Source organism: Daucus carota, chromosome 7, assembly GCF_001625215.2.
Source record: "Daucus carota subsp. sativus chromosome 7, DH1 v3.0, whole genome shotgun sequence".
NCBI lineage: Eukaryota > Viridiplantae > Streptophyta > Magnoliopsida > Apiales > Apiaceae > Daucus > Daucus carota.
The window spans coordinates 27,356,328-27,428,416 of NC_030387.2; the positions used below are offsets into that span (position 1 = coordinate 27,356,328).

General features: G+C 32.7%; 5 protein-coding genes across 5 annotated transcripts; 3 read left to right on the top strand and 2 right to left on the bottom strand.

The window, feature by feature from the left end:
- Positions 1–21,544: 21,544 nt before the first annotated feature.
- On the bottom strand, positions 21,545–23,078 carry LOC108195347 (uclacyanin-3). Its single transcript, XM_017362310.2, has 2 exons — positions 22,839–23,078; positions 21,545–22,105 (listed from the first exon to the last, which is right to left on the bottom strand). The coding sequence occupies exons 1-2, from the start codon at positions 22,993–22,995 to the stop codon at positions 21,672–21,674; spliced, it is 591 nt and encodes a 196-aa protein (XP_017217799.1). The 5' UTR covers positions 22,996–23,078; the 3' UTR covers positions 21,545–21,671.
- A 9,006-nt stretch (positions 23,079–32,084) lies between these two features.
- Positions 32,085–37,617, top strand: LOC108196802 (RGG repeats nuclear RNA binding protein A). Its single transcript, XM_017364238.2, has 7 exons — positions 32,085–32,453; positions 33,718–34,018; positions 34,206–34,271; positions 34,360–34,492; positions 35,572–35,730; positions 35,812–35,868; positions 37,255–37,617. The coding sequence occupies exons 1-7, from the start codon at positions 32,276–32,278 to the stop codon at positions 37,438–37,440; spliced, it is 1,080 nt and encodes a 359-aa protein (XP_017219727.1). The 5' UTR covers positions 32,085–32,275; the 3' UTR covers positions 37,441–37,617.
- Positions 37,618–38,498: 881 nt separating this feature from the next.
- On the bottom strand, positions 38,499–44,194 carry LOC108196853 (ras-related protein RABD2a). Its single transcript, XM_017364319.2, has 8 exons — positions 44,028–44,194; positions 42,714–42,786; positions 41,097–41,144; positions 40,974–41,021; positions 40,710–40,781; positions 40,447–40,602; positions 40,210–40,313; positions 38,499–38,915 (listed from the first exon to the last, which is right to left on the bottom strand). The coding sequence occupies exons 1-8, from the start codon at positions 44,039–44,041 to the stop codon at positions 38,822–38,824; spliced, it is 609 nt and encodes a 202-aa protein (XP_017219808.1). The 5' UTR covers positions 44,042–44,194; the 3' UTR covers positions 38,499–38,821.
- Positions 44,195–61,954: 17,760 nt separating this feature from the next.
- Positions 61,955–62,749, top strand: LOC108194826 (uncharacterized). Its single transcript, XM_017361762.2, has one exon. It carries the CDS (start codon positions 61,955–61,957, stop codon positions 62,747–62,749), a length of 795 nt encoding a protein of 264 aa, XP_017217251.2.
- A 6,357-nt stretch (positions 62,750–69,106) lies between these two features.
- Positions 69,107–70,714, top strand: LOC108194827 (phospholipase A(1) DAD1, chloroplastic). Its single transcript, XM_017361763.2, has one exon. It carries the CDS (start codon positions 69,122–69,124, stop codon positions 70,412–70,414), a length of 1,293 nt encoding a protein of 430 aa, XP_017217252.2. The 5' UTR covers positions 69,107–69,121; the 3' UTR covers positions 70,415–70,714.
- Positions 70,715–72,089: the final 1,375 nt, after the last annotated feature.

The window sequence follows — 72,089 nt, forward strand, 5'->3', positions numbered from 1 at the left end:
TGGATAATATTATCTCTGAGTTCATTAAGGTGTGATGTGAGGATTGCTGTAATGAACTTTACTCTCATCTTCATAAGTTGATTGTGCTGATGGGCCTGCAAGTAGAAATAGTCAAAGACAGTTAAATATAGATGCTAAGGAGAGAAGGAATTATAAATTCATTAAATTCTTACCCCTTCCACTGACAGCTCAGTATTCCAATTTTTCGGATCCCCTTTGAATGTTTCCATATGCTGCATAAGGAAAACTGCACAATCACTTGAATTGTACAGAGTTTGCCATGGCATTGTCAGATAAACAGGCTTAAGTCTCCGCATTCTTTTTGAATAAGTAGCATTCACTTTATCAGTCAGATAATTGCAGAAGTGTAAGTGCTACAACAAATTAGGAAATAATCAGTATATCTTAATATGACCTTATATTTATATTAAACAAATATTATAGGGCAATATTATACAAAATTTTACCAATACTTCCGGTACCCTGTTGTAGTATGGCTTGGGGTCTCCATCACGCTTAATGTTGTCGATTATGTAATAAGAAAGATGCTTTAGATGGTAGCATATCAAGTAATAGTGCTGAAACTTGTTAATTGGGAAGAAGACCTGTAAGCATGCAAGTACATATTTTATACACTATTCATGTTATATTAATTTGAATCTAGGGAAGAAAATGTTGTACATTTACCATGTCTGTATTCTCTATTTTGTCTATAGAGAAATTGTCAAGAATTTTGTCCATTCCTTTGCAGAAAGAAGGAAAAGTCTCAGGGAATCTTTTCTTTTCATCAATGCTGAAAATCTGTATGATATTTAAAAAATTATATCAGTTGAATGAAGTTTAAATTTAGTAATATATTTAGTTGAATATAGTAAAATATTATGAAAGAGTATATATTACCAAATCTCCAATAGTGCAGAAAAGTCTCAATGGCGATTTGTCAGATTTGTACTTTTCAGTGTCATCAAGCATTGTAGCCCATGTGTCGATTACAGAGTAATATACAGATTGTGTTGGCTTGAGTGTTTGTAGATGCTCCTTGATGCATTGCACCTCTTTCCATTTGAATACAGGCTCCCTGTAAATAGATATTATTAACATTTATAGAATAGGAAAAATAATGCGGAACAAAAAGGAAATTAATTGTATACTTACAACAAATCATCCCGATTTCGCACCAGAAACATGCATAAACCAAAGTCAAAATTATTCAATTTTGACTTTATATCTATCACTCGGTTAAGATATGGTGATTTTGCAAAAGTTCCAACTTTCTTTAGACGCTTGCTTTTTTCTCGAACTTGTGGCTGTGGATTTACATAATCTTCAGGATCGCGAGTTCCTCCATCCTCAAATCCAAGTGAGAAAGATGGTATATAGCTGTTGTCATCCTCAGTAGTATCAAAAATATTATTCTTTGGGCGGATTGATTGCAGATATTCTACCAGGTCTACATGAGCAAGTGTCTTCTTTGTCATTTCCACATTAAAATAATTTTGATGAACAAAATCATCATCTTTTCTGATGTTGAGATTCTCATTAATCATTTCCTCAATTGATTTAATGTCCTCATTATCAGGGAATTTCTCTTTTGATTTCTTCAACTCATCATCGAATTCAAACTTTGCTGCCAAAAGATCTTGTGCTTTTCTACGCAAGATCTCAACTATATCCTGAGGAATATAGTAATAATTTAGTCATTAAGGACGAATACTTATGGAAATATTTTAGTGATATATACAGTTTATATAAGTAATTACTTTTGCAAAATATAGTGAATTATTACATATTATTTTATTGATTACTATTGAATAATATAGTGAATTATTACATATTATTTAGTGATTACTATTGCATAATATAGTGAATTATTACATATTATTTACTGAATACTATTTCATAATATAGTGAATAATATTGTAGAATAAGTATGTACCTCCTGTGATGGTTCAGCATTCTGTGATGGTTCAGCCTCCTCTGTTGGTGCAGTATTATGTGCAGCATCAGTAGAAGGCTCAGCCTCTCTTGGTGGAGTATGATGTGCAGCATCAATACAAGGATCAGCCTCTCTTTGTGGTGTATGATATGCAGCATCATTTGAAGGTTCACCCTGTCTTGGTGGAGAAGTATACGCTGCATCAGTAGAAGGCTCTGGTGGGATATTTGTTGATGGGGATTTGTTTTTTGTACTGTATTTCTCCACAAGTTCATCAATCTGTCTCCAAGTGTCATCGTTATCCCACTCATCATTGTTCTTATCATTTTTCTATAATTAAGAAAAATTAAGACATTGACGTATAAACTCTCAAGAAATTCAGTCATTTAATAAGACAATTATTTAATATGAATATACACATATGAATATAATATGTAGGTATATATATAATGTGCTATACGAAATTATACCTTGCTTTCTTGAGCTTCAGTTTCACGTAAAAACTCTCTAAGTGGAGGTACAATTGATCCAACTCCAAATGGACTATGAAAAACTTCAATAGCTTGTCTTTCCTTCAACATTTCTTCAGTCCACCCAATATAAGAAGGAAATTGTCGTTCAACTAGCTTTATAGCTTTGGGTCTGACACAGTCAACATAGAAGAGCTACAAATAAAATAGAGAAATCTAATAATCACAAATTAAAGATATCAAGAAAAAGATAGTTTAAGAAAATTATATCTTACAGTTAGGAAAATGAGAGATCCCCTAAAAAAAGTTGTTGTTGTGTTGTTCCAACTTTCAGTAGCTACTACAAGATAACTGATAAGATATTCTGACCAATTGTACTTCTGCAGATTGTCAAGGTTATCATTTATCTTCAGCAGTTGCTTGTCAATATATGAAGCCCCTCTTGTTCCAATAAGAACATTTGCCATTACTAGAATGAAGTTCAATTTGAAATTATCATTAACTTCTTGATTTCTCATCACTTGAACAATCATCTGAGTTGTGATTTGCTCATCATCTTCGTGAGTGTTGAATTGTGCGTGCCAGCTAATTGTTCTTTCCAAATATATTTCATCCGAATCGAATGTAATTCGCAATCCTCCATATGGTAAGCCAAGCACGTCACACACGTCTTGCTCTTGAATTTCAATATCATTATCCTTAAGCTTCAAAGAGACTGTGTTGTGATCAAAGATTTGTAGGACATTGTAGGCAAGTTTTGCTGGCAACATTTCTAGTTGAAAATCCAAGAGTAATCCAAAACCAGTTCTCTTAACCCATTTCTTTTGCTCTGGTGTGAGAAAGTATATCATCTCATAAATATGTCTTGGGGAAATCCTGATTTTAACTTCATCTTTTTCTTTATTAATATGTTTTGCTCCTTCTTGTTTCTGTGAATATTGACATAAAGTTTAGTGAATAATATAGTGAATAATGGAGGAAGTTTAGTGAATTATAACATTGAACTGTTCAAGATGTTTAGGAATAATAGAGCAAGTTTAGTGATGTGATACCTGAACATCCTTTTTCAAATACTTGAAACCTGGATAAAGTGTTCCTGCCTTCCTTTTTCTTTGTCCATTTTCTATTGCAATTTCCTGTTAAGAAAATAATTTAATTGTCTATCATAGTAGATAGTGCAATTGAATCTTTAATGAACTACAAAGAGAATTAGTTATTATACCTTATTTCTTTTGAATTTAGTAAATTCTTCTTTGGTTGAGCATTGAAAACTTGAGCCTGATCTCCATCTTCACATTCATTTTCTTCATTCTGATCTGGATTTGCTTATTCCTCAGATTGTTCTTCCTCAGATTCATCTTCTTCTTGGTCCTGAGACTGATTTTGTTGATTTGTTTATCTTTCAGTTTGATATGCTTCATCCTGAGATTGATCTTGGTCTTCTTCCTCGGATTCAACCTTTAAAATGTTTGAAATAAAATTTTGTTACTTTAGGCTGCAAAAGCATCCTTTAAAACATATAAGAAATAGGAAAAGTAACAAGTAAATAGTGTGAAACACACACTACTAGTTGGTCTTCCAGTAGTTATCTTCACTCTGTTATTAGAGAGTGGATACACTCGTACACGATCGTTCCTTTGTTGTGTTGGATCAGTACTCATTTCGTTTTCGTTGTCAGAGTCTACCAAGTCAAATGGAGTTGTATCTGTTGTTTTTGGAAAACTTGTTGGCGGATTCTTGAACTTCCGCGAACTTGAATTAGGTGACCTGCATTTTTTGCAATACTTCCAAATGCATGTAAAATTTACCATTTAACATTTAGCAGTTATCTTTACTCTGTTCTATGATAAATTTTGTAGATACTGCAGGTAGAATCAAATTTTTAGTGATACATGTTCTAAATTATGTTATATAACTTGTTTAAATTAGTGGTATACCTGGTATGATTTAGTAGTAGCACTAGTTTTGGATTAGTGGAATTACAGCTATATTTTAGTGGTATCTATGACTTACTACAGGGGAGCTATATAGACAATTCTCCAAAAGTTTATGTGATATATAAACTTACTCCAATGAGAACACTAGCTTAAATTACTGCAATTACTCCAATAATAACATATATAGAAATATCCGATAAGCTTAAATAAAATCTATGTGTTGACATGTCAAACACTAGTTGTATCATTCTAACACAACAAGTTGTACACTAGCTAAACTCTAGTCTAAGCAACAATTCATGGCAATACTAGGTAAAATCTAGTCTGAGCATTATGAAAACACTAGCTGATTGCATCGTTCTAAAATCACGAAATCACAAAATCAGCTTAAACATCACTAACATCATATCAACAATTTTATAACTAATTTTACTAAAATCATAATGCTAACATCACTAATTTTACTAACATCAGTTCCATCATAATGCTAAAATCATATCAACAATTAAAAGCAAATCTGAATGAAAACATACAAATCAACATAATATCACTAGCTAAAGTCTAGTCTGAGCAACATAATATCACTACCTACTTGCATCATTTTAAAATCAACTAGTTGTTCTAAGTGCATCATTTCAACACAACAAGTTGTACACTAGCTAAAGTTTAGTTTGAGCAACAATTTATGCTAGCTAACACTAGGTAAAATCTAGTCTGAGCTTTCTGAAAACACTAGCTGATTGCATCGTTCTAAAATCACGAAATCACTAAATCAACTTAAACATCACTAACATCATATTAACAATTTTATAACTAATTTTACTAAAATCATAATGCTAACATCACTAATTTTATCACTAATTTTACTAACATTAGTACCATCATAATGCTAACATCATATCAACAATTAAAAGCAAATCTGAATGAAAACATACAAATCAACATAATATCACGAAATTACCTTAACAACAGGAATCAACAGATCAACATAAAATTAACTTATAAACAAGTATATAATCATCAAATCAACATACAAATATCACAAAAAATTACAGAGAGCTTGAAAAAAACATAAAACCCTAAATTAACATACCTCCTCTAGTTTTAGCCATTTTTAAGTAGCTTGACAGTGAATAAACTTAAATAATAGCTGTTATGAAGAACATTAGTAGTTGAATGTCAGTATTTAGGACAAAATATTATAAAACCCTAGAAAATCGAAAAATCAAACATGCATTCACTAAACGAGATGCATAATACATATTTTAGTAGAGATTTTGCTACGAACTATAAGATCGTACCTGTTTTCGAAGATTTTACTGTTGATTTCGCTCAGCTTGAATGTCCGATTCAAATTTAGTGATGTCGCCTTTGTATTCTTCAAAAAAGCTATTTAAAGATGAATTAGAGTCGGAATGTTGCTTAAACTTTCAGAAATCGGCCATTAAAACAGTACCTGAAGCTCGTTGGTGATGAACAGTGGAGAGAGTGGAGAGAGAGAGTGGTAACGGGTGCGTGTGTATCGTGTGTAATTTTTTTTTTAATTTTGTTTTCATAAAAAGAAACAGACGCGGGTTTGTAATTATTTTGGGCTGGGCTGTAAATCTGTTGGACTGGGCTGCTAGTTTTTAGTTTTTATTCTAATTTGGTTTGTATTAGAGTAGTACTATATATATATATATATATATATATATATATATATATATATATATATATATATATATATATATATATATATATATATATATATATATATATATATATATATATGGGGTCCTATTCCAATACAAACTAAATACAAACCAACGCGATTAAGTAGAATGATAAGGGTTTTGGGACCGGGGATGGACCCCGAGATGGGCCTAGACGGGGTCTAAGGGGCGGGACCTAGCGGGACCATGGTGGGGCCAAGTTTTGGCTTTTAAGGCTGTTTGGAACCTGTCCAAGGACTGTGAGGAGCCTTGACAAGGCCCTAGCGGGACCCTGGTGGATTGAGTGGGGGCGAGGGTGGGCCCTAGGTGGGTGATGACATATAGGGGGTGGGTGATGTCATTTAGGTATAGTTTCTCATGGTTTGTATTTTAGTTTTTATTTTAGTGGTTTGTATTTGAGCAATTGCCTATATGTATGTATGTATGTATATATATATTATAAACAACACACACACATATTTCTTCTTTCAGTTTCTACTCTGAATCTATAGATATCACATAACCGGAATTCCAGCCATAATTTCCAGCTATTTCATAAATTTCTATTTTTTTCTTCATTCAAAACCTCCAGAAATCACATAATCAACTTACAGACCTATAGATCTAGCTTAATTCAACTTGGAAACACCTCATATCCACTTGGATTCATGGACGAGTCTAATATAACTGCATGTTGCAATTGAAAACATCAAACTCTCGGAATTATGAAGATATCAATATTCATGTGCTCTTTCGGAAATTCCTACTAATCTCAATCACTATGATATCTCTGTTCTCTAGGAGCTATTTCAACTGTTTTGGTTGAGTTCATAGCACATCTTTAAATGAATTAGGTTTTCTACTAGTATTGTTGTTGTCCGGTGCTTGTAGGTATAAACTTCCCAACTTGAAGGTTAAAAAAGGTAGATAGATAATCGTAAACTATAGAATAATATATATTAAAAAAAATTTTCAGCAAGGATATGCCAGCTTCCCAAAAAAACGGACTAAGAACATATATCTGATTCAAGTAGGACAAGAAGTTTCATTTTAACATATTACAATAACGAACGGAAAAGAGAGATAATGAATTCCACCAAATCTAATGAAATAGTAAGATACTCAAATAAATTTTAGGAGCCTGTAAGGCTTGTTAACGGATCAGTGACTATCAGAGTCCATTTAATTTTGAGGATCTACCTACTTATCGGATATTTGACAGTTCGAACGAAATTATAGTTAGTTGTATATAAAAGAAAAATCAGATTGATTAATCTTCTAAATCTTGAACTTTTTCGATTGTTGTTTCTGATAATCAAAACAATGATTACATATCGTATTTGATGTGTTTACCAAACCGTTGGATATTTTGAAGGTGTTAATATTAAAGTTAAGTTATTTCTTGTCAAACAAATAGAGTCTGATTGTTTAGAACATTTTCAAGAGCCTTCTCATTTAGGCTCGTAAGTTAAAAAATTTTTGGTTTCATGTACAAAACAGTGCTACAAAAAACTCCTAATGGTTCTTCAAATTACTAGGAGCTTTTTCATCCTCACTACGAAAAGAGAGCCTCTCTCTTCTCCCTATTTCACTCTTATTAATAAATTAACTTTTCCATTCACATTTTTCTATATTTCTCTTTCCATCCACTATTACAATAAACATTAACTTTAACAATAAAAATAAAAATAAGCAAGGAATGAGAATATGTAGTACCCTTGTAGACAACAATGTCTTAAGTAAGTAATAGTCGTTTACTTATATTATTTTTGAAGAAAAGACCAAGATAAAAATAAGCAAGGAATGAGAATATGTAGTAGCCTTGGAGACGACAATGTATTAAGTAAATAAGAGTCGTTTACTTATATTATTTTTGAAAAGAAGACTAAGAGCCTCTTGAAGATGCTCTTATAAAATAATTTTAGGAAGTAGTACTTTTAGGACAATTGTGAAAAATATACTCGGCACTGTCCTCATGTTTGGTAGATACCTGCATGAGATACTGAATTGAGGTGCGATATGATAAAAAAGAGGTGTTCATTGAAGTTCAGACATGTGAATTCTTTTATTGAACTGTTGACATTGTTCCTAAGCTTTTAGAATTAGCGGTGGACCTTTTGTCACAGGCTTATCTGACTAAGTTATATTGATAATTTCTGTTATCTAAACTTCTACATGACACTCACAAATAGCAATATGCTATAAGCTGATGGTCAACAACTCACAAACCTTTTTTCACATTATCATCGAGAACATTTAGTAAACATACGAATACATAATATAATAAAAATATTATAAAATAGTTGTTCAGCCGGCAAAAGGGAACATACCTTGTACTACCGAATGATCTATCCTGATTTTTACCTCATGATCCACCCCTGATTGTGAGTCCACTTTTTAGCATTACTCATTTTCTCAACTCTAGTCTCGGTACCACCTCTTTCTAATTTCATCCTTACTTCCTTCGTTAAGGTTGGCCGATCCAGCTCCGAAAGTACGCGGGTCCTATATAATATTTTTATAATGGTGATTAATCGGTTTATATTAATTCTTTGAATGGTTATGTGAAAATCAACTTTAAAATCATCTTTTATATTAGTAACATTTTCAATTTTTTCATTTAAATTAGTTTAATACGAAAATGATAACATAGAAAACAAAATTTTAATATTCATCTTTATGTAATTTTTTTACCGTTTCATAACATAAATTTAATATTCATATTATTTAAACGTCGTTGGTAACATATAATCTTGCACTCTAACTTGCAACATCGCGAGACGAATGAAACTTCCATCTCCCTTGTTAAAAACGGGACAGTCAGACCAGTCATCATTCAACAACAATGTGGTTCTCTCTGTTAAAAGCATTCGACAATCTAATACAACCATGTTAGTATCTACCATATCAAGATCAAAAATACCTCCTAACGTCCGAATGTTGGACTCCTCCTAAGATCATCAACAAACTTAGATCTCATATATGTTTCATAAGTGCAGCATATGAAGGTCTCGGATGCACAACTTCAGCATTCTGATAGAAAACAATATTATTGAATAGCAAAGAAAGGAATAGACATTTGATCATCGAACACGAATATATTGTCGGCTTCTTCCACGCTACTTTGTTTATCATTAAGAATATCATATTATGAAAAAAAATTGATTTTCTTTCGGCTTTACTATATATCAAGATTCCTGCGCATACTAAATATTCTTGCCGAAATAAAATCACCATTCCTACTCCTAACAATTATTTCAGAATCATCTCAGTCCATCAGTACTGATACCCTCTTGTTGTCATATAATATGGTTTCAAAGATTGACTTGGTCTTCTTTGCTAAAGATTGACACTCTACTAAATATATCATGTCCTGAGCTTTAACATGACTCACAGTTTCTTTGAATTTCATTCGTAATAATCAAAGAAAAATCATTATTGAAACAAAGAAACAAATCAAATTAATTGATGAAATAGATGGAGAAATATTAATAAAGAGAATAAACGTCTGACCCAGAATAGAGGAATGAGTTAAACAACTTATATAGGCTAGGCTGTAATAGAAGATGGTGTTGATATTCATCTCAATGTAATTTTTTACCGTTGCACAACATAAATTTAATATTCATATTATTTAAATGTCGTTGGCAATATATAATCTTGCACTCTAACTTGCAACATCGCGAGACGAATGGAACTTCCATCTCCCTTGTTAAAAACGGGACAGTCATCATTCAACAACAATGTGGTTCTCTCTGTTAAAGGCATTCGACAATCTAATACAACCATGTTAGTATCTACCATATCAAGATCAAAAATACCCCTTAACGTCTGAAATGTTGGACTCCTCCTAAGATCATCAACAAACTTAGATCTCATATATGATTCATAAGCGCAGCATATGAAGGTCTCGGATGCACAACTTCAGCATGCTGATAGAAAACAATATTATTAAATAGCAGAGAAAGGAATAGACATTTGTTTGCCACTACATACTTGATATAAAGTATTCCCTAAGAGCATCCCAATGTTGGCACCTTTAAGGGGCGCTAATTTTGATACATAACTCAAAATATTATTTTTTATATTCACACTCTTCCAAATCATTTTTAGCACCCTTCTTTCAAAATTCACTCCAATGGTTGGCACTCCAAGATGCCAACTTTATTAATAGAGAAAGAATATTTTAGGTATTATTGGGATCACAAAAAAATATTTTATGTATTATTGGGACCACAAATGAAGTTGGCACCCCACTTTATGGGTTGCCAACTTTTGGCACCCCAAAGTGGCACACATGCCAACTCACTTGGCACCCCCAATAGCACCCCAAATCTCCAATGGATAGCTAACGAGAGTGTCGGTCCATGTCATGTCACATGACATTGGCACCCCTCTTGGAATCTCCTATTGGAGATGCTTTAAAGTAGAATGATGACGAGATGGTCTAACAAGGGAGTATTAATATATAATAAAACATACTTTCTTATAGATCCCAATATATATATATATATATATATATATATATATATAGGGGGAGGTAGGTTCAAAAGAGACCAGAGCTAAGAGAGAGACCTGAGAGACCATGCATCTGACCATTGATTATTATCTGATCCTATGGCTTAAATTTTATACATCTATATTAGTATTAATACATATTTAACACTGCAAGGATAGTATTTGTAAATTTTTAATACGATTTCCATATACATAATAAATGTGTATTCAATCAGCATTATTACCATATTAAAATGCTAATCAGTTTTATTACTATGTGTCACAATCTTCCATAATTGCAAAACACACGCTTCAGTTGCTAAAGAAACTTAAAGATCATGATTGCATATTGTTCCCATAATTAGAACAAATCTTTTCATAATTTAACTATCTATCTTTCTTCTTTATTATGAGTTCACGTTTACTCCTATATTATTTTACATAAGATTCTTTAAGGTGTTTATCAGAAACATGATAAGAATTTTACGTAGAAAATTGAAAAGGTTGCTATTAATTATTTAATATTTTAATTATGGAGATTCCATAACTTGTTCATACAGTGATAAGAATAAATACATTTTAATATCAAAATAAAAAAAATTACAATGATATCAATGAGGTTTCACTTGTAATTTCCGCAAAATATATTGTACTTATTACTATATTTTATTGTCTAATTTATACTTTTTATTAAATTATTAACTTAAATTCAAAAGATTCTTTAAGGTGTTCCTTATACACAACATAAAATTAAATCTCTTTGTATTATTTTTGATAGAACAAAAGCTGGTTTAAGGTGAGAAGATATGATAGGGAGATTCGTTAAGGTGTTCGTAAAGGGAGTGTTAAGAATTTTTCATTTTTGTTTACTTTTAGTTGAATTCCTACTTTTAATAATTTTCGAATACATAATAAAATCAATAATGTCCTTTTACCATCAATTAAAAGTAGTTAATATATTTTTAATTCTTTTAGATATTGACGTTATAAAATTTAAAAAAAATATTTCACTAGATATTCAAATTAATCTCTCATAAATTTATTATTATTAAAAAAGTGAGAAAATTTATCTGGACTTTTGGGAAGGTGAATAGAGATTTGAAAAAGTTTGTATTAAAAATCTAACGTTTAATTTATATGGAGATTCCATAACGTGTTCGTGAAAGTGATAAGAATAATTATATTTAAATATTACGATTAAAAAATTAAAATTACAACAATATCAATAGAGTTCAACTTGTAATATCTGCAATATCTCATACTTTCGTTACAGTTATAGTATATTTTACCTACTATCTTAAAATTTTCAAATATTAATTCAATATGTTCTTTTGTAGAGATTCTTTAAGGTGCTACGTTGCAATAGAATAAAAATGCATAGTTGTGTTTTTTTAATATCTACTAATAGAGATTCCTTATTTTGATTAATATGGAGATTCATTAAGGTGTTCTCAAAAAACTACACGGTTGTGTTTATTTTAAAATTTACTGATAGAGATTTATTAATTTGATTATTATGGAGATTGATTGAGGTGTTCTAAAATACAAGGTTCTAATGAGAGATCTAATAATATTTTTTTTTGCAAACATTGTGTTCTATATCAAGTGTTTTGAATTCTGTCATAGGATCATAATAACATCTTGAACGTAAATGTTCTAAAAATATTAAAAGAACAAAAAAAAATAATCGAAGTTTAAATTAGTGTTCTTTAGACGAATCCAAAGAATTATGATATATACTCTAACTAATATAATAAAAGGACAAATCTTACCAAATTTGGCTAGATTAAAGATGATTGTATAATAATAGAGTATTCAGTGTTTAATTTGAATTCATAATGTAATAAATGTCAATGATTTCTTTCCAAAATAGAAAAGATAATGCAATCCCTAAATATTAGCAACATACCATATAAAAATAATTAGACCGTATGCAGGTAGCTAGAATACAATGTGAAAGCCTTCATTATACTATATATTTACTGGAATGCCATTGAAAGGATGTATTTAGTAATGTATTAAAATACTAGTTAATCAACGGTCTAGATGTGGTCTCTTAGGTCTCTTGAGATGAAGGGTCTCTCTGGAACTCAACCCTATATATATATATATATATATATATATATATATATATATATATATATATATATATATATATATATATATATATAGAGGTAATTGCATATCGCACCCCCTAAGTATCGTTCAAAAACGATATTGTACCCATACTTTGAGAAACTCAACTCGCACCCCCTATCTTTACATTTCACGAACAAAACGCACCCCTTCCGTTAAATTCCGTTAAATTCCGTTAACTTCCGTTAAAATACTCCTTCCGTCTCAATTTACATGTCCTTTTTACTTTTCGCGGGGTCAAATTGACTAATTTTGACCGACTATTAGAAAATATTTATTTATTATTTTAGGAAATAGAAAGTTACATATTAAAATAAATTAGATTTACTTTTTTGATGATTTTTTTTAAAAAATTTTTGTTTAATTAAGCTATCCCCAAGTCAAAATGATTTTACATATCAAATTTTTGTTTGATAAAAGTGTATATTTTATAAAAAATATCACATAATATTTATTTTTATATTTAAAATAGTTTATATTTTAAGTACTTAATACACATACCACTAAAAATTTAAAATAATTTGATATGTAAAATCATTTTGACTTGGGGATATCTTAATTAAAAAAAAATTAAAAAAAATATATCACCAAGAAGTGAATTTAGTCTATATTAATATGTAACTTTCTATTTCCTAAAATAATAAATAAATATTTTCAAATAGTTGGTCAAAAATTAGTCAATTTGACTTCTCGAAAAGCAAAAAGGACATGTAAATTGAGACGGATGGAGTATTTTAACGGAAGTTAGCAAAGGGGGTGCATATCGTTCTTGAAATGTAAAAATAGGTTGTGCGATTTGAGTTTCCAAAAGTATGGGCACAATATCGTTTTTGAACGTAAGTTAGGGGGTCCGATTTGCAATTACTTGTACAGTGACTTAACGGAGTTAACGGCAGAGGGGTGCATCTCGGGTTTGAACTGTAAAGATAAGGGGTGCGAGTTGAGTTTCTCAAAGTATGGGTACAATATCGTTTTTGAACGATAGTTAGGGGGTGCGATATGCAATTACCTCATATATATATGTAAATAAGTTTTAAAGGTTTTCTTTTCTCAAATCTCACACACCTTGTAACACTTCTTTAAGCAACTCAAAGATCACTTCTTAGAAGTGACTAAGTGTCCCAAGAAACCCATATATCAGTTTTTAAAGTCCTTACTTCAGCCATTTTTCCGGTGACTTTTCGTGTTCATTTTGGTGTGTTTTTCGATTTCAATCCTAACTTGTATATCTTGTAACTCTCTCTTTTATTTAAGAGGGGTTTGAGCCTGTGAAATGTCAATCGTGATAAGTTAGTTAATATTAATGTTAGTGCTTAAGGTTAATAGCGCAAATATTTTGTTAGTTTAAATTTTTTTTTGTTTAGTGCTTAATTTGTCAAATCTTGTTATTATACATAACTAGATTAAAACCCGTGCAATGCACGGGCGGTTTTAATATTTGTTATTTTATCGCATATATTTTAGATTTAATGAATTTTATTAAAAGTAAAATTGTGATAGAATAATGTTACTAAAAAAAACTTTTATTTAGCAGCTAAATAAATTCTTAATAGTTAATTCCTTCAAATAGTTAATTTATAATTAGGTCAAATATATAATTTTTTAATGATAATGTTAAAATAATTTTTTTTACATGTTACTCCCTCCGTTCTTGAATATCTGCCTTTTGACTTTTTCGCACACATTTTAAGATATTTTGACCACATAGCTAGAAATGTTATTTTCAAATATTTCTTTTTATGAATAAAAGTATTGATATAAAATTTTTATTCAGAAAAAGAAATTTAAAAATAATATTTTTACTATAAATTCAAAACACTTTAACATGCGTGCCAAAAAGTCAAAAGGCAGATATTTAAGAACGGAGGGATTATAATTTGAGGAGACCCGTGAACCCAGATAGAAACAACCCAATCAGCGTTTTAATATTTAGTTATTAATAGTTAATAATATAGTATAAAACATATTATAAGTTAAAGAGAAGCGTAATTCAAATACTGATCCATAATGATAATCTAATTTTTACTGTTTTGATTTAATAGACGATAAAAAATATATTATAATTTGTTATAAATTAAGGATGTCTATGGATAATTTGTTATAATTTGATTTAACAGACGATAATTTGTTTTAGTTAAAAAGATAATTACTATATTCCTCTATGTTCATTTAGAAGATTGAGTTTTTTAGTTAGAAAATATAAAGAAGATAACATAATTTAGTTAAAAAGATATTTGTTTATATAGATAGGGCTGTATTTCCACCCAAAGTTAAAAAAAATAATTAGTTATTTAGATAGATCCGTATTTCAGCTCAAGTACCGAGTGACTAAACTTTCAATGTTTCAGCTTTAATAGTAAAAAAAGATAAAATATTTTAGTTAAAAAGAATACCGCGTGATTGATTACATAGATAGGTCTGTATTTCGGCCTAAAGTTAAAAATAATAATTAGTTATATAGATAGCCCGTATTTCGACTCAAGTACCGACCGACCAAACTTTAAATGTTTCAGTTTTAATAATAAAAAAGATAACATATTTTAGTTTAAAAGAATAATTGATGATATAGATAGGCCTGTATTTCGGCCCAGAAGCCCAAGTACCGACCGACCAAACTTTCAATGTTAAGGCTTTAATAGTAAAAAAAATTAAAATATTTTAGTTAAAAAGAATAATTGATTTTATAGATAGGCCTGTATTTCGGCCAAAAATTAAAAAAAAAATAATTAGTTATATAGATACGCTCATATTTCGGCCCAAGTACCGACCGACCAAATTTTTAATGTTTTGGTTTTAATAGTAAAAAAGATAACATATTTTAGTTAAAAAGAATAATTGATTATATAGATAGGCCTGTATTTCGGCTCAGAAGCCAAGTTCGACCGATCAAACTTTCAATGTTTCGACTTTAATGGTAAAAAAAGTAACATATCTTAGTTAAAAATAATAATTGATTATATAGACAGGCATGTATTTCGGCTCAAAATTTAAAAAAAAAAATTAGTTATATAGATAGGCCCATATATCGGCCCAAATACCGACCGACCAAACTTTTAATGTTTCGGCTTTAATAGTACTAGCTTATAGCCCGTGCAAAGCACGGTGCTTTTTAATTAGTTATGAATTTTTGAATATATTTTAGATGGTGTGAAATAATTTAATTTACAAAGAATAAATTAAAATTTTTCAGTCAAATAAAGATTTATATTTTAGATTTAACCAATTTTTATTGAAAGTAAAATTATGATAGAATAACGTGATTAAATAAAAAAAATTATTTAGCAGCTGAATAAATTCTTCAAATAGTTAATTTTAAATTAGGTCAAATATATATGTTTTAATGAGAATGTTAAAATATATATTTTTTTACATATTATAATTAAAGGAGGCCTATAAATCCATATATAAACAACCCAATAAACATAGTCAGAACTGTTGTAAATTATATAATTTTTATATGATGTTCGTATAGTTTAGAATTTATCTTAAATTTTAGTTGAATTGAATCCAAAATATAAATTTTTCATAATTTTTTTTTTTTAAGTTCACTTATATTTGATCGGTAATATTCCTACTGGAAAGTTAATTTGCCAACTAAAAACTCAAAAACACATTTGCATTAAGAATACACTGACCATAGGTTTTCAAATGAAATTTACACAATACACTATCATCTGGAGTAATTTACTGACTGATGAGTAAGTACCTAATTTCATTAAAAATTGGTGTATTGATTGTTCTACTGCTCTACCTGTATTGTTCTCATGTCAGAGATCAATAATTTTGATGTCACACATATTTAATGCACATATCACACGCTAAACTTTACTTACATGGTTCCTGTTGTTGCTTGTTTTGTTCTTGACGTAGTCTGTACCGTTCTCTACGACCCTTGTTACGTTCAATTCTCCGTTTTTCATTCATATTATTTGATTCGTCATGCAAATCCATGTCGTTATGTACGAAAAATTGAATAAATCAATATAATTTAGACAAACAAAAAAAATTAATAAAACAAATACATAGCAATTTATCAAATAGCAGTAAAAAAAAAAAAGAGAAGCTAATTACCTTTGTGAGTTTGGTGGAGAAGTTTGGGGAAAAAAGAACCGTTGCAAACTTTGTTAAGATTGAGGCCAAAAGAAACATCGGGAGATTATAGATAGCCCGTATTTCGACTCAAGTACCGACCGACCAAACTTTAAATGTTTCAGTTTTAATAATAAAAAAGATAACATATTTTAGTTTAAAAGAATAATTGATGATATAGATAGGCCTGTATTTCGGCCCAGAAGCCCAAGTACCGACCGACCAAACTTTCAATGTTAAGGCTTTAATAGTAAAAAAAATTAAAATATTTTAGTTAAAAAGAATAATTGATTTTATAGATAGGCCTGTATTTCGGCCAAAAATTAAAAAAAAAAATAATTAGTTATATAGATACGCTCATATTTCGGCCCAAGTACCGACCGACCAAATTTTTAATGTTTTGGTTTTAATAGTAAAAAAGATAACATATTTTAGTTAAAAAGAATAATTGATTATATAGATAGGCCTGTATTTCGGCTCAGAAGCCAAGTTCGACCGATCAAACTTTCAATGTTTCGACTTTAATGGTAAAAAAAGTAACATATCTTAGTTAAAAATAATAATTGATTATATAGACAGGCATGTATTTCGGCTCAAAATTTAAAAAAAAAATTAGTTATATAGATAGGCCCATATATCGGCCCAAATACCGACCGACCAAACTTTTAATGTTTCGGCTTTAATAGTACTAGCTTATAGCCCGTGCAAAGCACGGTGCTTTTTAATTAGTTATGAATTTTTGAATATATTTTAGATGGTGTGAAATAATTTAATTTACAAAGAATAAATTAAAATTTTTCAGTCAAATAAAGATTTATATTTTAGATTTAACCAATTTTTATTGAAAGTAAAATTATGATAGAATAACGTGATTAAATAAAAAAAATTATTTAGCAGCTGAATAAATTCTTCAAATAGTTAATTTTAAATTAGGTCAAATATATATGTTTTAATGAGAATGTTAAAATATATATTTTTTTTACATATTATAATTAAAGGAGGCCTATAAATCCATATATAAACAACCCAATAAACATAGTCAGAACTGTTGTAAATTATATAATTTTTATATGATGTTCGTATAGTTTAGAATTTATCTTAAATTTTAGTTGAATTGAATCCAAAATATAAATTTTTCATAATTTTTTTTTTTTTAAGTTCACTTATATTTGATCGGTAATATTCCTACTGGAAAGTTAATTTGCCAACTAAAAACTCAAAAACACATTTGCATTAAGAATACACTGACCATAGGTTTTCAAATGAAATTTACACAATACACTATCATCTGGAGTAATTTACTGACTGATGAGTAAGTACCTAATTTCATTAAAAATTGGTGTATTGATTGTTCTACTGCTCTACCTGTATTGTTCTCATGTCAGAGATCAATAATTTTGATGTCACACATATTTAATGCACATATCACACGCTAAACTTTACTTACATGGTTCCTGTTGTTGCTTGTTTTGTTCTTGACGTAGTCTGTACCGTTCTCTACGACCCTTGTTACGTTCAATTCTCCGTTTTTCATTCATATTATTTGATTCGTCATGCAAATCCATGTCGTTATGTACGAAAAATTGAATAAATCAATATAATTTAGACAAACAAAAAAAATTAATAAAACAAATACATAGCAATTTATCAAATAGCAGTAAAAAAAAAAAAGAGAAGCTAATTACCTTTGTGAGTTTGGTGGAGAAGTTTGGGGAAAAAAGAACCGTTGCAAACTTTGTTAAGATTGAGGCCAAAAGAAACATCGGGAGATTTCCAAGTTAAAATCTTTGAAGAAGAAGACGCAAGAATGGGGTTAAGATGAGGTAGTTTATATAGAAGATCTTGACAAATTTTATGTTTCGAAGATTTTGGTTGTAATTTGTTTTTGACTAAAAAAATAAATCATAAACATGCATGCAAGTAGAAGACATAATTTGTCTTGGATTAAGAAAAGGGGTTAAAAATATGTGTTCTAATATAAATGTATTTTAGAATTATTATAATGCGATTTAATAAAAAAAATCAAAAACACTTGAAAGACAGAATTTGTTTTGGATTCAGAAAAGGAATTAAAATGCAAGTAGATATCAGTTGCCTTATAAAACAGAAATTAATTTTGTTCTAATCTAACGGTGCTTATTTGTTCAATATACGATCCAACGGATGATAAGCTTTTAGACCAAAGGACCATGCGACCAAATTATCTCTCTTACGCTTATTATATATAAGTAGGTAATAGTATAGATTTGTAAACCCATCTAGGAGAGTTCTTGTTTCATCTTACTCTCTCATAAATTAGTTTATTCATATTCCGTAGATTTCTATCTATAAATAAATACAACTCTGATTTACTTAAAATTTCAAGTAGAGGACATTTTGTATTAGTTGATATATATGACATAAACAAATATCCATGTTGAGTTGTAGTAATTAAGTTAGTTCATATTCTGAGTTAAAAGTAATTTGTACAACAAAAAAATACATAACGGGGTGCAAACCCTAGCCTCTTGTCTCTATTCTCTCTAGCCGCCTTCCTCTCTTCTCATTCCACGGGGCTTCAATCGGTTTTCCGATGGAAAGCCCAAATCCTTTTGTTCGTTGGTTTTTTTTGCTTGTTTCATTAATTTTCTTAAAAATCTCCATCTTTGGGTAAAGTTTTCTGAGATCCATATCGCCGAAACTTTTGATTTTCGTTATTATTCGCTTCCAAAGGATTTTTTGTATTTGTGAATGGATCGATTATCTCCTAGGGTAGGTTCGTGGTGCAGATCTGTTCGTTTTAGTTTGCAGTTGGATTTTCTCCCGTGTGTTTTAAAAATAGTTTGATTTCTCTCTCCCTGGTGAGAGTGTTTGATTTTTCTCTCCTTTTGTGAGAGTTGGTTTGGATTTATCAATAAAAGCCTTTCAGGAATTGCATTTGTGGTTGATAACTCAAACGGTTTTTTTGGAAAAAATGGTGAACACAGAGCAAGAATCTATAAATATACCATTGTCAATTTCAACATCGCTTATTTGTCTCATTTTGGGTATGAAGACGGGCATGTTAATTTATTCTATGTTTGTTCGACTCGATTATTCTTGTAGATGCCGTATTATTGTTATTTATTGAATTATCTCATTCTCTTCAAAAAAAAATAATTTGTATAAATCTCATATAGAGGTATAAAGTATAAACAAAAACTTGCTTATTAAATATTTACTAAACGGTTCCTTTTTATTTCAGAGTTGAAGCCGATTTGTATAAGTTGAAAGTTATCACGTGGTTTGCAGGTTATTGCGTGAGCTCGTGAATTTATCCGGTGCGCACTTGTAGTGTAGCGGCAGCGGATTCCTACGTTTAAAAAAACCACATAAATAATAAACTTCTTTATTTGAAATATTAAGCAACTAAAACTAACTCTTATTCCGAGTTGCAAGCTAGCTACTTTATAAATCTCCCTATAATTATAAAGAGATATAAACAAACGTTTTCTTATCAAATATTTGCAAGTTAGTCCGTTTTATTTCCAAGTTAAAGATAACTTTGTATAAGCCGATATATTACGACATAAACAAAGACTTCCTTGTTCGAAATAAATAGAGACATAAACTAACTAAAATTCCGAGATAAATTTTTTTTTTTATACATGTCTCTATAATTATAAAGAGATTAAATATCAAAATGGTGAAGTGGAGGTCATATATTACTTCATTCACCGGTCTTAAGGGGATATCTTTTGAATTATTAAAGTTATATTAAATTAAAAAAAATACCCCGAAAAATGAGTTCAAGCAGTAAAAATATTATTTATATAATTTTAGACATTGTTTTTAAATGTTACCACGACCAAGTAAAATTTCTAGTATTTATGATAATATACTTATATTTTATCAAATTTATTTACTAATTTATTTTTATTATACAATTATTTTATTTGTTTTAATTAAATATAAATAATAAATAAATTTGATAAAATCTAAATATTACGTGTAAATGTTCAAAATATTCATTCCTCTCTTCATCCCATTCTTATCCGCTTAACTTAGAGCTCAAACCTCCCAATTTCAAAAGGAATGCTCCATCTCCCCTATGCTTATCATCTTCCTCCCAAATCTCATTATAAAAAATTTGCTCTCCCTCATATTTTTTGAAATCTTCACTCTTACCTCCATTGCTTCCCATTAATTTTATCCATTCCCTCTCCCCTACTAAATACAATATTAAAGATGATGATAAGTTGTTTGTAAATTTTACTTGAGTTTGATTTGAAGCCATTTTCTCAGAGGAAGAGAGTACAACCATCACAGCTAGTTGGGTTCTGGAAAGTGTTTGAGATGAGTGCTACACCAATCTATGGTGAGGAGACCATAGCATAACAAGATACGTAGATGAAGGAATTAACCTTGTTATGGAAAGGGATTATGGTCTAGATGGAAAGCTCAAGGAAATTTGAACCAAGACCGAAGTAATTAAGAGAAGGTGGCCTGAATGACTTTAGTGCTTGTCCTGCTAAGGTGGACCATGCAGAGGCTATTCCAATTAAAATACATCACATGTCATTATTGTACATATTTTTGTACAAAATTATGTGCACCAAGCATTTTTCATATTAAAATGTTTTCAACGTCATGACATAAACATAATATTACTCGATGAAATAACCATAATCCCAAAGCAATATTGAGAATGATTTCATACAAAAATGAAATGAAATTTGTATTATCTTCCATTTCACATCTACGAGTCGAGTCGAGTCTCGATTATGTCATTCTGAACCAAATGAGCATGAAGAAATATACAGGCCGGCCTTTAATTTTTTGAACAAAAGTAAATTTTATTGATCAAATGAATCAATCTACATATCACAACACAATAAATAAACTCAAACAAATACATGTTACAACAATGTAACTCAACCATAGCACTGCCTCTTTCCTAGCCCATAAGCCCCATCAGACCTGCAAAACCAACACAAACTCCCACCACCAACTTGTTCATGTCACCCAGGCCACCACCTGCACCATTAGGCGTCTCTTTTGGAGCCGGTGGTGTACCGGGACTGGCAGGCGGTGTGTCTTCCTTAGGTGGAGTTGAAGGCGTTGACGGGGTGGTGGGACTTGGTGTCGATGGAGTGGTGGGCGTTGGCGTGGAGGGAGTGGGGGTGGAGGCTGCTGAGACGGTGATGGTTACTTTCATGCCACCAGCGCAGTGGCCGAAGGATGGACACAGAAAATAAATTGGACCGGTCTTTGTTAATGCAACAGTGTTTTTGCCTCCGGTATATGATTTTATTGGATTGCTGGAAGAACACGAGCTGTAGTCTGATGCACTCACTTCATCCACGCTGTGTGAAGATCCGTAGGTGAATACTGTTGATCAATGCAAAACAGAGTCACTAGTCAGTTTATGCAGAACAATTATTTCTAAGCATGCAACATTGCATCTCAATGTGACTCTTGGTGCAAATATTCTACTCCCTCTGTCCCAACCATTTCCATGTCTCATCAAATTCTTTTTATTTCAAAACTTATCAAATTAATATAATAAAATTTATAATATAAAAATCAACTACTCCCGCTACTTCTTTCCACTATTCCTATTTTATAAATTAAATATCGTAACTATCCTTACTTTTCATTCTTATTTTATCTATTTTCTTAACTTGCGTGCCCAATCCAAATAAAAACATCTGAATGAGACGAAAGGAGTACTTGACAAGGTTCTAACCCTCGATATCTATAGTGTAAAAAGAACCAGGGAGAGATCACTGAACCAAGAGTTCGTTGGTACGATAAGTTGTTAGAGTTGAATGTCTATATCATATATATACTCCCTCCGTCCCCCTGAGTAGTATATATTGGGGGACGGGGACGCGGCACGGACTTTAATGCTCCTCTAAAGTGTAGTTGTATAATTTATTTTTAAAATTTTATTTTTCTGAATTAAAGTTTAGATGTTATATTTTTATTCAAAAAAAGAAAATCTCAAAAATAAGTTACGGAACTATGTTTTACAAGAGCATTGAAATACGTGTCGAGCAGTTAAAAAGAAACGTATACAATTAAATGGGACAGAGGGAGTAATTGTTTATGGCCAACTTACCGAGATTGTCACCAACAACGAATTTCTCACCGGCAGCCCAAGTGGTGAAATCCACCCCTTGGTCCCAGCCACCGGAGCCTCCGACGGTATGATCAACACCGTACACTGCAGGAACTGCCAACAGACTAAGAACAAGAAAAACTGATGCAAAACCCATTTTTAAGATTGAAATGAAGAGAAATGTACAAATTGAGCAATGCAGAAGACAATGTATATATAGAGGGAGTCAAGTTCTGTGCTGGAACAGGGCTATTTTATATTAAACACATGTAAGATATTATTAGTATTTGCGAGATTATTATGCTGGGCGGTCATCAAAATTGTTCCAACCACTCTAGTCTTATAATATGCAGAGCCACCGCATCATTTCTTAGCTTATACCTAATGTATTTGGACTTTTTCTTGTGGTATCTCAGCTGACTTTTAAGCTGGCTTATATATATAAGGGATACCAACTACCCATGGTACCTAATATTTTGGTTATTTTCTTCTTTGGAATGTTTGTAGTTCTAGTACTCCCTCCGCCCTGAATTCCATATGTTTATTATTTGACACGCACTTTAGTTTATAATTAATTTAAGTTTTTTTTTTCTAAATAAAAATGTAATAGTTAAATTTTTATTCAAAAAAAAATTTAAAAATAATATATAAAAGTATAAAAATATTAAAGTGGGTGCCGCTCTCCTGCGTATACAATTTTGGGGGACGGAGGGAGGATTTGATAAGGAAATTATTATATTTATAAGGATGAGTTGCAAAATAGCATTTGTTACTCTGTCAAAGCATAGTCATGAAATATGAATGGAATAACTTGATGTATTATATCTTACTACCATTTTCCACCTTAGTTCTGTAATTGGACGATTTCTCTCATTGCGTCCATTGATGACACAGGGTGATTTTTGAAATGTTTTTTATAACTAGTTGAGAATCCGCGCGTTGCGGCGGCCTATAAAAATTATATTAATGATCCAATATTAATATTTATAGAATAAAATAATTTTATGACTGTCTATAAAAAGTATATTAATGTTTCAAGTTAATATTTGTACGATTAAATAAATTTATATTATAAAATTCTCGATGTAATACAAATACTAATATATAAAATTGCAAAATTGGACTATAATTCATGGTGAAAAAATGACAATAAATTTATACACGTAAATAACAATTTAAAGCGTGACGAATCTTAAAATTTTATTTTTTTTTGGAAAAGTAATCATGTTCTTACATTGTCACCTTCCTCTAATTTTTTTAGATTGATTGTGCACAAAAACATTTAACTTAAATATAACTACCCTCTTAAAAGTTGCTTGAACGGAGCAAACATATAATGCATGAATAATTTTTTCATGTATACAAAGTAAATAATATAAAAATTAACAACAACAAACATGTCCGATGAACAAAACAAATATTATAAAAGAATAACCAACAAACATACATCATTAATAGTTAATTAATTGACATCAACCATCGATATCCTATCAAGACTATATTCTTTCCCCGTGTTTGGATTTGTCGACTCCAATATAACGGTCTATAACTACATTTGCTTGCAACAACCTTCACTGTAACAGCCTTCACTTATCGTTGCAGAATAACGACACCTCCGAGTTAAAAATCGAGCAAGAGAAAGGTATTTCCAATTTTTGATATTTTTCATCCAATAATTTCAGAAAATTAAAAAATAAAACGGAGCGATGTGAGAGGCACCACCTACACGCCCCTCGCTTCTCCTTTAAAAATCGAGTAAGAGAACTATCGGGTAGATTTGTGGTATTGAGAGAGGAGGTTGTGTTTTGATGATCCAAAATATTACGATCTATACAGGTATTTATAGGTGGAGAGAGACTTGTTTGCTACTCTTTCCCATAATTAAATAATCTGAACAAAATCAGATTAAAATTTTCAAGCTACTATATTCCATAAATAATCTGTCTTTCCCATAATTGAATAATCTGAAACAAAATCAGATTAAAACTTTCAAGATACTATATTCCATAAATAATCTGAAACAAAATTGAAACAAAATCAGATTCTGAAACTTGCTTCTAATATACCCGAAACTAAAAAAGGTAGTTCTAATTTTTAATATTTTTCATCCTAAAATTCCAGAAAATTAAAAAAATAAAACGGAGCGATGTGAGAGGCGCCAAGATACTATATTCCATAAATAGTCTGTCTTTCCCATAATTGAATAATCTGAAACAAAATCATATTAAAACTTTCAAGATACTATATTCCATAAATAATCTGAAACAAAATTGAAACAAAATCAGATTCTGAAACTTGCTTCTAATATACCCGAAACTAAAAAAGGTAGTTCTAATTTTTAATATTTTTCATCCAAAAATTTCAGAAAATTAGAAAAATAAAACGGAGCGATGTGAGAGGCGCCACCTACACGCCCCTCGTTTCTCCTTTATATAAGTATATTGATTGATTGTGACGGGTTATTCATTATTTAAATTTACACAAATATATATACCTCATTCATTACAAATCATTACTTTCACATTTATCGATTAATATATTGGCAAGAATACCCCAACACGTAGCCCCCAATACAGTGGTGTAAACTATAAAGAAAGAGCATGATGCAACAAACTGCGAATATGATAATAGCACGAACTTGCATGCGGACCCGTTCTCTTTGCTTGGTCGCATGCTTTCTAGGGCTGTCAAACGGATAATTCGGATACGGATATGCCTATATCCGTATCCGTATCCGTAATGGCCGGATTCAGATACGGATAATATCCGCATTATTTCGGATACGGATAATATCCGCTTTTTCTCGAATACGGATGCGAATATTTCGGACGGATGTCGGATATTTTTGATGACTCTACCGTATTAACGATGATTTTCAAACAATTTTTTGATGACTAAGCTCAAATAATATTTTTATATATGTATAAAGTGTTTGAGTATTTGTACAATTATATAAAAATTATGTAAATGTATTATTTAATGCATATACACACACTACAAGCTAAATAAAATAAAATTTTAATTACATATACTTATATATTATATAATTTAAATATCATATATGTATTTAATTTCGGATTCGAATATCACGGATTCGGATACGGATAATATCCGCTTTATTTCGGATACGAATAATATCCGCTTTTTCTCGGATACGGTTGCGGATTTTTCGGACGGATATCGGATCTTTCGAATTTTTTTGACAGCCCTAATTCAAAGCTTTTTTTATATAAAAACTACTCCCTCCGTCCCACCAGGTTCTTTACGTTACTTTTCGGCACGCATTTTAAGGCTCCTATAAAGTATACCTACATTATATATATATTTTTAAAAAAAATCTTGAAAAAAAGTTTGATGTCTAAACTTTTATTCAGAAAAAAAAATAATTTTAAAAAATATTATTGACCTATTCTTTATAAGAGCCTCAAAACACGTGCAAACAGTGAACGTAAACTACCTGACGGGACGGAGGGAGTAAAAGATATGAAAGTGGATATGATTGACACGATTTCACGAGGGTAGATGAGGCATGCATTAGAATATGCAGTTGTAAGATAAAAGTTAGATGATGGATCAAAAGTTAGGTATATTATTATAGGTCCAGACGTCCAGTTTCTTGACATGAATATTTTCAGGATATATAATTAGCGATATAAAACAAGAAATAATTTAATTTTAAATTTTTGATACATATATAAAAAGTTACACTGTCAGAAACTGGAAAAAAAGTTACATATTATCAGCGAAAAACTAACGTATCCATTTAGCAAAAAAAAAAAAGAAAAAAACCACCTACTAACGTATCTAGAGTTTTTATCGTCAATACTGTATCTCTTTAATCTTTTTTGTTTATGGGGCAGTTTGTATTCCTAATCATCAATCATCAATGTTAAAAATAAATAAAAGGAGAATGCAAATGATGAGAGGGTGGTCAACATTTGCTCACCTCCTCGCTATCTCACTCATACAGAAATCAATATTTTACGGATAATTATAATTCATAAGGGATTGTCGGGCTGCTAACAAACGGTTTGATCCAGAGAAATCGGGCAAATAACTCCGTGACCGATGCAGTGAACAATCGTAAAGTACCTGTGAACCGCTGAGAACTAAGGAGGAGGCCGGAAAGAAAAATAAGAACACAAATCAACAGTATTTCAGAGTATAGGGCGCGGGAATCACAATGAAAAAAATCTATAAAAAAAAAAAAACACATGGAATAAAGGCAAAAAAGATGGCAAGGGGTGTTAAAAGAAAATGTAACAAAACAATGAAACTATGAAGCGGAGGAAGAAAGAAACAGTCAGGAAGAAAATCAAAGTGAACCGCACATCACACATGACATGTTAGCCCGAACAAGATTCTGAATGCGGTTCGATTGCCAATTTCAGATAAGTTTTTTATTGGGGAATTATCTTGTATATTGTTTTTTCAATCTTATTTTCAAAAATACTACCTTATCCAATCTTATTTTCAAATCTCTAAAATATTTTCAAAAATACTACCTTTTTGAAAATATTGTCCAAAAATACGGTGGTTGCATATGCAACCATATATGCAACTACAAATCCTGATTTCAAGTTTCAGATTTCAAATGTCATTTTCGACCTCATCGTTGGAATCGATATATATATATATATATATATATATATATATATATATATATATATATATATATATACACACGAAAGTTATTTGGAGTCCACTAATTTTTTGGAGTCTTGGAGTCCTAATCTTGGCCCTCCATTTATAGTTGATCCAAAGGCTTGTATTATATTTGTTTGTTTTAAAAGAAATATTGCTTTTTTGTAATAAACACAAACTGAAGCGTGAAGTTGGGTCAGTTGGTCAAACATGCTTCAATCATGCGGCGGCAGTTACAAGCATTTTTAGGAGTCCACGAAGCAATATATGTCCTGCATACTATATTTTATTTCTTTTCGCCCTTCTTTCTTTGATCCAGATCAACGTTTTAATATAATCTTCCTGAAGTACGAAGGTGCTTCTATTATGTTGCATATGAAATAAGTATACTCGTGCGAGTTTAGTACTGCATATGTGAAATTTGGTTAAAAATGTTAATCTGTAACTACATCTTTTCCGGTGACCAGTGGCTCACAATGGTGTCTCCTGTCCAACTATGTTCTGCAATAATATTGCTCCCTTACATTGTACTAAAATGTAATCGGCAGGATTTTAAATTTATAAAAAATAAAGTTGCCTAGTCATTGTTTATCACTAGTTTTCATCTTAACCCTTATTCCGTTGCGTGTTGTCCCTAAAGAGACAATCATTGTGCCTTTATCTCAGATGTTTCCACAACTTTCCTCCCCGTGCTGCCGAAGTCTTCTCTAGGAGTCATAAACTCATTATCATCATCACCGGACTCTTTGTTGTTCATTCTATTTGCTTCACACCATTCAGAACGGATATCCAAGGTGTTCATTGGCGCTCACACCTCACATGGATATTTATAAATCACTTTTTCAGGCACTTTTTTCCTAAGAGTTGTATTCTCTCCTACAACTTTATCAACATTGCTGGTGTCCACATCATCGCCATGATTTACAAAAGCAGGCTTCTTCTTCGCCCAATTATATACCACGGGCTTTCGATCAGTCTATTGCTTCTTCTTTGTCCTGCGCACAACATATAACAATGTTTAGTTTATCACTACAGTACATACGCAAAATAAAATACATTTCCTTTACACAACACGCACTGACAAACAAAATTTACAATTCCACGGGTTATCTCCGGTTAGGCATAACTACAACCGAGATGGCCTTATTTCAGACGGAGGACACCTCTGATGCAGTTATAACTGGAAGAAAAATAGCATTAACATTTGCAACTTCTTTTGACATGCTTGCGTTTATGGTAAATCTATATTGCAAGTACAGTGAGGGATGCGTACCAATTTCGATCATAGAGTGCACAACCTTTTACGTGTGCTGCAACCAAACAATATAAAATCATTAACTGAATATGCTTAACCTATAAATCTTTTACGTGTCGTCCTGCAAACACACCTACACATAAAAGGGAAGACAAGATAAGGGCAAAACTACACATTTATAGACTCTAATCTTTCAACCACAAACGGTCATTGTTATGTCATGCAGTATAATGTCGAAAATATACTCCACAACCTAGTCTGCATTACGTTGAATAGTCATACGTTGACTATCGAGAAGTTATGCTTTTGCACTTAACTGCTTATCCTAATAAATTAGTCCCGGATCAATAGTTAATTTAAAAAAGAACTACAGATAACTGCATAATGCGGGAAAAAAATGCAGCACGTACTAGTACTCCTGAGGAAGGAAAAAGGGATTCGGATTATCAGGCAGACTTGCTACTACATAAAACATTCACACATAGAATGAAAGTAATCATACGGACAAAACTAAACATTATTAGACCCTTTGACCAATTTTTGTTATCCGGCACGCAAATCTTGCACCCAATAAAAAAGTTCAGCAATTTGTTCTATAGTACAACGTCAAACTCTACACAAAACTAGACTGCACAACTCCCAAATCATATACCATATTTTTCCAATTGCATCTTTACACACACACCCATCATTAAGGTTTGAAGAACTCAATCACAAACCAGAACAGCACATTTGGTCACCGTGGACACACACAATACTAAAACTTTTAAATAATTTATTTGCAATCTCCAAAATCATCAATGTCTCCCCTGTATTCAATTTTTTCTTAATTGTATCCTTGACTAACGATGCCCATACTAGAGGACATAACAAACCATCAACTAAAATAAATTTGTAGGAAATGCATTCAAGCAGAACGCGTTAAAATCAAATTTCCATTAACTTATCACTCACTAGTGTGACATACAAATCAATTGAAGAACCGGAGCAAAAAGGCGATTACTAGTACCTGCACTCATCTTCAAAGTAGCTTGATAGTATTCTGCAATTCTCCTGCTCTTCAAGTCAATTGGTTTCAAAATTCTCGCACAAAGATTTTTTCTCCCGTAAATCTTGCACAAATCGTAACGGTATTTCAGTTTGCTCGAGAGTAGAATGTGGGGTGAGGGATATACGGAACTTCTCTCCAAGCGTGTATGTTCACACAGTTTTTTTTTTTTTTTAAAAGTCAACTATCTTTGTCTTTGTTAAATTTGGGCCGCAGGATCTTTCACCAATCCAACGGTAGAAACTATGGATTCCAATATCCCCAATTTAAAGTGTATCCCACATATCCCAACTCATATATATATATATATATATATATATATATATATATATATATATATATATGGAATCCAAATATGAGGTCGAAAATGACATTTGAAAACTGGAACTCGAAATCAGGAATTCAGTTGCATATATAGTTGCATATGGTTGTATTCAGTTGCATATGGTTGCATTCAGTTGATTCTATTGCAATCTAATGGCCCCGCCAGGGGCACACCATACATCCGTTGCAACTTACGGTTTTCAGTTGCATTTAGTTGCATATGAGGTTGCATTTAGTTGCCTATGAGGTTGCATTCAGTTGATTCTATTGCAATCTAATGGCCCCGCCAGGGGCACCCATACTTCAGTTGGAACTTACAGTTTTCAGTTGCATTTAGTTGCATATGAGGTTGCATTTAGTTGCATATGAGGTTGCATTCAGTTGATTCTATTGCAATCTAATGGCCCCGCTAGGGGCACCCATACATCATTTGGAACTTACAGTTTTCAGTTGCATTTAGTTGCATATGAGGTTGCATGCAACCTCATATGCAACCGAAACTGTAAGTTGCAACTGATGTATGGGTGCCCCTGCGGGGCCATTAGATTACAATAGAATCAACTGAATACAACCTCATATGCAACCATATATGCAACTGAATCCCTGATTTCAAGTTCCAGTTTTCAAATGTCATTTTCGACCTCATCGTCGGAATCGATATATATATATATATATATATATATATATATATATATATATATATATATATATATATATATATATATATATATATATATATATATATATATATAGGCCAACATTCGAGAGAGGGACTCCTTATATGGAGTTACGTAGTGCGCCACTATAAATCGTCAATTTTATTATAAATTCTGTTATAGAATACATATAAAACGTGATTCTAATATTGAATACTATAAAATAAATCTATTTTAAGTAATTTAACACTTAAAATTTGATTTAAAAAAATATATTTTCGAAACTGATTCTACAACAGAATAATTCTGGATGATTATTATTCTGTTATAGAATCATGTTGAGATTTTGCATAATTTTAGATGATCTTTGAAATAAAAAAATTGTATAACTTCGTTTTCGGTTTAATAATCATAATTCGCAATTATATTTCATAAAAAATATAATAGAATATATATTATTAATATATTTATAATGGTGTGCTACGTAACTTCATATAAGAGGGTATGCTATGGAGTGCTACCCTATATATATATATATATATATATATATATATATATATATATATATCGATTCCGACGATGAGGTCGAAAATGACATTTGAAATTTGAAACTTGAAATCAGGATTTGTAGTTGCATATATGGTTGCATATGCAACCACAGTATTTTTGAAAATATTTTAGAGAAGGTAGTATTTTTGAAAATAAGATTGGATAAGGTAGTATTTTTAGAAATAAGATTGAAATCGTGGTTATGAATAAAAAAAGCCCATTTTTATTCTCATCTTTAATTCTTCTGCAACTCTGTATATTATATCATGACATGCCGTCATATTACTTTGTTTTTTAAGATATTTTTACAAAACATAGGTAGTTAAAACTTAATTTTAGTTCTTTTCCGAGTTTATTACACTTAATCGAAAACATATTTGTAACCAAATAATTCACCCATTAATCCATGTCTCAAACTGATTAGATCTCTGATTAATCCCCAATTAATTCAATTAATTTTTGTTCCGTGATTTTACCGATTAACTCTTATTCCCGTCTTTTACGACACTATCAAATATCGTAATAAAATTATATCTACATACATGTATATGTTATCAAAATAATTTATATAACTTTCTAAAAACCGATGACAAGTCTTAAACTTATAAGTTGAATGATAAAAAAACAAAAACAAATATAATTAATGATAAATTAAATTAAATAATAATTTGATAATAATATTTTATATAATTAATAATTCGATGACAAAATAAAAAATAAAATAGTTCTTGCTCTCCCCATATTTATACTATCACACAAGCACTAGTGACAAGTCCACTGTGTAGATCAGTCTTCTTACACTACTTGACAAGCCGCTAGGGTTTCTATCCACTTCTCTCGTCACATTTCTCTTATTATCCTGTCAAATACACTTATACTATCCACTATTCGATATGAATTTCACCTTCAATCGCTTCAATTGAGCTGCTCAAAGCTGTAAATTACTTTTAATAAACCCGAAATGGCCACTGCCAACCCGTTTGATTTGCTCGGCGACGATGATAACGACGACGTTTCGCACTTGATTGCTATTCAGCAGAAGAAGAAAGCAACAGCTGCTTCTCCGGCGCCAGCGGTTGCTAAGCAGCCTGCCAAACCGGCGAAGCTTCCGTCCAAGCCTGCGCCACCTGCTCAGGCCGGTGAGACTCCTGATTTTGTTTTGCGTTACTTGATTAATGCGTATATGTTTGTATTACAGTTGTTATTTGATGAATTTGTTGTGTATGTTGTGTTATCGTGTTTCGAGTATAAGTGATCAGTTTTCTATAGTTTGCGGTGTGTGGATGGATGATAATTTTGTATAGAATTGCGTGATAGAATTTGGTATTTTCGGTTGTATACTTAAGTTTTGGCGTCTTACTCTGTTTCAGCTAATTATGTTATCAGCTCTTTTGGTTATTATAGGTTTGCTCAACCAATGTTGTCTTGTCTTGATGACATACTAGAATCATATAGGAACCGCCATGTGGACAAGGCCAATTGTTGTATATGACAATGTGAATGGCCTTTATATGTGTAGAAAACAAGCATGCGATGCTAGTAATGACAACAAATTTGAAATTGATCCCTAGTATGATGATACATTAAGTTCCATTGTTATACTATACTATATGAAGTAATAGCTTTCTGTTTATAATAAAACTTGGTATGTATTGTCGTTGCTGTCTACAATGATTGTGTATATATAATTAAATGAAAATGGAGGCTATATATTTCCAAAGACAATTGAGGCATTTGACAGAGGAAACTTGGGGCTACTTCTGTTTCAAATTTTTATATATTATAATGGTAAATCCTTTTACAAAATTTTCGAACTCGTCACTTTCTTCAGAAAGTTTCAAGTTTCTGCATCATAGTGTCCGTAGTTCGATTTGACAAAGTTAGTAACATACATATAGGTATTAATTATTATTCTACGAAAATAAGATGTAGTATACTTTTGGAGTATCTTATATTGCCACCTCATCATTGCAGTTTAACAGCCCATGAAATTAGTATAGAAACATCAAACATATCTGATTTAAAAGAATGTCACAGCAGTATTTCTGTCTCGTCTACTAAAGTATGTCTAGTTGGAACCTTGAAGGCTATTTCGTATCGGCAATGCTGCTCAGTGTACTAGATGCATGTCGAACCAGGAATTAAGATAATACCTTGGAATTGATTTTGGTGATTGTCAGTGCTTTTCTGAGGCAACCAGATATAATCTATATTGGTTGGATGCATCGGATATCTATTGTTTCTACCTATTGGCTTTATTGAATAAATTATTGAGTTTTATTGTACTTATCCATTGTGGTAATAAGCGTCAATAGTGAAATGCCTACTGTGAGTTCCTAACTTCCTTTAATATTCTTTTTCTTCTAGCTCATATATTCTGTTTATTATTATTAAATTTTGTAGTGAAAGAAGCAAAGAGTGAAGGTATCCGTGGAGGAGGGCGTGGTGGTGGCCGTGGATATGGGCGCCGTGGGGGAGGTGGATATAACAGAGACTTTGCCAGCAATGATAGCTCCTTCAGAAACAGTGGGCTTGCTGGTAGTCAGGGTGCTATTGATGGAAGTGATTCAGGGAAAACTTTTGAAAGGCGCGGCAGCTATGGTGGACCTCGCAGTGGATTCCGTGGTGATCGCCGTGGTGGAGATGAGGGAGAGGAGAATCAAAATCGTCGAGTATTTGAACGTCACAGCGGAACAGGGCGCGGGTATTAAGTCTTTCTGTTTTTTGTTGTACTGGATCCTCTGTATCGCCATCCTTTTCAAGATGATACTTATTGCTTCATATTAACATAAAAGATTACTTGCTGCTTCATACAGGAAGCATCTTTTGTTTAGTATATTTTGTAGGCTGCAGTTTTCATATGTTCTTTAATCACCTTATCTGATATGCAGAAATGAGTACAAGCGCGAAGGTTCTGGTCGAGGGAACTGGGGAACACCGACTGATGAAATTTCTCAGTGAGTTTCTCTGATCAACTTTCAAATCTTGTAATATGTTCTCTGCTATATTATATATGTCGACACCTGACATATATTCTTCATCCAGGGTGACCGAGGAAATCTCTGTTGAAGGTGAGAGAAGTCTGGATGCCAAGAAGCCCTCTGGAGAGGAAGATGCAGGAGATGGGAACAAGGACAAAGCGGAAAATGATTCTGAAGAAAAAGACCTGGAGAATAAGGTATGTGTCTTGTATTGTAAGTTGTAACGATAGCTTAATCTTGTTTAGGGACTAGGGAGTGTATCTGTCAAGATGTATTATGTGTGTTTTTCCAACAGATTCAATCTCTCCCTCTTCCATTTCTATCACTGAAAATGTTATATATAGGAATCATTATCTACAAGTCGATGAACCATTTATGCATTTATTAACCTGAACTTGCAATTTATAACTTTTATTGTAGTGCAAAGTTCAATTTGTAGAATTCATAGTGTTGGGTAGGGATTATCAGCTTTGGCTAAATTGCTGGGCCAAGCTGATAATCCCACCCATCTTCTGAACTCTTTGTTCTTAGAATAGAGTTAGGTCGATGATAGGTCAAACAGACTTTACTATAAAGAAAACAAAGATCCTTTACTCTTCTCAGCCTCATTTTCTTTTAGCTGCTGTAATGTCAGTTGTTGCCATGATTCATACTAATGGCTTCCCTTTGGCTGAAATGAATACTTGGATACCTAAAGCTGTTGGTACTAGCATATGTTTAACTTATTGATATTTTGGAATAATATCTCATAGTAGCAGGGTCTGAAGATTAGAAGTGGTGTGTGTGTTGTTTGTGTGTAAGTGTGCGAGAGAGATAGACTATGTTACTCCGACTCTTCTGTTGAGGTAGTCGTACCCGTGTCCGACACTTGGACACTCAGACATGACACTTATTCCGTGTCGGATTCTTCGATTGAAATGTGGAATTGTGGACACTTTGACCAAAAAAAGCAAAAAATAAAGAAGTAAAAATAAAAAAATAATTTATTGATTTTTTAGAATAATATCTGAAAGAAGCAGGACCTTAGGGAGGGGGAGGGACTGTGCTTATGAGCTACTCTGAGTGCTATAAAAACAAGATTCCATTTTCCTGTTTGTCCTGTGTTTATTTTACCTATATATTGACATGATAAAATGTTTTCAAATGAGACCATGCTTATGAGCTACTCTGAGTTATATAAAAACAAGATTCCATTTTCCTGTTTGTCCTGTGCTTATTTTACCTATTCATTGACATGATAAAATGTTCTCAAATTTATATATATTGAGCTTTGCAGGAGATGACACTGGAAGAGTACGAAAAGGTTTTGGAAGAGAAAAGGAAAGCACTAGAGTCACTCAAAACTGAGGCAAGGAAGGTGGAAATGGACAAAGAGCTTGCATCTATGCAACCGCTGTCAAGCAAGAAGAGCAATGATGAAATATTCGCTAAATTGGTGAGACATGCTATGTATTACTTCCTTGGTTACAATGAATATTTTTGTAGTATGCATTTATGAATTTTAACGTCTATCTAGGGTTCTGACAAAGATAAGCGGAAAGATAGTGCTGAAAAAGAGGAAAGAGCAAAGAAGGTACTTTTTGTTGCCTACCTCATTCTTCGAGTAAATAACCTGCAGTGTATTATAGAGCATTAGTATGGCCTTACTTCTCAGTCAGTTTTAATTTTAGATTTGTATACTCTGATGTGGCCTGTCACCTTGTTCCATTATAAAATCTGTATTTGTATATGATCTGTTTACCTTATTAGTTGGTCTTCTCAGCGCAGGAGTGTATGGTTGATGTTTTTTAGGTCTAGCTAGTGGCTTTGAACTAATTTAACTTATACCGGTGCCATCAGGTTTACAACAATGTTGAATCATTATGGCAATGTAGGAACCACTAGTTTTAGTGACTGCATTACATTCTGTGCTGCATTCTGGCTTGATCCATAATGTAAATACACTTTGTTTTTTTGATTAAAAAGAAGGAAAGGCAATAGACATTACAATTCTAAAATATAAGTTAGGATAACCCAAGTGTACAGATTAATATGACAAAAATAAAGCAAACAAAAATTAGAACTCCTAGAGTTGAAGATGCCACAAATTCGAAATTAGAATAAAAGGACTGTTGTCTGTTGAAGATGGAGACAAAATAAAACCTTAATATCTGGATTACAGAATATTTACTTTCCTATATATGCATTACACGGAAGAAACAATTGTAGGAAGATACACACCAAACTCTAAATGCCATGCAAAATTGGCGTCCATATTTCTCATGCAAGTCAAATTGGCATGGCATCTATGTTTGATGTGTAGAGATTACTACGTGCAATTGGGTGTTTGCAGTGTAATAAATCCAATTGGATTTGACATCTAAACAAGTTCAGTGATTGAACTGAAGTCTGGCTGCACTGCAAAAAATACAGGGCATGTACTAAGAAACTGACAATATTCATTTTGATATGTTATATGGACCAAACCAGTCATAACTTGTTTCGACTCAGTTTAATGATATCTGGTGTTACTTTAATTGAGTTAAATGAAGTATCTTTTTCTTAATAGTTAATCAAGTTGGTCATGGTATTCAAAGCTAATCTACTTGACCCAACACCATGTGTATTTTGACAGTAGTTGCTTTTATATTAAATTTTCCCTGCGTATTCAGTACTCTACTTGGACTCAATGTTGTAAGCTTGAAGTGACTTTCGTGGTCAATGTTGATTGTATAATCTTTGAGCGTAATCTGGAACTTTGAGCATAGTTCTTGATTTAACTACAGCGATACTTTCAAGGCATTATAAAGGGTTTCTTTTCAACTTTGTTTGTTGTAACATTTTTACTTTGCAAGTTTTAAACTGAATAGGATTCAAATTAGCTTTCGCAAATAGCACCTAATATTTGTCAAAACCCTATACTCCTTGGTTTCTGCCTTGTGGGTGGATCACTCAACACTTGCCTGTTATTATTTTGCAGTCCTTGAGCATTAACGAGTTCTTAAAGCCTGCTGAGGGGGAGACATACTATAGTGGTGGAGCTCGGGGTCGGGGTCGTGGACGTGGTTTTAGAGGAAGTTCCAGTGGCAGCAGCGGAACAAGCAACTATGGAAAAGCCCCGGCTATTGAAGATCCTAGCCAGTTCCCCACATTGGGTGGTAAATGAACATTATTATCTTTTAGTGAACCGTGACTCAAAGGATGCAGAGTTTTTGTTCTTTTACCAAAGAAATCAGATTATATCTTTGTTTGTTGGTTGTATGTAAAGTTCTGTTGTTTCAAATTCTTATTGCCTTGTTCAGCTACAGCTCTGCATGCAACATAGGAGCTGAGTTTTCGTTCATCCCCAACCAAATCTTTACTTTTTTTTTTCTTAAGCTAGATTTGTGGTTGTGGGAGTTATAGAACCACTTTGACATTATATGACAGAAAACAGCTTCAGGTTACATGATTTAAGGAAAAACTACTAACTTTTCACTGGGCGAAAAATAGTAACATTGTTTTTTATTTTTTGGAACGACAAAGACCCAGGTTTTGAACTAGTTTGTGAAAAAAGGTGATATTAACTCCTATGTTTTTCTTCTTAACTTTTACCTTTAATTCTCCGTTTCTTATTCTTCCAAGTGTTTTTTAATGTTCTTGAATTGTAGTAATTGGTTCTGTCACAGAATTTGGGTTTTTTTTTTTTTTGGGGGGGGGGGGGGATTGGGTGCCACGGATTCATGATTTTTAAAGTCGTATTGTTTTCATAATTTTGTCTTAAACCTGTTTGTTTCTCTTAGAGAATCCCTCAGGGTTCAAATAAAAGTCTTGTTCTAAGTAAGAAACATGCAAATATTAAGATGTGAGTAATTAATACAGATAATACCATCGGAGTAAAATAGCTTTTTAATTCACTATATTTTAGGTAACAACTATTTTAATATATTCTATGAGTTTGAAAATGGGAAATGCCCATTGGCCATCGGGGTTTACTCTAATAGCTGAGAGCAGCTGAAAAGCAACACCCCACACAAGGTGATTTATTAACTTCTCATATTCACCATGCATTATATATATCACTGTTATAACTTATAAGGGTGAGACTTCACAGAACATTAAATCTGCTGCTATTGAGGTTATTGAACTGCACAGATAGCTCCGCAAAGCCAAATGTAAAATGGTGAGCCCAATTGCGCAAGAACATTGAATGTCCAAATACAATAACATATAGACTTGAGAAACTGAAAGATAAGCAGCACATGCTCCAAGCAAAGCCGAATGTAAAATGGTGAGCCCAATTGCGAGTGCAACTGGCAAACATTACAACACTCGCCTGCCAATGTGATTAAAATGTGATATGGTCAATGCGTCTGATGGCAATATGCAGCAGAATAAACAAAGTTAATATGAACGTCCATTCTTGATTTGTACTTCCTTTTGCTTGATTAAATGTAAGATAACTAAAACATTGCAACACTAAAATAAACACTATTACAAAGACGAACAGTTGTACACGACGGAGCCATTTTATATGCCAGCATGTGTGCAGGCAACATAGCTCATCCTTAAGAAGAACAGCAGCCACTGTTCTGTGCAACAGGCTGTCCACGGATGTTCACTGTTGGCGGCTTCGCATTCATCGAAGGTTGGCTTGCCATCCTGAGACAAGAATTGTCAAATTACTTGGCAGTCTATCAATGTTTTAAGGATGAGTGCACAGTGATTGAATATGAAAAGCAAGCCCTGACCCCTATACCTCATGTCATTTTGGAAATCATGCAGACAATAAATTTGATGAGGCAAATGATATATACATTTTTAAATATGTAAAGAAATCATATTAAAGGTGATTCTAAGAGCAATTTAAAGGCCAATGACAGACAGCTGCATTAGACAGCATTTAGCAAAATGATTTTTAACAAACAAATCATTTTTCTATTTACCATGTATCTACTATTTAGACAGACTTTATAAGACGTTATAATAGAACACAAGAACTAGTATTCCTAAACTTTCACAGCTCAAAACCAAATTATCCTGTGTACGTAATGACTTTAATTTCCTTCCAATTTCATCATAAAAAGTAAAAAAAAAAATGGTTTTTTCCTATCAACAATATATGCGACTACGCCTAGCCTTGTAACTTTTTACAGTAAAGTGCACACTTCAAAACACAAAACGACTAAAGAAAATATTTGTCCTCAAGGTCCACACTTTAATAAGAAGAGTGTATTTCCTTATAGTTGAGCCTATTGTCTCCCTGTAAGGAGAAGGCCTTAACTAAAACATATACTATATTCAACACACTCTCTCCTTCATGTGGGTGGAAACAAGACAGACCAACAGGAATAAAATTTTAGCAATTACGGGTGGGGGAATTTGAACCCAAAGACATCTCTCGAAACCAATGCTCTGCACCGTTATGGAAACTAGCTTTTTTAAAACCTAACATACGAGGAGACATTAAGTCATTGACTGAATAATAATATATTAATATTTAGCAGAAATCAATAATAATAATAATAATAATAATAATAATAATAACCCATTTAGCTTCATGCTGTTGACCTGAAAAGAAGTAAAAGCTCGAAATTTTCAATTACTTTAAAGTTCACAAGCATACTAATCTTCTACCCTGACACAAGGACATCTGAACCAACTTCGCTAATTTCGAAAGTAAAAATTTCAGTCCATCAGGAATCAGGATTCAGGCATTGTGGTCCCCTTCCGATCAGAAAATGACATCTACCAGCATATCTCAGACATCAGTAGCCCTAAAGAGATTATAACTAGCTGAATCTCTTGAAGCTACTGAAGTTAAGATGGTTTAAAGAAAAAAAGGTAAAAAATTACAAACTTTTACATTTGCATGTATTAAGTCATCACTATTACAGTTCAGGTTTTACACACATTAAAATCATAAGCGAGATGCAATCATGAAAATGGTAATTACCTTTCTTTGATTGATGAAGTCATGGCCATAAAGGCCTGCTCCACATTAGTAGCATCTTTTGCACTGGCTTCCATAAATGGAATGCCTATTTCATCGGCAAATGCCTGTAAAACTTTATGAATTTAGATAAATGCAGAAACCTTTAAGAATAACAAATAGATTCCCATGTAAAAAGCTAAACATTTATTTTTTTGTTTACAATAATAACAGCCATAACCTGACTGGGAGTTTGTATACCTTGGCTGTTTCATATGAAACTACTTTATTCGCAGTGAGGTCAGACTTGTTCCCAACAAGAAGTTTATTGACATTCTCACTTGCGTAGCGATCAATTTCACTCAGCCATTGTTTAACATTATTGAAGCTATCTTGGTCAGTCACATCATAAACAACCTTTACGAGTAAAGCCAATGTAAAGTGTTAGGTCTTTTGAAGAGTAATATACAGTATAAAGAACCACCAAATAAGATTATAGATCCCTAAATGTATATGTTACTCACTATGATACCATGTGCCCCACGGTAATAGCTGCTAGTTATTGTTCTAAAACGTTCTTGCCCTGCAGTATCCCACTAAACAAAGAAGTATTAGTTCAGTGTTTTAGTAGAGTATAATATGAGGTTCTAAAGACTGTATCTTTTACTATCCTCCCCATCAATGAAGATATTGCCATTTTTTCAATCTCAGTAAACAGACACCAACAAGATGGGAGATCACAATGTCCATTCCAAGCATCAATTAAAAATATTAAAGTAAAAGCTTACAATCTGAAGTTTAATTGTCTTCCCGTCTTGCTCAACAGTACGGATTTTCTACACAAGATTGACAACACTTGTGAAAATATAACAAAGTATCAGAAAGTAACTGGTTAAAGAGAATCTACTTACAAAGTCAACTCCAATAGTGCTAATGTAACTCTCCAAGTATGAATCATCCTGTGTTGGCCAAGAAAACAGGAGCAGTTGTCAGTTCATTTATCATAGAGAACCTCAGTACAGAACCATAATAAATACACAAAGCACAAGACTAAGTGATTCAATGCTTGCAGGAACTGGTAACTACTGTGAGCAGTGAAACATTTTATCAGCATGTCTCCAATAAAACCCCCATTATTGTAAACTAGGAAAGTCAGTATGCACACCTCAAGTTCCTTCCTAGAACAACTCCTAAGACACCAAAAAGAATTGATCTAGAAATAATACTGCACAATTTACAAAATAGACCCTTACAGAAAGGAGGGACAAATTCAAATATGCACTGCATTTACACTGTTTAGTTTATCATGGAGAAAATACGACTTTTTCATTTACAGTAGTAGATTTCAGTGAACACCATGATAAATTTAATTCTCATCGACTGACAGTTAATACTACTAAAACTAAAAATAATAAAATTGCTTAAATATTATTGAAAAAAAGACAAAGGGACTTCTGATATGCAGAAATGCAGTTAAAATGGTGATATACATAGACACTCAACTTTATATGGCAGCAAATAATCTTAGTAAAATTGAAGTGAAAAATCTCTAAAAATGTAAAGACGTGGTCTTAATGGAAACGATCTATGACATTTAGTAACATGAATTACATCAAAGATGCTCCTCAGACTAAATCAAAGACACAATGTAACATCTAACTACATAAGATTCTAGAAGCCATGAGTAAGAAAGAATGATAAGTGCATTAAATTGCAAGTGGAAACCACTTCCTAGAGCAACAAATAGATGCAGCTTTATCTGACTGTTTATTGCTCACACAACCACTTGTAAATTACAAGCATGGGTTATTAAACCGATTAAGTGGAAAGACTTTTTTGGCATTGGCGCTCAACAGAATCAAGACAGTACAGAGCCAACTAGAGATTACCAGGGGTGTAGATAGAGACCTTGACCACTGACTACTAATCAACAGTTCTATAAAGTATCTGGTTGCAACAGCTTATAATGATATTCCTTTATCAATAGATGCAATGAACAAGAAAGGCATAAATACGTTGGGTGTGTTAGTCATACAATATTAAAAATAACATCTGCTGAAGATAATAAAATAGAATATGCAAAAACAAAACCTAAGCATTGTCTAAAACAGAATCCATTTTGATAGCAGAACCGGTGTGCACAAAAGAAGACTAAACTTACATATTCGTCGCCTAAACAGATTTCTTTACAATATCTTCCTTTTATAGGTCATCAACTCATCATTATAATTTACAGCACTAGATAAAAGAGAAATTCACAGATGCATCTAATAAGGTATCTGCATATGATGATCCATATTTATAGTTTTTAAAAAGTGGAATACAGTTGGGAAATTTTATATAATGTTGAATATAAGTAAATAACTATATATCTGCTAGTATTTCGTATCCACTAAAGCTGCCACTTGTGGGGGAACACAATCAGAGCAAAGCTATCATGGGTCCTCTCTGATAACCTTATCAATTTTTCCTTTCAACTAATAAAGGCCTGAGCTCTTATAAAAATTTTAGAAGTCAGAACAACTTACAGCAAATCTCAGGAGGAGACATGATTTGCCAACACCAGAATCACCAATAAGCAAAAGCTTGAAAAGATAGTCACTGCAAAAGATATTAAGGACCATTATGCAACAATTTTATGGCTTATCTTGAAGAAGAAAAAAGTCATTCATATAATAAGTAAGAAGTATGCATAAATTTCTATACAATAGTTCAATTATTTTTTATAAACTCAAATAATTGATCTTACAAAACTATAAGCAGTCGCTTCTCCAAAAACAATTTGCGGTTACAAGGGATGATGTTGCAAAAGAAATTAGAGCACAATAATATGGCAACCTACTAAGCTTTCGATTTTGTCAGATCATCATGGAATTCTTCTACATAGAAGTATAGGAGATGGTGTTTCTTTAAGTTGATATTTTCATCTACACGAAAATTTCTATGTTTCATACAAAAAGTATAGTATACACGGAAGTATTGACATACTATTAGTTTGATAATTTGAACCGCAACAAGTTCTTTCCATCATTATGAGGCTCAGAAAATGTCTTTTATAACAAAGAAAGATAGAATATGCACCACATTATCTCACCTACCCTCAAAACTTCCTTATAAGTTTGCAATTGCAACTCTTTAGACATTTGACCGCTACAATTACAGTTTCCGAAGGGTGATGATTAGTACACTACAGGATACCCAAATTCTTCAAAACAAATTCATAGGCGGTTATAACATTAGCTACTTTATTTACGTATAAAGTTCAACCAACAATCATCAACATATCCCCAATTTTATTGATAATAAAAGCCGCCATACTCCCCAAGGTTGGGGGTCATATAGCTCATTCAGTCCCCAAATGGCTACAAATACACATATATATATGGCGGCACAGGCCAAAAATACACTAGAAACTAAAATAAATCGATAATAACCACAAAAAGAGAACATTTTCACACCAGAAAAATTACCTAATATCCTCGACCATATTATAACATCCAAAATAATTCACATCCCCAGAAAGCAAATTATGAAAAAATACACCTCTATCACACAGACATAGATCCATTCATCAGAAACCAAATTGGAAAAAACAAATAAAGTATAATATTCACACAATAATAATCCAATTAAAACCTTTAACATCTCCATCTACCAACAACCAAAAAAACCCCAGAATCCAGATGTATCATAAAGCATATCAGGAATCGAAATCAAGTCAACCCATCAAATAAGATCAAAATTGAAGCCCATTTCACGAATTTTACATAACTAAACATCATGTGTTGAAGATACAACGAATTACAAGATGAAAAAATAAAGGGGTGTGCGAGAAAACTTACTACTCAGCATTCATGATGAATCTGACGGGGGTGTTGAAGAATTCAAAGAAGGAAGATGGAGATAGATGCAACCAAAACTAATAACCGGGTTGTATTTTGACTTTGTGTTCGGGTAAGATCAAGATCGATCGCTTCATATATCGGACTATTTTAGAGCCTCTTGTCACTATTTCTTTTATGATTTCGTATTATTTAAATAATAATTTAGAAATATAAAAAAAAGTTTCACAGATTTCATTTAGTACAATAAACACATGAAATATATTAATTTAATTTTATACAATCATTCAACTTATCTTTTATACATTATTATATTTTTCTTATTTAATGTATAACAATTAAGAAAAATAAAATAATGAAGAAATGAATGTAAATTTTTTATTGTGCATGTAAAATATACATATTTAATAATTCATAATATTTCAATATATATACGTTACATTTAACACACACATATATAATATTTTGTAACGGGTTTTTATCGAGTTTTAATCGGATTTCGGGTCGAGTTCAATTCAAGAAATGTGATATGCTTTCATAGCACTAATTGCAGTTTGTTTATCTGCAAAATTTTGATCTTCAAATAAATCATTGTTGAGTGAATTAATTTCTACAGTTAATTTCTACCCAATGACACGTTAATTTCTACAGTTGTGAACCGATGCGCAATTGGAATATGCTCTTACTCGTCGTCTAAATCATATTGCTCGTCATCTAAATCATCTTGCTTGTCATTGTCTATCTCATCGACCACATCTCCATATGTTTCTTACTCATGATGATATAGTCTTGAACATCATTAGCAACACCTAAATCATATATTTTAATAGATCTTGCGATTTCTTTAAGTATGAAAATATTCATGATGATAGAAATTTAAAATCTAGATGAGGAGTTAGTTGGATTCTGAACTTCGATGAATGTTATCTATAGAATATTTTCATACAAGCAATAATAATTTGACGATACAACACACTGAAAATTTTTGAAGTGACAACGCATTGGAAAGTTAATAATTTTTTTTTTTAAAAAAGGTTGAAATTGACAATCCACTAAAAAGCTACTCACTCAAAAGTCAGATTTGACAATTCACTACAAATTAATATAATAACAATAACTTAAAAAATTTTAATTATAAATATTGTTTTTTATCATTATATTAAAAACTGTCTAAAAATTAGTGACATGTCAGAAAATTTAAATTGATTTAGCGATTTTAAAATATAAATAAAAACTTGAAATAATAATATAACTAGAGTGAATATATTTTAAAAAATAAAATTAATATTTATATATGTAACAACCGAGAAATTTGCAATTACGTAAGTGTGAAATTATTTAATTTAACTAATTTACATGCCAAAAATATTTTCTAGTCCAAGATAGATTTATTCAAATTATGGCATGGATTATTACGACTACTTAAATTCTCATATAAAGAAGTAATATTTGGTATGACCAGTAGGGGTGAGCAGAAAAAACCGAAACCGCAAAAAAAACCTGAAAAAATCGAAAAACCACACCGAGAAAAACCAAACCGAAAATAAAACCGAAAATAAACGAAATAAAAAAACCGAAATTAATGGTGCGGTTTTATTTTCGGTTTTAAACTAAAACCGCACCGAAATTAACCGAACCGAAGCTATAGGGGGTAAACCATATTGTTCACAGAAAGTTCATAACTCATACTTAGCTTTGTTTTTATCTTTATTAACTTGCTTAGTGATCTTGTGATCAATACACATTTTCATTCCTATCTTTTGTATTTGACTTATTATTTCTCCGTACATTAAATCATCATAATTTAAAAATTCTGAATTTTTACTTAATTCTTCTTGTATTTTATGTGCAAATAAATTTGGAAGACCATTAACAAATTTTTCTTTACAGTATGGTTTATTACTATCTTCTCTCATCATAACTCTGGACATAAAAACGTCTTTGTACCATTTAAAATCACTTAGTGTTGGACAGGCTAAATTACTCAGTTGATCATGTATTCTTTCAGTAATATTACTAGGTGTTCCAATGAAGTGTTTTATTATTGTATAAATTAGTGTATTGACTCCATCTGCTAGGTAACCAGTTGTTTCTTCAAATATGGGTTGCCCATCATTGTCTAATTGATAAGCATTAGTAATATTAATCCTAGTTTCTTCGGTGAGATGTTTTTCCCACCAGGACCTAAGGGTTCCTGTGAAACCATTAGTTAATATTTCAACAATATCACTTTGGTTTAAATGATTAAATTTTGTTGTATAACTATTAGCGACCATAGACATATGATTTGGTTTATTTAATATCTCCTGTTCACTAAGATCATCTATATTCCATTCATACATTTTATTAGCTGAAACTGAAAATTGATTATCTAGATTTCTTTCTTCAAATAATAAGTCGGGAGGGGTTGGCTTGGTATACCAATCTTTTGATTTATTAAAGCTTAAATTTATTAAATTGATTTTCTATTTCATGATTTGTGGAATCTTCACTATCATCAGAACTTTCATAATACCCTAATGTTTTTATTGTTTTACTGGATTCAGGGATGTCTAGCTTTTTAAATAATTTATCTAATATTTTATTTAGTTCTTTGTCTTTACTAGGTAAACTTAAATTGTTTCTTTTGCTAGGTAAATTTATTAAAGGTTTTTCTTCATAATCTTCTTTAATATTTCCTATATCTAGATATTGTTTAATATTTGGATCTTTAATCTTATCTTCAATTTTATCTAATTGTTTACCTATGACGCTAGATATTGATTTGTGAAATTATTTTGTTCTATAACTTTCTTTTCATCATTAATATTATCGGATATCTTGAAAGGTGATCCTTTTATCTCAATATTCATGACTGGAATTATTATTGTTTCCATTGGGGGATGACTAGATGAGACTTTTGATTTATCTTCTTTAATCCACTGATTTTTAGTAATTACGTTACATTTACCATAATATCTTTTATACCAAGGATAAAAGGTAATATTTAATTTTTCTTTTGTTAAGAAAGATTTCCATTTATTAACTATTTTTTCTCTTTCATCATGACTATGATTTTCTCTAAATTGGTGTCTTTTTAATTTATTTTCTTTTGAATTAAAATCTTCTGTTAAATATTCCCAATTGATTTTATTTTCTTTATTAATAACACGTAGTTGGTGATTAATAGGTTCAAAATCTGTTGGTGTGGGAGATAATTGACCATCTTCTTCAGAGTGATTATAGTAGGATTGATTAGGTTGTCTTTCTTTTAGTTTTATGTTACTAATACTAATATTCGTTTTACTAAGAATATCTTCTTCAGAGTTATTATAATAGGCTTGACTAGTTTGTCCTTCATTTATAATACCCTTTATTTTTATGTTACTAATATTTGTTTTACTAAGAAGTTCAGAATCTTTCCTAGAAGCTACTTCAGATCTAGAACAAATTTCTTCTAATAAAAATGGTTTTCTATTATGACTATCGTCAAAACTTATTCTAACTGTTCCATCTAAGTATTTTTTTAATATTATCTAGATTCATCATACTGTTCGATACTGGTTTTATATATATATATATATATATATATATATATATACATATATATATTAATAGGGGTGGGTTCTGTTACAAACTTACAAACTTTATGCGTTCAACACATATATAATTTGAGTTCAACATTTTTTTAACATATTTTGTTGAACATCGATTAAAATCATGTCGGAGAAGTACATAAACTAATTTTTCAATGTAAAAAATATGTTAAACATATTAATTAACTAATATTTATGTTTCTAAACCCCACCCAAACCCCAGAGGTATAGTTTAAGCATCTTTTTAGATATATTCAACATAATGATAATTAGTGTTCAACAACCGATGTTGAACCCCAGTTACAAATGTGTTGAATGCACAATTTATTTACGCGTTTTTTCTAAAAATTGTGATGATTTTTCAAGAATTTTCAACATGGATACATTCTATAACTAAGGATTAACACGATGGGAGAATAAAAAAAAGTTTGTAAGTTTGTAACTTAAAAAAGTTTTTATTTGATCCTATCCCTATATTAATAATAGTATATATAATATATATATTATATATATATATATATATATATATATATATATATATATATATATATATTAATAATAGTAATAAAACACCTCAATCATTTTTACACTTCACATCTTATTTTATATCGAGGCTTCCTGTCCAGAGACACTCACTTACTGAGTCACTTAAATAACTAAAATGGCACCCAAATATTTGGAGGAGCGCTTACTCAAAGATTAGGACTACTGTAGTTTGCCACAAAGCAGAAATATTTATTTTGTTAATCTGCTAATCAAATTTTATTATGAAACCTATTCTATTCTTTTTATTTATGTACTTTTTGAAGACTTTTTATTTGAATTTTATGATTAGTTAATTTTGGATAATTATATTGATTTGACATCATCTAATTTCTTGTTGAAATATGTATGTTTTAGTTTTAATTGTGTATTAAGTTTTTTTAGATGAAAGTATGCAATATTTCCGATATCCTCATATATGGAAACATGAGTAACCGAACATACTGTACATGTTTATAAAAAATTTATATTTAAAAAAAAAAATTATTATGGACAACAATAGAAAAACTGAAAAAAACCGCAACCGACTAATGGTTAACCGCAACCGAAAAACCGTTTTAATTGGTGTGGTTACGATTAATGATAATTAACCGAACCGAACCGCATTTAACGGTTTGGTTACGGTTAATGTCCGGAACCGCACCAAACCGCACCATGCACACCCCTAATGGCCGAGACTTAATTTATATGAGTACGAGAATATTAGAATATTCATTTAAATGAATATGATTAGTAGACGCAGAAATTTTTAATATTATATTCACTAGTACGAAAAATATAGCTGGTTAACTTAATTATTTATTTAACAAAAAGAGCCACATTATTATCCTCTGATTTAATAAAATTTATAAAATATTGATATATCGTAGTTGAGAACGGATTTTTAGAAAACACGTAGCGTTAAATTGTGCGGGCCAGATATTTAGAATTTTGTTTGTACGAAAAATAGATGCAGCCTCGAGTATTTATTTAGTTACCGGCTCAGGAGCCAATATTATGTTTTGAATGAGATAATTATTTTATCTCTATATTTTTATTAATTTTGAAATTGATCCAGAAATATTATAATAATTAATAATATATATTTGTATGAATATTTTAATCGGTATTTAGATATTTATTTTATTTTAGTTTCGGAAATTATCCGAAGAATGACCAAAAATGGACCGAGAATAACCAAAATAAACGAGCCGAGCGGGAACATTGAAAATTGAGCCAAGACAAACTTGGAGCCCAAGATTATTGTGTGGTGCCCAAGTTGTATTCTGTAGTGCCCAAGTAATGTAATAATTAAGATTTAATTAATTAGGCATTAAGAAGTTAATTGTGATTAGCTACGTCTATAAATAGAGGCCAAAAAGCAAATGGCTCAGGAAAAAAATATATCTAACTAAGGCAAGAATCAAGGTAACTGTGAAGAGGAAAGGAGATTCTAAACACAAGAATACTTATTTAATATTTGGAAAAGCGGAGCCACTAATTATAAAGCTAAGGACGCCAGGCAAGTTCGCTATTCCCTTTCTCCTATATGATACCTTCTTGCGTATTTAATATTTTAAATGTGTTTTGTTATTGACTTGACCAAGTTAATATCAAATATTAGTGGCAAAACTAAAAGTTTTATTCATTTCGGGTTCTTCCTTTGTTCGGAAGTAAATACTCCTAATAATACTCAATATTTCTTTGACATTGCGAAATCTTGAAACTTCTTGATTGATAAATAAAGGATGCATTGTTCGCATTCCTTCGTTGAAGTGAAGTGGAAGATGTGTACTCGGAGGATTCTGAATAAGCTGGTCAACACGGATTTATTAAATTCGTGGAAGAGATGATAATTTCTTGACTATCTACTGTGTGTGGATAGTCTAGGGTTACAAATGTTAACCCTTGTGCTAGCAAAAATGAGAGTGTGAGGTGTATCTTGTGCAGTGACGATCAGACTGCAAAGATTACACAAGAGAACGGGATGATCAGACCATGTAGTGTTACCGAGAGGTGGAAGACCAGCATTTTCTTATCTTGAAATTGTTCTATTGATTGGCGTTATCTGCTTCTTTGCTTTGATTTGAGATGACTTCGATATTGTACTCGCATATCCTTCTAATTGTTGTTATGTGTTATGTAGACTTGCTGAGCAATGTGATTGCTCATTCTTGCATCTACTTTATATTATTTTAAGCAGTAAAAAGTGAGTATGGCACGACTAAGGAGAACCGCCCGGAAACGCGTACTGGCAATGGGAAAGGAGAAGGCGCACCACCCAAACTGAAGCTGCTAGATTACGCCGCTTGGTAGTATTATCAGTAGTTATTATAGTCTGTAATCAGACTTGCCAATATGTAATCAAGTTAGACTTTGAAGTAATATTGTAAGACGATCGACCCTGGACTTGTGGGGCGAGAGTTTGTTGTAATATATTATTATGTAATGCAAGTTTTGTTTTGAGCCAAATGCTTAGTGACGAGTCAGATCTGCGGGAAGCGGATCTGAGGGCGTCACAGGTTTGGTATCAGAGCTATAGTTATATCCTTAGGATTTGAGAAACCCTAGAAATATAACTAGCGAGTACGACACAAAGTTTAAGATAGGTACCCTCGTTGAACCTATCCCGTATGTTAGAGTACATACGCAAGGGGTTAGTAAACCCTGTAAGTATATATATATAGTTACGAGCAATCGTATAATCGGTAGTAATAATGTTTATTTGTTGTTTGGATGTCAGGGTACGAGGGAGATTCCGATACAGACCACTCCTCTTAGATAGAGATTAGCAGTGATTCTACTTCTACTTTGGAGGTTATGTCTATGGATACTGACTCTACTTATGATAGCGATCCATCTATGGATGTGATGGTTATGGATAGTGGTTCTAGTGACTCATCATCAGACATTATGGTTATAGACATTGACTTTGATGATTCCTCGATCCAGATTATAGAGCCACCTGCTCTAGAGATTGTCGATCTGGTTTCTGATGATACTGAATTCATAGAGTTACTAGATCTTGATCCACCATTGCCCGAGTTGACCTCGACCCCTTCAGATACTGTTCCTGCACCTACTATCCCCGAGCCAGTTCTTGAGAGGGAGGATCCTATTATTCCTGAGTTACTTAGTCAGTTCGAGCCTACTCCCTATCCTTACACCTATGACATCCCCAGAGTTATGGATCATTATCAGTTTGAGACCTTTGTATCAGCTGCTACTGTAGATACACCTATACCTCCACCTGTATCCACTACTCCTCTACCGACTCCTATCACTTCTGTACCACCCATTATTGTTCCTGTCCATGCGCCTATGACTGCACCTACTCAGTTTGAGGGACCACCCCCTATTCCTGATCCTGCACTTCCTGCTTTCGACTTTCTACCACCATTTGAGCACCAGTCTTTGGTTCAGAGGTACCTACAGGTGAGAGAGTCTGTGCATCAGATGAGAGCTGGTTTCCAGGGATCGCAGGATCCTTTATTTGATCCTGCGAGGCCAGGCTTCTTGGCCCGGGATACTGGTTCAGAGATCATGTACCAGATTGCTATATCAGTGTTTCAGGGACTCCGAGTGGATATGCAGGCAGTTCCTTCTACCAGTTCTGGCCTTGTTAGCGGCCCTATGATCTCGATGATGGTGGATAGGGCATTTGCTAAGTTCCTGCGCCGAGTGTCAGAGATATTCTACTAGTAGACTAGCTGTATATGTATAGTCTTTACTTTTGGGGGATAACACATGTAGCTGTGTGTATCCCAGATATAGTTTTTGATGTTCTTAGTAGACTTTTAGACACTGGATAGCATCGACTAGAGTATCGTGCACTATCTTTTATTTTGATGCAGATGCTGTAGTATCGATCTATATACATATCTGGAAGTAGTGTTGTAGTTAGGACCCTTTTGTATAGTTATAGTCAGATTAGATATGATGTTGTGGGAATGGCATGATCAGATGTATTTTTGTTTCTATCATGACTTGTACTCTTAAAGCTTCGAAAATTATGACCACCTTTATGATGTTTTCGCTTATAAGTTTTGTTGTTATTTGCTTTCTGTTTGTTTGTACCCTCGACTTGTCATTTACTTTCAACCTGTTCATTATTGTCAGATATTTTGCATATCAATTTTTAACCGGAAGATTTTTCTAAAAATAGGAATAAAAAGAAAATATCTTCAAAATGACTAATTATTTGTTTTCAAAGGGTTTTCAATGACACTTAAGTTTTGCAGATTTCTTTAAAAAGTTTTCAAAAATATGCAACTTTGATACAAATTCTCTTTTTAAATAAGACATTCAAACTTATTTTCAACTTATGTACTGAGTTTTAAAAATTGCACCCTGTTTTACTTTCAAGTAACCATGATTTTTATACACTCTGATGAAAATTATTAACACGTTTTGTCTCTTCTTAATAGAATCAAGATGAGTTCAAATCCAAATGACAACCCAGTTGATGAGTCAACCCCTGAAGTTCCACCGAGATTCCAACCCCAACCCAACCCTGTTCAAATATTTGTTGATTTTCTTCAACAAAATTTTCAAGCTAACTCAGAGAAGAGTTCTTCAAGTCAGCTTACTAAACCCACTATTTCTTTCAAATCTTTCAAATCTTTGCAACCCCCAGAATTCAAAGGGACAGTAGATCCCGTTGAAGCCAAAATATGGCTACGAGAGATAGAGAAGACTTTTGAGATAGTCGGTGTAGAAGAAGAGAAGAAAACTATCTTTGCCGCTTTTATGCTTAAAGGTGAAACTAATTATTGGTGGGAAGCTAAGCGAGTATTAGTGGGATCTAGTATTATATCTTCGGCTAGGTTACTGATTTATTCCTAGAAAAATACTTTCCTAAGCATTTAGAGAATCAAATGGAGCTCAAGTTTCTGGAGCTCCAACAGGGAAATATGTCTGTAGCAGAGTACGAGGCTAAATTTACCGAGCTTTCTAGGTTCGTTCTGCATCAAGTAGATACGGACGAGAAGAAGGCTAGATGTTTTCAGCAAGGCTTGAAGCCCTAGATCCAAAATAGAGTCGCTGTCTTCGAAATCACTAATTACGCAACATCAGTACATAAGGCTTTTATTGTAGAGTCAGGGAGTGAGCTTTATAACAAAGAAAAAGGCGATAAGAAGCGAAAGACCCCACAAAGTAGTTAGAACTCTGGAAAGAAACCTTGGAATTCGAGTATGAAGAAACCTTTTATAAGGAGAGAAGGGTCACAATATCAAGAGAGGAGTCAAAGGTTTAGGACTGCACAAACTGCAAATGTGTTACAAGGAAGACCTCCATTGCCAGATTGTACGACTTGTGGAAAGAAACATCCACCCCATGTTATCGAGAGTCCACTACTTGTTATAATTGCGGAAAGAAAGGTCATTACGCCTCTGCCTGTCAAGAGAAGTCAATTACTAGTTAGGAGAAGTCAATTACTTTTGTTTCAATTGTGGAAAGAAAGGACATGTGGCGAAAGAGTGTAGACAAACCCAGAAAGAGAGTGCTGCACCAAAACTACCTGCACCACCATAGATCAAGAGCAACAAGCCAACTGCGCGAACCCTCAACATGACCCTGAAGGATGCTATGGTGGATAATGATGTCATATCAGGTACGCTCCTAGTAAACTCTGAAAATGCCTGTGTGTTAATTGATTCCGGAGCAAGTAGATCTTTTATTTCTATTTGATTTATGCATAAGTTAGGAATGGAATCTATACCTTTAGGAGAAGTGATGAATATAGAAATAGCTAATCAAGAAGTAATCACGGTAGATCAGGTGTGCCCAAACTGTGAAATATTAGTTCAAAAACAGAACTTTGTGATAGATCTTATCCCTATTAAACTGGGGGAGTTTGATGTGATTCTTGGAATGGATTGGTTAACAAAATATGATGCACAAATAAACTGTAGAAGAAAACGTGTGAGTTTGAAAGGTGCTAATGGAAAGCGAGTCATGGTGAGAGGTCAAAAGCAAGCTAGAAAATTTTTGACAATTATCCAAGCCAAAAGATTTCTTAGACAAAGATGTCAAGCGTATTTAGCTCATGTAGTAGACATAAATAATTCAAGCCCTAAGATTGATGAAATTCCTGTAGTAAAAGAATACAAAGATGTGTTTCACGAGGAATTACCCGGAATACCGCCTGATAGAGAAATAGAATTCACAATTGATCTTGTCCCTGGTATGGCACCAATATCTAAAGCCCCTTATAGAATGGCACCAGCAGAAATGAAGAATTAGCAACCCAATTGCAAGAATTGCTAGATAAGGGAGTGATTTGGCCGAGTGTGTCCCCGTGGGGAGCCCCTGTTTTGTTTGTCAAAAAGAAAGATGGAAGCATGAGATTGTGTATTGATTATCGAGAGTTAAATAAGATGACAATTAAGAATAAGTATCATTTACCTAGGATTGATGATTTGTTCGACCATTTAAAGGGAGCATCTTATTTTTCAAAGATAGATTTGAGGTCTAGATACCATCAATTGAAGATCAAACCCGAAGATGTACCTAAGATGGCCTTTAGGACTAGATATGGGCACTATGAGTTTCTAGTAATGCCTTTCGGATTAACTAATGCCCCTGCAGCTTTTATGGATCTTATGAATAGGGTATTCAAAAAGTACTTAGATAAGTTTATCATTGTTTTTATTGATGATATCTTGATTTATTCTAAGACGAAGGAAGAACATGTTGAACATCTTAAGATAATTTTGGAAACTTTGTGGAAAGAAAAGTTATATACTAAATTTTCAAAATGTGAGTTTTGGATGGAACAAGTACAGTTTTTAGGACATGTCGTTTCTAAAGAAGGAATATCAGTAGATCCTGCAAAGATTGAGGCAGTATCGAATTGGGATAGGCCTAGGACCCCGACAGAGGTAAGAAGTTTTCTTGGATTAGCAGGATATTATAGAAGATTTGTGAAAGATTTCTCTAAGATTACAACTCCTTTGACTAAATTGACTTGGAAAGAAGAGAAATTTGAGTGGACCCCTAAGTGCGAGGAAAGTTTTCAGGAAATAAAGAAGCGACTTACAACGACACCGGTATTAACTTTATGATGAGACAGGAAACTTTATGATTTATAGTGATGCATCTCATAAGGGACTAGGATGTGTGCTGATGCAACACGGAAAAGTGATAGCATACGCTTCTAGGCAACTTATGGATTACGAGTTGAGATACCCTACCCATGACCTAGAGTTAGCTGCTATAGTGTTTGCTTTAAAGATTTGGCGTCATTACTTATATGGTGAGAAGTGTGAGATATTTACAGATCATAAAAAATAAAATATCTGTTTACTCAGAAAGAGTTGAACATGAGACAGTAAAGATGGTTAGAATTGATAAAGGATTATGATTGTACAATTAACTACCACCCAGAGAAAGCGAATGTAGTTGCTGATGCTTTAAGTAGAAAAGAAAGAATCAATGTGATGTCTCTACCAAAGGAATTGATTAAGGAAACGGGAAGGTTAGAATTGGAAATTAAGGATTCGGAGCATAAGGAGGGAAGGATTTATGAGATGTTAGTACAACCAGAACTAATAGAAAGAATCAAAAAGAGTCAGGAATTAATGATTAAAGAAAGACGATCTGAATTGACTGGTGATGAGTACTTAAGTGTTAAAGATGAAAAAGGAATTACATTTGCCAATAGAATTTGGATTCCTAACCTGATAGATCTTAAAAGGGATATTCTGAGTGAAGCTCACGAGTCAAAATATTCAATACACCCAAGAAGCACCAAAATGTATCAAGATTTAAAGAGAAATTATTGGTGGCCTAATATGAAAAGAGAGATTGCTGACTGGGTGAGTAAATGTTTAACATGTCAGAAAGTAAAAGCTGAGCATCAACGACCTGGTGGATTGTTGCAACCACTAGAGATCCCAGAATGGAAATGGGAACATATCACCATGGATTTCATAGTAGGATTTTCTAGGACTCGAGCAAATCATGACGCTATTTGGGTAATTGTTGATAGATTGACAAAATCTGCGCATTTTCTCCCTATTAGTGAAAAGTACACCCTCGAGAGACTGGTGAAAATGTACATGAATGAAGTTGTGTCTAAACATGGAGTGCCAATATCAATTGTTTCGGATAGAGATGCTAGATTTACATCAAGATTTTGACAAGCATTTCAGGAATGCTTTGGAACTAGGCTTAACCTAAGTACTGCATACCACCCTCAAACAGATGGACAAAGTGAAAGGACAATCCAGACTATAGAGGATATATTAAGAGCTTGTTCTTTGGATTTCAAAGGAAGTTGGGATGATCACTTACCTTTAGTAGAGTTTTCTTATAACAACAGCTATCACGCTAGTATTGGAATGGCCCTTTTTGAGGCATTATATGGTAGAAAATGTAGATCACCACTTTGCTGGGATGAAGTTGGAGAGAAAAAGATTTTAGGACCAGAGCTAGTTCAACATACTAAACAATCAATTGAGAAAATACGGAAAAGATTGGTTGCAGCTCAAGATAGGCAAAAGAAATATGCAGACTTAAAAAGAAATGAGAAAGCCTTTGATGTAGGAGAAAAAGTACTTCTGAAAGTATCACCTTGGAAAGGAGTAATTAGATTTGGAAAAAGAAGTAAGTTAAATCCGAGATATATAGGACCATTTGAGATTTTGAGAAAAGTAGGAAGTGTTTCTTATCAATTGGCCTTACCCCCGGATTTACAACACATCCACGATGTTTTCCATGTATCCTTGTTAAAAGTTTATAAGACAGACAACCGCCATGTTTTGAACTACGAGCCAGTAAATATTCAACCTGATCTAACATACGAAGAGCAACCAGTAGAGATAGTAGATTCAAAAATTCAGGAGTTGAGGAACAAGTAAGTCAAGTTAGTTAAAGTAATATGGCGAAATCAAGCTGTTGAAGAAGCTACGTGGGAGTTAGAGGAAGAAATGAGAAAGAATTACCCAGAGTTGTTCGGCACTAATCGAGATTCCGAGGACGGAATCCCTTAAGGAGGGAAGAATGTAACAACCGAGAAATTTGCAACTACGTAAGTGTGAAATTATTTAATTTAACTAATTTACATGCCAAAAATATTTTCTAGTCCAAGATAGATTTATTCAAATTATAGCACGGATTATTACGACTACTTAAATTCTCATATAGAGAAGTAATATTTGGTATGGCCGGGACTTAATTTATATGAGTACGAGAATATTAGAATATTCATTTAAATGAATATGATTAGTAGACGCGGAAATTTTTAATATTATATTCACTAGTACAAAAAATATAGCTGGTTAGCTTAATTATTTATTTAACGAAAAGAGCCACATTATTATCCTCTGATTTAATAAAATTTATAAAATATTGATATATCGTAGTTGAGAATGGATTTTTAGAAAACACGTAACGTTAAATTGTGCGGGCCAGGTATTTAGAATTTTGTTTGTACGAAAAATAGATACAGCCTCGAGTATTTATTTAGTTACCGGTTCAGGAGCCAATATTATGTTTTGAATGAGATAATTATTTTATCTCTATATTTTTATTAATTTAGAAATCGATCCAGAAATATTATAATAATTAATAATATATATTTGTATGAATATTTTATTCGGTATTTACATATTTATTTTATTTTAGTTTCGGAAATTATCCGAAGAATGACCAAAAACGGACCGAGAATAACCAAAATAAACGAGCCGAGCGGGTACATCGAAAATTGAACCAAGACAAACTTGGTGCCCAAGATTATTGTGTGGTGCCCAAGTTGTATTCTGTAGTGCCCAAGTAATGTAATAATTAAGATTTAATTAATTAGGCATTAAGAAGTTAATTGTGATTAGCTACGTCTATATAAAGAGGCCAAAAAACGAATGGCTCAGGAAAAAAATATATCTAACTAAGGCAAGAATCAAGGTAACTGTGAAGAGGAAAGGAGATTCTAAACACGAGAATACTTATTTAATATTTGGAAAAGCGGAGCCATTAATTATAAAGCTAAGGACGCCAGACAAGTTCGCTATTCCCTTTTTCCTATATGACACCTTCTTGCGTATTTAATATTTTAAATGTGTTTTGTTATTGACTTGACCAAGTTAATATCAAATATTAGTGGCAAAACTAAGAGTTTTATTCATTTCGGGTTCTTCCTTTGTTCGGAAGTAAATACTCCTAATAATACTCAATATTTCTTTGACATTGCGAAATCTTGAAACTTCTTGATTGATAAATAAAGGATGCATTGTTCGCATTCCTTCGTTGAAGTGAAGTGGAAGATGTGTACTCGAAGGATTCTGAATAAGCTGGTCAACACGAATTTATTAAATTCGTGGGAGAGATGATAATTTCTTGACTATCTGCTGTGTTTGGATAGTTTAGGGTTACAAATGTTAACCCTTGTGCTAGCAAAAATGAGAGTTTGAGGTGTATCTTGTGCAGTGACGATCAGACTGCAAAGATTACACAGGAGAACGGGAAGCACGAAATGGTTATGATCGGACCATGTAGTGTAACCGAGAGGTGGAAGACCAGCATTTTCTTATTTTGAAATTGTTCTATTGATTGGCGTTATCTGCTTCTTTGCTTTGATTTGAGATGACTTCGATATTGTACTCGCATATCCTGCTATTTGCTGTTATGTGCTATGTGGACTTGCTGAGCAATGTGATTGCTCATTCTTGCATCTACTTTATATTATTTTAAGCAGTAAAAAGTGAGTATGGCACGACTAAAGAGAACCGCACTGGCAAGGGAAAGGAGAAGGCGCACCACCCAAACTGAAGCTGCTAGATTACGCCGCTTGGTAGTATTATCAGTAGTTTTTTTTTTTTTGTCAGGGTAGTATTATCAGTAGTTATTATAGTCTATAATCAGACTTGCCAATATGTAATCAAGTTAGACTTTGAAGTAATATTGTAAGACGATCAACCCTGGACTTGTGGGGCGAGAGTTTTTTGTAAGATATTATTATGTAATGCAAGTGTTGTTTTGAGCCAAATGCTTAGTGACGAGTCAGATCTGCGGGATGCGGATCTGGGGGCGTCACAATATATATATATATATATATATATATATATATATATATATATATATGAGTAAAGTTTTATGGAGACCACTTTTATTAAAGACCGTGGAGACCACTTATGTTCTGCAATCAAAACACTATAAAATACATTATTTTGTGAACTATGTTCAACAAAATATCATATAGTCATTAAAATTGTTGAAGATCATCTATGTTTCATAAGTATATATTGTATGTTCTGCAAGTTGAACAATGTCCTGCAAACTAAATATATTTCGTAGAATATAACATTTTGTAATGTTCTACATGCTAAACTTATATGATATTCAAGATTTTAAAGTGAATTAATGATTTTGTACAACATGATGTGCAAAACTATACGTTTTGCATGTTTTTATGCAATATTTCACTTGCAGAAAATAAGTGGTCTTCACGGTCTCCAATAAAAGTGGTCTCCATAGAACTTTTCTATATATATATATATATATATATATATATATATATATATATATAGAGAGAGAGAGAGATATATATATATATATATATATATATATATATATATGAAATATATATATATATATATATATGAAATATATATATATATATGAAATATATATATATAGATATATATATATGAAATATTAAATTATACATTACGATTTGTTTTGAATAAAAATGTAGGAGATAAGTTGGGTGGAGGAGAGAGAGAATGAAATAGATGAGTGAGATGAACGAGAAGTTGGATATTCTGGGAACGATAATACTAAAACTGCGCAGTACGGGAATAAATTCGATGCACACACATGAAATTTTTTAAATAATTCTTTAAGTAAGATACTATTTTTAAATCTAGATCATTTAAAATAGTAGCATGACAATATATATTATAATAAATTTAAAATCAATTTTACTAGTAATTATCATATAATTAACTTTTGAATATATAAATATATAACAAAGAAATTATATAATAAATATATTTTGATAATATCTATTTTATAATTTAGACCAATAGGTATTTATCAAAATGTCTCTGTGTATCGTGCACTAATAAATTATTAAAAAAAATCCTCAATTTTCTTCGTGTTCAAAATCATTGTTCAAAATTTTCAAAACATCTGTTATCCGATGAAAATCACATAAATTTCTGTTATCATTTTCCTATATTCATCATCAAAAAATTTTGTGAGCATTTGACACTTTTTTAGTGTAAGATGTTAGACCACACCACCCCTATTAACAAGTAACTTCCGTATCTTATTCTGTCGGATTACTAGTTTGACAATCAACGGGCCCTCGTGCAGCTAAATAACATCTTCACAATCTTCTTTGTTGAAGTGTTTGTTAATGATTTTTTCGCCGAACTTATTTAGTAGAGATTGTAGACTTGTCTAGCATACTTCTTCCTCATTATTTTTCCAGTTTGGTATAATAATGTCCCTTCCGAGACTGTCTTTACCTCCCTTCGGTACCTCTCGTACTCTTTGAGTGCTTTTCCCTTGTCTTCTCTCGGGCCTCGCTTCTTCCAAATTCATTCACAAACTAGTTCAGCTCTTCATCTTCAATCATCTTCTTAATCAGTTATATATGTTATAGCATTCGTTAGTATTATGCCCCTTATTTTCATGATTATCATTGTACATATCTCCATTCTATTTATAGTCTGGAATTTTCAACTTTTAATATTTTTTTGGCTTCCCCTTGATTTCAAAGAGATTAATCTTGGAGAACTGGATATTAAAAGGAATGAATATCATTTGATTTCTATCTCGTCTTCGTTCGGATCTCCGATCTATCTTTCGTTCATTTTAACTAAATCGACAAGGCTCGTATCTATTGTCCTCGTCCATTCTTCGGTGATATTTTTTGGTTTATTTGTGTCCCCCAATCGATGCCATCTTTCTACAAATCTTTCCCCCCCTCAAGTATATATCGTTCAAGAATTAAGGGTGAATATGATGTAAGGACGATCTAAGTTTCATACCTTTTATCACCAAGAATTCCGCGGATTTGATCTTATCCAAGTTGGTGAACATGTCAGCTTTGTTGGAATTCAGAGCACAAACAGACGAGTACAAACAGACAGACTCAATGTGTATGTTAATATGCAGAGAAAACCAGAACCTTGTTATTCTCCTTAGAAACCTGAATACAATACGTTTACAGAAATATATAGCAAACTCTAATATCTAACTGCTAAACTCATACAACTACTAGACACCTACAACTGCTCCACTACTGCAATACTCCTAAACTACTCGACCAACCTACACGTCCTGGTCTTCAGTTACTAGCACGAAAACTGAATACACGTTCACATAATAAATAAAACAACTAAACAAAACAAGTTAGATTAATTTCCAACAATCTCCCCCATAATCTAAACTTGTCTAGCAATCCTTCCGGCCCGTATGGCTTATTCGACTGAGCCCGTGTGGCTATTCGACTGAGCCCGTGTGGCTATTCAACTGAGCCCGTATGGCTAATAATCTGAGCCCGTATGGCTATTCAACTGAGCCCGTATGGCTAATCAACTTACGACTACTTATGACTATAATAACGCTGGTTCATCATCCTCGACGACTGCCATGTTTACTTCCTGCTTCTTCTCTCTTCCCCGTGGTGATTTGCTACATTCTGATGCATAGTGTCCCAAGGTGTTACAGTTGTAGCACCCTTGGTTTTCTCTGCATATTAACATACACATTGAGTCTGTCTGTTTGTACTCGTCTGTTTGTGCTCTGAATTCCAACACTTGGTATCAGAGCAACCAGGTTCTGTATGCCTAAATATCACCCAAACACATAAACAAAACCATGGAGATAACCAAGACGAAAGAAGGCTCGGTGGGTTTAAGCTATCCAATGCTAACGAAAAGTAACTATACAACATGGTCCTTGAAAATGAAAGTTTTCTTGAAGGCTCAAGGTGTTTGGAGTGCGATCGAAGGAGACCCAAAGATTATTGCTGATGAGAGGACAGTACAGATAGCTCTTGCAGCTATATACCAAGGCGTGCCAGAAGAAGTACTGCTGACTATTGCTGAGAAAGAAACCGCAAAGGAAGCTTGGGAAGCCATTAAAACGATGTGTGTAGGAGCAGAGCGAGTTAAGGAGGCTAAGGTACAAACGTTAAAGGGAGAGTTTGAGTCTCTTACAATGACGGAGACAGATAAAATCGATGATTTTTGTATGAAACTGAGCGGGATAGCGACCAACATACGGGTTCTTGGAGAAGTGATGGAGGAGTCAAGCGTTGTGAGGAAGATCCTACGTGCAGTCCCTGATAAATTTCTGCAGATAGCTTCAAATATTGAACAGTTCGGAGACATGAAAGCTATGACGGTTGAAGAGTTAGTGGGTCGTCTTAAAGCTCACGAGGAGAGGATGAAGGGCAGGTCTGAGAGCGCAGACAGACAACAACTTCTCTTGGCATCACATAATCAGAGAACTAAAGGTGGTTATTTCCGTGACAAGAGTAGGATCAGGTGCTACAACTGTAACACCTTGGGACACTATGCATCAGAATGTAGCAAATCACCACGGGGAAGAGAGAAGAAGCAGGAAGTAAACATGGCAGTCGTCGAGGATGATGAACCAGCGTTATTATAGTCATAAGTAGTCGTAAGTTGATTAGCCATACGGGCTCAGTTGAATAGCCATACGGGCTCAGATTATTAGCCATACGGGCTCAGTTGAATAGCCACACGGGCTCAGTCGAATAGCCACACGGGCTCAGTCGAATAGCCACACGGGCTCAGTCGAATAAACAGACGAGTACAAACAGACAGACTCAATGTGTATGTTAATATGCAGAGAAAACCAGAACCTTGTTATTCTCCTTAGAAACCTGAATACAATACGTTTACAGAAATATATAGCAAACTCTAATATCTAACTGCTAAACTCATACAACTACTAGACACCTACAACTGCTCCACTACTGCAATACTCCTAAACTACTCGACCAACCTACACGTCCTGGTCTTCAGTTACTAGCACGAAAACTGAATACAGGTTCACATAATAAATAAAACAACTAAACAAAACAAGTTAGATTAATTTCCAACAAGCTTTCTCCTTAAACCTTGCTAGATAGTCTCTAACACCTATCTCTACATCTGTCTGTAGTAAATTAACTAATGTCTTTCTCCCTTCGATAAAGGTGGGTGTAATGCCATGTAATATTCATTTTCAATTGCTCGTAAGAATTCACTGAATGAGGCATCAAGAAATGAGATTACACAGGGGCCGAAATTTTCAAGTAGGTCTAAAACATCTTACAAAATAAGACATCACAATGCCCCATGTCCATCATCAAGGACTCGTAGTTCTCATAGTGGTCTTCAGGATCCTTTTTACTATTGAACCCGCACATCTTAGGGACCTGCCTCTCTTATGGTGGTCATAATTACTCGACCGCCTCGACTTCTAGTGGTTCATAATTGATATTCCTATTCTGAACATGGATTCCTCATAGACGGTCTGGGACGTGGAAATCTTAATCTCTTTTAGAGTTGAGGAAATTGCGACCTTCAATCTGAATCATTTAGAGTGCGATTTAAAGTCCGAGGACTCTTTTTGATCATTCATTGCCCTCTTCTCCCTTCAGGATTTTGACTTCATTCTCACGACTTCTTCTTCGACGTCCACGACTTTATGTATGGCTTTTTTCTTGTTGCTTAATTTCCTCTCTCCAAAGTTGTAAGTCTCGCAGCCTCAAAGCATCAACTCTCACATTTTGCATGCATTCGGGAATTCTTTTCGATTAGCTTGGATGATTGTTTTGCCTTTTCGCACTCTTTTTCCTTGACCTTCATCTCTTCTTTCATTTCTGCAGCATGGCCTATTGTTCTTTTAGAGTTGATATAGATCTTTCCTCAATTTTTTCCTTGAAATCTAACTGCCTCGAAGTGATGGGTATAATACGGGAGATTCTGGCATGAGCGACATGAGTGAAATTGAGTGATCATCTTGCAGTGAATATATGCTTTATGTTTTAATTAGGTATTTGGTTAAATTTCATGATTAAGCTCACTTACACGTTCCAACAAGTTGCGTCAGATGTTGGAATTAAATTTCTGCATGTATCATCTTCGGATTTGTAAAAAGAAAAATTCGACTAAGGGACCTAATTCATCTCCATGAGAATAAGTTAATTAGGCTTTGGAAGAGCTTATAATGGTGTATATACTCATTTGTTATCAAAACAGAATCAATTTATACGATCATTCTTCCCCGCTTCATTAGCATGAGCTCAACGTAAATGACTCGTTACGACGAGCCTCTAATAATAGGTTTTAAAAATAAATCTACATTTAAAAATATAGTGAAAATATAAATGTTATAACGCACTTAAAGTAAAATCTTAATCACAAAAAGTTACAAGCACGACTTTTATACTAATTTCACGTGAAAAGACATTTTGTGTTATAGTAAAATATATCTTAACAGATGTACAACTTCTAAATTTTTAGCTGGAATTAAGAACATTTGAGATCAGCCATAACAAGAACTTACTTTCACAAATGACTTTCTCATTAATTTTTGTTTGCCTCAACAGATCAATGACTTAACGTGTATCTAACAAAGGAATTGATTGATAGCGACTGAATTAGAATAAATGTGCTTAAATATGATTTTTAAGAAATGTGCTCAAGTTTAGCAAGATGTGTATATATTTCGGGAAACTAAAGGCTTTCCTGATAGTTGGGAAAATTTCTTTTACTTTTGTAAATGACAATTCTCTTTTGACTTAAACTTGATCTGAATCACAAGTTCGAAGTTAAAAGCTTTAACTTTTGCCTTTCTTTGTGGTGGTTGTTGTCAACTCTAAATCCACCGAGTGCGAGTTTAGTTTCTTCTTCCTCATGAACAAGTAATGTGATGCTTCATCGGATCCATAATTTTATTCCACAATATTTAGCACAGTTCCCACGTTGTGCAGTTTCTTTTCGCCGAATTCGAAATAGTGAAGTGCCTTTTTGGGAAGTGTCATACATGTTACACTCACAAATGGGCTCAAATTCTAAAAGTGGTTTCACTCCTAAGTTAGCACATATGGATAGATACAGGTATCACTCCAACTAGGGATGTACACGGTTCGGTAAAACCGACCAAACCAACCCGAACTGATCACTTTTCGACTGAACCAACCCGATTTTTTTTAATCCGATATATATTTGGTTTAAAAAGATATAAACCCGACTTAATTGGGTTGGTTACGGGTTTGAATATTTTTAGGCCGAACCAAACCAACCCGAACAAAAAATAAAATATTTTAAATATTATATATATATATATATATATATATATATATATATATATATATATATATATATGCATAGCCCAGCACCTCGAATATATTTTAAATATATCATGTTGTCTAAATTAGTGATTAGTGTTACAAGTATATGATTATTTTTCACAAAATGGTATATATTCTGCAATGTTTCCGAAGGTAAAGTTTCTTAACCTACCTCAGAAAATTTATTATAAAATATTTAAGTTACATGTTTCAGTTTTACCAAGTAGTCTGATGTGCTTATGTTGGTATGCATAGGGGAGTAAAGAGTTGAGTATCGGTTTATAATATTTATTAACTCAACCAAACCAATCCAAACCGAACCAAACCGAAGTACTACAAATTGGTTTGGGTTACAAATTTATACGGTTCGGGTTGGGTTGAAATTTTGAAAACCCGACTTAATTGGGTTGGGTCAATAAATTCCATCAACCTGCCCAACCCGAACCGTGTACACCCCTAACTCCAACCGATCATCGTAGATAAAATAAAAGTATAATAAACACTAGGTATTTCAAACAAAATTTATACTTTGATTCTGAAACATCTCAACCAAACGAATACTAAAATTATGTTCTCTTGTATGGAATTAAATGATAGAGAATCGAATGAAAAAATTATATAAAAAATATCTGAGTAAAGATGAAAGTATAAGATAATAGTGAGTAAGGGTCATGTTCAAGAGAGGAGAGAGAACCCATAAACCCTTTACCTTATTTCTAGTATTGATTAGGGTTCTGCGCCAGAACTTCACATGCAAAAAATGTTAATATCTATGTATTATATTTTAAAATTATTTTTGAACACACACAATGATGAAAAAACATGAAAAAAAAACATGTATTTAGATCCTAAAAATCTGTTTAAAATTTAGGTTTCTGCAGTAGAAACTTAGTGGTTTTCTGATTCTATTTTAAGGACTGATTCTCTCTTGAGCGCGACCCTAATGAGTAAATATAAATGGATTTAAATTTTCAATATAAGGATTATAAGAAAACAGGATGTAAAATGGAACAAGCATTCTTTTCAAAACATGTGAGTTAGAATTTTAGTTAAAATATTATGAGTTGAATAATCTAATGAATGAAAAATAAAAATATTATCCCTGATCAAAGTCATGTTAGAGTACAAAATTCATTCTATTCTCCCTCCATCTCATTCCATCCAATTGAACACAAACATAAAAATTTTATTTTTTTAAATATAATGTGTTTATTTATTTGGATGCAACAGAGCGAGCAGAAAATGAAATGAAAATTTTATTAAATAAAAGTGCACATCTTTTATATCCTATCTCATATATACTCAAAATTGTGAAATAAGATATTTTGATAATTCAATATAAAATAATTCAACAAATACTGTAACATGTATAAATGAGGTGATTTATATTACAAAGCTTGAAAATCATTTCAATTTGTAGGATTGGTTCATCATAAATTGTTTATAGAACAAAACGCCCCACACAAATTTTGTAAGCGGGTTTTCAAGTGTTTTTGATCAAAGTCATTTTGCAGTGAAAATTTAAAAAAGTTCGGCATTTTCCAATAATACCATTAACCAATCATAACAGTTGGAGCAAATTACGAATACATACAGATGACAAAAATCCTAAACATTACATATCCTAGCTAAATACAACTTATAGGAGGAACATTCATTTGGAGTATAAATGTCGCGTTTTTTTTGTATATTTTATAAGAGATGCTGGCTTATCGTGATCGACTAATCCAACTCATTCTTCTATGTGAAATATCAACGTGAATTTTAGTGAGAGCACTCGAGGTATGCTTTCGATTGATTTTTGATATAAAATGAATGTATGATGGAATTCTAATACTTAAAAACCCGTCAAATGATATAACTGCTCGGCATTTGGGAAGTACTTCACAAGGTTTAACAGAATTAGGCGCAGAGTATTTAACAAAATTAGAAGTATTTCGGGTGATATTTTTTAAACAGAGTATTATATATGCGATGTCTCGTTTAATATGCAAGTACACGACATACATTTTACTCTCATTTGTGCTTATAATATATTTATCTAATTTTTAGCTAAAATTTTCAGTAAATTGAAAATATTTTAGGAAAAGCTTATTCGGGTTTAATATGCAAGTACACGGTATACATTTTACTCTCATTTGTGTTTATGATATATTTATCTAATTTCTAGCTAAAATTTTGAGTAAATTGAAGATATTTTAGGAAAAGCTTCGGTGATTTTCACGTATTTAATTTTAGATTGTTGCTCATACTCAGATTACGTAAATTTTTGTGCCTCGTCGATCTTAGTATTGATTCGAGTTCTGGCAAAAAAAAAAAAAGTATTGATTCGAGTTCCGGCAAAAAAATGCTGAGATTACAGATATTAGCTAGGCTCATATATGCGAAACGGGCAATTTACTCCATTATCTCTGCACAAAAAAGAAACCTATTATATCTCCACAATAAAAAGATATAATTCATTATTCATGGTCACGCCCATCTAACTTGATCTAGATTACTAAACTTACTACTTAAGCCTCCACGTTTAAGGCATTTCGGTGCTCATGGTCGCCGAAGACAAGAAGACATTTGTTGAGAAGAAAAATGAAAATGTGTAATTTTTCTATATTTGTCAAAAAGTGAGCTGATGAAATTTCTTTAATTTGACTATATAGCATATTATATACATAAAAAATATATTTTAACTAGCTATCTCATCGACACACATATATATAAAAGTTTACGAAATGAAATGTGAAGAAAACATACATCTTACTCTTTTTATTTTTAGTTTCAAATTTTGATTTAAAGTTACATTTTATCCACTTCCAACTACTTACTAAATCCTTTATCTAGAAAGTTAGATTTGTCACCCGATCTTTTTATTCTCTTTTTGTCACCCGATCTTTTTATCTTAAAACATAATTTATGTATTTGGTTATAAAGTTTTAACTATTATTTTAAAATTTTCTCCACATAATTTGTAATATATTAATTATAATGATATATAATTTATCATATTATCTTAAAAGTCAAAACATAGTATCAGGTTCGACCCTAGAGATTTGGATGTCTAGATGGATTTTGAAAATGATATTCCATTTTTAAAGATCGTAAATAAAACTTTTACATACATTCAAATCAATATACAATCACATTAGTAAAATCATTGTTTTAAGATTAACACAATCAATTCGAATGCATATAAATATATAAATGCATGTATAGATTTATCATTATATACTACATATATACAAATGTTTTGATGTTCCTGGGATAGTGGTGCTCCGGAAATTCTCTTTGTCACCTTATTCAAGTGCCAGCCCTGCATAGTATAATAAAAAAACGAGAAATGCCGTCAAAAGAACGAAACGAGGGAATAAGCAATTGAGCGAGACGTGACACAAAAATTCCACCTAGCTCGTAGCCACTACTAGCGAGAAATTGCTGTAGGTGTTACTGGTTCGTACACTTTCATCCCCACCATGGTTTATATCCCTATCTTATGAAATTAACTACAGCAATATTTCATGCAAGAATCCGCCGTCCTCTCTACATTCAGTCATTCACTATCAACTTAAAGTCCACATATGCATGCAAACCTTACACATATATTTCTCTCACAATATAAATGTTAGTGACTCTCACTCCTAAACTTATGCTCTCACAAAATTCTTCATATTTTCAATTCTTATATGGCTTCAAATATGAGATTTCTTGTTGCGGGAGCTTCCGCATGCAATCTCGCGTCTTCGAAACTAGTAGTTACAAGTTTCAACTCTACTTATTTTGTGAGGTTTAACTCACAGTCGTTTAATATCACGAGTTCTTGGAGTCCTATGAGTTCGGTGGATTTTTGTGCATCCAGGGAGGCGAAGGTGAAGCATAAGTGGATGGAGTATCAAGGAGTGAATAATTGGGATGGATTGCTTGATCCTCTTGATGAAGATTTGAAGAGTGAGATTTTGAGGTATGGAAGCTTTGTGCAGGCCGCTTACCGGTCTTTCGATTTCAACACGTCATCTCCGGGGTATGGCAGCTGTAAATTTGAACGTGAGATGGTCCTGACTAGATGCGGACTCGAAAATTGTGGCTATAAAGTGACGAAGAATCTTCGTGCCACGTGTGGTGTGCAAATGCCGAATTGGATCGAAAGGGCACCGAGTTGGGTGACTACGCGGTCCAGCTGGATCGGTTACGTGGCAGTTTGTGATGACAAGGACGTGATTGCTAGGTTAGGAAGGCGTGATGTGGTGATCGCGATAAGAGGAACCGCCACGTGTCTTGAGTGGATCGAAAATCTACGTACCACACTAGCTCCTCTGCAAAAATGCCACGTAGACCACCAACTCATGGTGGAAACCGGATTTTTGAGTTTGTACATGTCACAGACGGACACGTGTCCCAGTCTGCGAGATACATTGAAAGACGAGGTGGCGAGAATTATCGAAATGTACGGTGACGAGCCTCTAAGCATAACAATCACCGGCCACAGCCTTGGCGCAGCGCTGGGCACATTGGCCGCACACGATATAAATTCGAGTCTAAAAGATTTACCTTTAATCACAGTTATTTCATTCGGCGGACCGCGGGTAGGAAATAACTGTTTTAGCAAAAGCTTAGAAACAGACGGAATTCGCATACTCCGAATTGTAAACTCGAACGATGTTATTACTAAGATACCCGGTTTTATCATCAACCATAGTAGCAAAAGAAACACTCTCGTTCCATATGGTGATGGAATGGCAGGTTGGATCCGGAAACGCGTACACGACACGAAATGGTTATATGCTGACGTCGGAAAGGAGCTAAGATTATGTTGCAACAATCCTCCGTCATTTAATGTTGGCAATATTGCCACGTGTCATGATTTAAAGACGTATCTTGAGTTAGTGGACGGAATTGCGAGTTCCACGTGTCCGTTGAAAGACAAAGCTAAGAAAGTACTGCATGGAACAGAGCATGAGAAGAGACTTCTGTTCAGATAATGAACATACGTTTAGCTCAAAAATTAGTTGTCGTCTGTGTTCTAGTCCCGACTGTTTCGAAATCATAGTCCGGTCATTAGTACTAATAACAACACTTATAATTCATTTGTATAGTTTAGTTAGGTCATGCTTTATTGGTGGTGTTTTTGGTTCCTACCACAAATCGGTAGCCAGAATGCCAGATACTACGCACAAAAAGACACACAGCTATAGTGAAAAGTACATATTCAGATTCATTTTCCTCGTGTATAAAGGTGTTTGAACTTTGAAGAGAAGATTGAATGACCAAAGTTAATCGTTGCAGGAAAGCTTATAACTGTTTTCGGATGAATTTGAACTATGATAACAATTATTTGCATTTCTTCTAATCAGAGGTGAGAAATCAATTTGATAAAGAATGATTCACCTACTGCTGTAATTTTCAAATATTGTTGTAAAATTTTCGCATGATCCACGAATTATTGTAAAAAAAATTAATCAGTACTATCAACAGTTGTTCAATTTAACATCAATACTTTATATTGTATAATAGAACTTAGTTGTTCACACAAGAAAATCACCGACTCTTGACCACGAAAAAGTGGAATACTAGCTTAAAATAAAACGTGGTCAACATTCTTGAGACCCAAAAATTTTGGAATTTTGCAAAATTCACCAACTTTATTATGATGAATTTGTAAGAAAACAATAGAATTGAGTAACAGTCTCAGCGAAAATGATGAGTTTTTCATAAACTTTATGCACAAATTTTACACAAAATAAACTTTATTAAGTGCTTGAGTTAGATTATGAGACAAGTCCGAATGAAATATATATAGAAACAAGTGACTATATAGTGATGAGTAAATTGCACTTTGCACCCACTATATTATAGCGCATTTTCATTTTGGTCTTAAAGTATTTTTTTTTGCAGAACACAACCCTATAGTTTTAATCTCGCTTCGGTTTGCACCCTTTGACCGCCTCCCGTTAGATTTGACCGTTAACTTTAATTGTGGGCGGGTTATTGCAGTCATTTACTAACTCTAACGGCTCTAATCGATGTTTACCCCCATTATAAACATAAGAACCCTAGACTTATACACACACCCATCTAACACCCATCTATCTTACATCTTTCTTGTTGAAAAATCCATGGCTAGCAAGTGCTTCTGTAGGAAATGGGCGGCTCAACAAACGGCTTGGACCACCGCAAATGCTGGGCGAAGATTCTGGACATGTCCAGATCGATGTTGTAACTATTTCCAGTGGATAAATCCCCCTTTGTGTGCACGTGCTCAAGCAATCATTCTTGGTCTTATAAGAAGGATTAACATTCTTGAGGGTGAAAAAAGAGATGGAGAAGAAATGGAGAGGCTTGCTGTTGGTGAAGTAGAAAAAAAATCTGGTTGTAGCAAGGCACTGTTGCTACTGCTCTGTACTTGGTTTATAATTGTGTTGTATTGTCTTTCATCATAGATTGTAGATGAATCTGTAACCTCTTTGTGACTGAATGCAATGAATTTTATAGATTAAAATAGATTTAGAGTTACTGAATTACTGCAATAACCCCACCAACGTTAGAGTTAACGGTCAAATCTAACGGGAGGCGGTCAAAGGGTGCAAACCGAAGCGATATTAAAACTATAGGGTTGTGTTCTGCAAAAAAAAATACTTTAAGACCAAAACGAAAATG

Coding starts and splice junctions, on each gene's coding strand:
- LOC108195347 (XM_017362310.2), bottom strand. CDS start 22,995: ATGGGTTTTGCATCAGTTTTTCTTGTTCTTAGTCTGTTGGCAGTTCCT. Junction 22,106..22,838: donor CGTTGTTGGTGACAATCTCG/GTAAGTTGGCCA, acceptor ATTGATCAACAG/TATTCACCTACGGATCTTCA.
- LOC108196802 (XM_017364238.2), top strand. CDS start 32,276: ATGGCCACTGCCAACCCGTTTGATTTGCTCGGCGACGATGATAACGAC. Junction 35,731..35,811: donor ATGAAATATTCGCTAAATTG/GTGAGACATGCT, acceptor ACGTCTATCTAG/GGTTCTGACAAAGATAAGCG. Junction 35,869..37,254: donor AAGAGGAAAGAGCAAAGAAG/GTACTTTTTGTT, acceptor ATTATTTTGCAG/TCCTTGAGCATTAACGAGTT.
- LOC108196853 (XM_017364319.2), bottom strand. Junction 40,603..40,709: donor GTGGGGCACATGGTATCATA/GTGAGTAACATA, acceptor TTACTCGTAAAG/GTTGTTTATGATGTGACTGA. Junction 38,916..40,209: donor ACTTCATCAATCAAAGAAAG/GTAATTACCATT, acceptor TTCTTGTCTCAG/GATGGCAAGCCAACCTTCGA.
- LOC108194826 (XM_017361762.2), top strand. CDS start 61,955: ATGGAGATAACCAAGACGAAAGAAGGCTCGGTGGGTTTAAGCTATCCA.
- LOC108194827 (XM_017361763.2), top strand. CDS start 69,122: ATGGCTTCAAATATGAGATTTCTTGTTGCGGGAGCTTCCGCATGCAAT.